The sequence below is a fragment of the Dermacentor albipictus genome, chromosome 7 (assembly GCF_038994185.2).
Source record: "Dermacentor albipictus isolate Rhodes 1998 colony chromosome 7, USDA_Dalb.pri_finalv2, whole genome shotgun sequence".
NCBI lineage: Eukaryota > Metazoa > Arthropoda > Arachnida > Ixodida > Ixodidae > Dermacentor > Dermacentor albipictus.
The window spans coordinates 86,604,158-86,676,246 of NC_091827.1; positions in this window are offsets into that span (position 1 = coordinate 86,604,158).

The window sequence follows — 72,089 nt, forward strand, 5'->3', positions numbered from 1 at the left end:
GCATGCTCGCTGCACTACGACCAAGAATCTCGTGTTGAAGGCACAACAGCAAGACTATTTCATTACTATCTGATGCGTCAAAAAAGGGTATACCTAATTTTTTTTGGAAATGGAAAAAAAATCACAGCAATACCCAAGCAACCAGCGAACAAGACCGGGAACCACGCTTACGCGCGGCGTACGCGTCAGCACGTGTTTGATCGTAGAAAGGGCGCCCTATTTATGGTCCTACAGACTCTGAAACCAAACTAACTCACGCAATCAAGTGTTAAATGTATTTCTAAGCCTTTCTAAGAAATGCATAAGCATTTCTATGCTTACGCAACCAGAGCACTGCCCGTTCATCCTGTAAAACGTCCGATTTCAATATAGCGCCCGCAGGAGCTAGCGAATTCGCATTCGTGCTGCTCTCTTGCGCAAATGCGAGCTACGCGGCAAGAGTACAGAGCTGACTAAGAACACGAGAATTCGCTGCCCTGAGCCCCCATTGCAGATCGCTTTCAAGATTGCATTTGAACTTCAAGAATGCATAGACGCCCACCTGTGAATAACAGTGAACACCCAGACAATTTCCGATATCTTACTTTATCCACAATTGCTTCAGGCCACAATGACTTCACAGCCTATCCTACGGGCTTGCTGACATGCACTCATGGTTTACCTTGGAGAAGAAGTGAAATCTCCCAATGAATTTACCGTATTAGTCGTTGCTGTGCACACTGTGAATAGGCCAAATGTCCTCTCTTCTAGGATTCCTGCAATTCACACCCCCGACCAGTCCTTTCTTTTGGCTGTAGCCTACTTCCAGCAGCTGTTCAGATATCCGCTTTTCCCGGGCCAGCCAGTGAAATTATCTTTTCGTTTTTCTTTTTCTGCCAATCACAATTGAATGGGCTTCTATAGGACTACGGTGAAGGCGTATCTGAAGACACGTGAGGATATCGAAGCACCCAAGACAGGTATGCTTGAAGGACTGCCCAGAAGGAATACCAGGAAGGCGTGGGGACTGGACTGAGCCAAACACGCAACACTAAAGAAAGTACCAGTCCACGTTTTACCCGCTTTGTAATGCTTAGTGGTGCTACATTTCACTAATGCGGTAGTGACGTGACATAGTCCATCTTTTTTACCACAGACGGCGCTACCGCAAGAGAACGTCTGGGAGATTTATTATTGATTTTATAAGTTTTGTTTGTAGCACTGTTTAGTAAAAGTCGTAAATGACAGGAAAAACAAGACACGACACTCCATGGCACTATTAATGGGCAAGATTTGTAGGGAGCCAAGGTGTAGCTAGAAAAGAATGTAAATTTGCACAGAGCGGGCAAGGGGGAGCATTTGCTGAGTTCACCGCTCCCGTCTAAATTCGCTAATAACGACAGGGCAGGTTTCTCTAAGTTGCATTATAGAGAAGAGTTTGCTTCTTCATTATGAAAAATTTTATTTTTAGTTGTACTGGTTCTGTTCCTACTGATGAATTGCGTGAATGTTCCTACCTGTGAATCACCAATACACAGAAACACATGATACACCGGATATGCAACATGTAGAATTAAAAATCACAAAAGAATGCTTGTTCTCTTCCGGAAAAAAATGATATTTAAGTTTGAGCATTCATTGTTCCGTGAATTTTATTCGGAGCGACATATATTCCATAGTGCTTCACGCGCAATGTCTGTCGGTCTAAATATAGCAGGCCATATCATCTAAATGCACAGCCAACCAAATGGCCGTAAACGCTGAAGTCCGGACAGCAAAAGCGATATTTTTTACTCCTAATCTTTTTATTGCCTTTAGGCAAAACAATAGCAATACTAGGAGGTCTAATTCGAAAGCGCAGCAAGTATGCTATTTCAATATGACTGAGATTTCGATAGCGCATGCAGAAAGCACACATCGTCCGCAAACATTGTCGAAGACGTGCAGCTTGCCTCGCCGGACTGCGTCGCTAACAAAAACTATTCGATAACTTTGCAGCGATGGCATATGTTCTAGTAGCATGTGCGCGTGTATAATTTCATTTGAGTTTTATTCGCTCTTTTTGGTCTTTGTATGGAAATCTCTTGGGAACACATGCGCACCTGTGAGCTCAGCGTCAAATTCTTCACTCTTCGGCTCTTCAAAATGTTCACGCTTGAGGCTTTCACTGATGTTTCCGGAGATGAAGAAAAATTCTAAGAGCAGCATTTTTTTCCATACTATATCTAAGCAACTCACCTATTCAGTCGATTCATCAATTCCTGTGATGATGCCTGCGTTGGTCCTCCTTTGCAAGTCAACTTTCAGTGGCTGCTTGACCAGGTTTTGCACTTGACGCGAGTTTTGAATAAATGGACGAGCTCCTTTCTGCAGCACTATTATGCAGGTCGTTCGAACACATCCGAAGCCTCGCAACAAGTTTGGATAGTCTTTAATGATGGGTACTTGAAGCGTCCCAGGCCCTGGTGCAACTTTAGATGCTACCGACGATACGTCCACAATGCGACGCACGAGGTCGAAGTACTCACAAGCTGCGAGAACGAATATGGCACATCTTTTCATCACGATAAAAAAATTACCCTCAGTGTCTTGCTTCGGTGAGTCACAGGCAGCACTAGTGTTCCAAGGAGCATTACGGCTTCACAGCTGTAGTTGCGTAGCGTCGCTGCGCTCTCTTGAAGCTTCTAGCGGTGATAAAGGCTGTTGAGCAAACGCACTAGGACTAAGTTTACTTGTGACCCGGTGCCCACTTTCAGCTTGAGTTTGGTGTTTTTAACACTTGCCTCTATTTGCCATTCTGGGATTTGGTTGCACCAATTTGCAATACTTCGTAGTACACATGCGAAGAATCACCGCGCGTTTCTTCAACGTCGTCAACTACTTGCTTCGTCCTGCAAGCCGTTGCCAAATGGTTCTTGCGGCCGCGCTTTCTACGCCTTTGACTCTACGCCAGGCATTTTTGTTTTGTTCATGCGGCCTCTTGCCCTTGTTGCAGGTCCTTCGTTTTGGCACATGGCCCTTGTTTTATACTTTATCCTCGCTGACGACTTCCGCAGCTTCCGTTTAAGGAGCGTCCTACGTTCCTTTTTGGTTTGCTGCCGTTTCCGCGAATTGCGCTGCTTTTATAGCATTTTCCAACGTTTGAGAGCCTTCTCTTAAGAAGCGCTCTCGAAGCTTGTTATCGGCTGTTTGAAACGACATTTGGTCGCGTATCACAGATTCACGTAATGTTCCGGATTTGCAACTCTGCTTTCAGCTGCAGGTCTCTCAACGCTTGAAAGGGTTCGCCATCCACCACTATGCGCTTCCGAAACACACATCATTCGAAGGCCTCGTTCGTGAGGGGCTGATAATAGCTGCCAAACTTTTGAAGAAGCGTGTCATAGATCTCCTTTTCTGCATGCGTGGAAAGGAAAGTGTCCAATGCATCGACAGCTTCTGGCCCTGAGATATTGAGTAGCAACGCTGCTTTCTGGTTCGGACTGCGTGCCTTGTCCGTTTCCGTGGCTTAGAGATAAAGTAGAAAACACTGGCTAAACTTACGCCAGTTTTCAGCAGTGTTCCCGGAAAGGACGAGGTAGTCCGGTGGGCGTAGTCCTATGGCTTGTAGAAACGGTTGTTAGACAGTACATCCCACTTCTGACACTATGTAGCCGACGGTGAGCGTAAGCCACAAAACTCAGGAAACGGATACCAGACACGGAAGACCGGTCTCGCTACGGCGCTCCTTGCGTCGGCCTCGCTAGTGTCTGTTTATTATGATATTACTAAGGAAGGGGCGGGAGGAGAGTTCAAGGTTGCTGGAAAACTGCAGGAGTGTCAACGCTACTCGCTCTTGTAGCCCAAGCTAACATAGCTAGTCGCTAATTCATTGCACTGGTTTTTGGAGGGCCTAAAATGTTAGGAACTCTGCTTCGGTTATGTCGAACGCATCGCGCCATTGCATCTTGTCATGTCGTTGTCTTTCGCCAACGCCATGACAAGATGCCGCCCGGTCGCAACGCCAACGAAGCCGCCCGGGTCACAGTGGATGTCTCTCTCCCCGCGACGGCCAGGCGAGGCTAGCAGACGGCCATGGTTGCCTTAGTAACCTTCAATATCATTATCGCACTTCACCGCCGTTCCGCTCGTACCTGAGCACGGTTTCACTTTCCAGGTGATTGACATCCTGTGTGATGACAACGGAACTTGTAGTCACTCCGGCCAGGAATCACGACCGCAAAAGGCCGACCGATGACGTTTGTAAAAGCAAACCGTTTTCGAAGCGAGTAGGGCGTGCACGACTGCGTGCCGCCACTGAAATTAAGAAATGCTACCCCCGTCCCCTCCCTCGCAACCTGCTTCCACACTGTCTTCCGATTAGCGCACGAAGTGCAGCCTCGGTCGAAATACGCATTTGCGAAATACGCAGTTGCCCCTGTAGCCCAACGCGGCCCCCCTCCCTCTCTCCCATACTCCCGCGCCCTTCAGCGCGACGGCAGATTGCGCGTTGGCTCTGCGCATTCAGACCTCGCGCGCGTTAGATTGAACAGCGATCGTCGGCGGCCTTCGCGTGCTTTCATTGGCACGCACAGCATACGGCACCCGGCACCGGCGTTATCCCCTTTAGACATCATATGGAACATCACGGCGACGGCAAAATGCGCCCGAAGTGTACATATAATTACTGTCACAATAAGAAAGTATGGCGTTACAATTGGTTTTTCTGTTCTTGCCCTAGAGTAAGCCGCCTTTCAGGAATAATTAAGGAGAAAGCCGGACTAAGCTGTCTCAATGATACCGAGAAGGCGAAACGTATTGCTTCTCGAAAACGGTAGTGAAATGAAGGGTAGCTTTGTGTGACTAAATAAAAACATACAAGGAGAAATATGGCCCCGTTGCTCTTAGTTCTACAATAATGAAGAGTTCGTGGCTGTCTGCGACCTTTCTCGGCGCATTTGACCTATGTCGACATAGATGCCAACGTCAACAGTGATGTCCTTATTGCTCAAGCCACGAAGCGTATACTAACATTTGTTCTTGTCAAGCTATGAAAATAAGAGGCCCTTGGACCTCTAGGTCTCGCTCAACATACTGCATAAATATAATATTATCGAGTGCACCTTTACGTGCCGTCAACTAAGAAAGGTGTGACTCTTCTTATTTAACGCAAATAAAATGGCCTTGAAACGTGAACGTGGCATTCGCCTTCAATCTTTTACCTTCGAGTAGATGGGCAGTGAACCTTTACTCTCTGACAACGCGCTTTAAACCGTTATGAACGTCACACTGTATGACACTAAAGGTGTGCGCTGGCATCAAGCCAATAGCGTGATAGAGGCCAAAAGGTTAGCGACATCAGCATCTTACTGCGGTTAGCTTTTCTTTTTGTTTTTGACAAACCTAACTTTTTCGAAAAAATAAAACAAAATTTTCTGAGACGATATAAAGGTACCTATGGAGCAAGATGATTGAGCTTGAATCTTATCGAAATTTATACGTATGGTCACTCTCTAATCGCATAAAAAGCCATGAACGTTCCAGCTGTGTTAGTAATTGCGATAGTCTGTCTTCTGCCTGGTGGAACAGGTAAGAAGCTTGTTTCTTTAATTTTTTAACTTCTCGCAATAAGAGATTGTTGATTGTACTGCATGGATTCTCTATCTAACCTGTGCCTGCGCCCTAAAGACAGGTGCGCACCGAGTGAATGCCATCGCCACGGTGGTGCCCACTATCTTCTTAAGCAGCTTTGATTTTATTTGGCCACGAGAACAGATAAAGTATAACAATAAAATGTTTCCAATAAAAATTAAAATGCATTTTTCAGCTAACCAAGATAAATTGAGGCTGAAAGGAGGAGCTTTAGATATTCGCAAGTATCCGATGGAATTCTTTGTGCGCATAGCGTAGTCAATTTTAGTTCTTCAAGCTCAGCGAAAATGCGCAAGGTTTGAAAGCACTAGGTCCTAAATGCACTCGCAAAACGAGGCTAGTGAACAGGCTAGTGGTGACTCTGCATACGCCATCAACTCCCTTTACTTCCGTCGGTGAATAAAACGCTCCTCAGCAGACACCAGTACAGTTTTTTTGCCTAAGCTGCAGACCGGCAGCCATGGTGAACCCAAGCCGAGAGAGAGCGTTGGATTCGCCACGTTGGGTCCGCGGTTTGTGAGTCTCAATCCGAATTAGGTCTAAGCAAAAATGTAATTTGTGAGCGAGTGTAAGTGAGTTTGCTTAATTTTGCCGACCCGTGTATTCTTGCAGAAACGTTGACTATAAATAGTTTAATGAAAAAGTTGTAGACAGCCCTTGGCTTCCGCTAACTAGGGGCTGACTCAAGGTTGTTTCAAGTGCAGGAAGGGCAAGTTAATCAAAGGACGCGTTAGACACGATAACAGGGCTCAATGGATGCACAATATTCTCAGCGCTGGAGTATTGGTATGCTGCGGAGGAGCTGAGGGCGGGCCATGGATTGGTCGGCGCGTCTAGCCGGTTTAGTATGTGCATGGTACATTAACATGTTGTTGCTAGGTCTTATAATTTTCTAGATGTCAGTTTTTGTGCTGCTCATAAGCTTTGTAAGTCATTAGAAACCACTTTCCACATCTGCATAAACAGCTTTTAAGCCACCATGTTCGTTTTTGTGACTGGCGTTCCACGGAGTGGCAAAAATCATGTCTATACCGGACGCTATCGTTGATATGGTCTGTCAAGATTACTTCACTTCATTCATGCTTACGGACGAGTGCTGATCTTTTAGCTTCTACTTCCAAAACAGTAATCTTACTCTACTGCGGATGATTCCGGTTGTTCGGGCAATCCTTTATCTCGTCTGTGCTGCTAGCTTCACCCAGCAGCTACATACTGTAATGTTGTAGTGACGGAAGAATTATATACTGGTCAACCGTGAATTATGAAGTTTACTTTTTGGTGGTCGAACTATTGCTCAAAAGACAGACAACGCTGAAATCACCACTGCGATCAGAAGTCGAGTAAGGAGCTAAAGGAGCACGATGCTCTTGCCTTAGCCACTGAGAATACCCGAGCAATAATGCTTAATCTTTAATCTATAATTTTACAGACGACTAGAAAGACAATGAACAGGCCCTGTGGCAGCCAGGATCACGTAGAGATTCGAACAATGCATCTCGCATTGGAAGCTAATATTCTGGCTAGGTGTCTTTACATTTCGAACAAGGAATCTGTGGGAATCTCAAAATGTTATTTTATTTTGACACACCATGCTTTTTCAATCTTAACGTTCATGTTGGACTAGCTTTCTTGCTTGTAACAATAATGTAAGGACTGTTCATTGGAACACAATTTTTGAAAGGGAAAATTCATTGAAATACTTCATTGTACCAAACGTTCACTGTAAGAATGACCACACCACAGCGCATTTCGTCGAACAGCGGAACGTAACTGCAAGTAGCCATTCAACACAATAAAGATGACAACGGTGACGCTTCATTATGTTATAGAAAAGACCGCAAAGACTGCTAAATTCGAAAACTTTATACTGGTGGCCATGCTTTGATAATCCCAAATAATGCACAAACAAAGCTGCACGTTGAAGTTTTTGCTTCAATATCTGCTTTTGTCTAAGGTTCTGAAGAGTCGGCAGGCTTTGTGCACATTCTGGTGGCAGTTTCCAGCTTCCTCCATGTTGTTCATTTGCCCTCCTATAAATAAGTATATGTTTTTAAACTAAACTGACCAATGTGCGACCTCTAGGATGCCTGTTTTCGTCACGCTGATTCCACAGCGAGGCGCATCGAATTTGGAAGTATTGATGTGACGAGGGAGTATAAGATGGTTTGTTGGCCAGTTGCCTAGCCCTCAGTTTACGACAGAAGTAGTAAGGACTTTGCGCATCCACTGCCTTGGCCGTAAGGGCAACTGTCCGGCTAGGGATACTCTTATACACACGCAGATATACCTGAGAATGTGCACGATAGGAAGGCAACTACGGTATTTTACATGATGGAGCTCCGCACGTCTATGGCGCAAGTGGGGCGTTTGGCTCGCACTGGCAGCCGGTTACCCTATCGTCCATTTTTGTTTTTCTTTATGTTAGTATGTCTACATCTTTGATAAAAGTTATAATATTTAGCCGTTATTTTGCATGGTTTTATGTTTGTTTGTATGGTTTTGTGTAAGGAAGAATCATGCCCCTCGAATACAATTAGTATTGCCCATTGTATACGTTGTAGTACATTACGACGCGTTTTTAGTAGCCGTTTACCACATGCACACACGAAAGATATCCGATTTACGTATCAAAACTGATAAAGGGTTAGTTATGCCTAACTATTTTTGAAGCGTATTGTACGATGAGTCTACGGCTGCACGATATTACTGAGACGGCGTAAGTCTTCACATATTAAACTAAATGCAAATGATCTCAAGCGTGATCTCAGCGTCTCACACACTCCCTTCCTTGAAGCCCCTCGCAGTAGCCACGTTAGGCAAACAGCGGGGGCTTATGTTTGGTTTCACGAACTGCAGGCATGGCTCCCGTACATGAGCGGCGCAGACGTGTATTGGATACCGGCCCCATGAGAGCGTAAATCCACAGAATCCTATGGCGACAAAATATCGTCATTGTTTAATTCATAGCCAACGTAGTAGCACAATATTTGCTGAGTTGCCAGACTTCGTATGTGCAAGGCTTGTCTTCGATGCTCAAGGCTATGTCGTCCACATTCGATTAACGTTTTTAGCTCCTCGATTACTCTATTGAGCTCTGGAGCATCGATCTACCGAAGGGTGTGTATATTGAGCATAATTCTAAGAGTAAATCACCATGTTTGCGGCTATACGACACTTGGAGGAACTGCTGGATATTTCCTCCGCAAGAATGCAAACTCACACTTTACGTAGTCTAGTCGCCATATATGTGTGAGACTGCCTAACTTCGAAGGCTCTCAGCTGTTGAAACAACGTCAGGCAGGTTAGCGCCGGTGTATTTGTTTTCACGCATCATACTGAGCCGTAAGCTGTTTGTCCTACTTTGTTAACCTTCCCAACCCCACCCACTATGATAGCTTTGACTCGATATTCCGAGCACGACAATAGTTTTCCTAATATCCATATTAGCACAGTATTTACCTGACATAGTTTTGAACGTCACTGTATTGCCATTCATTCCGCATACCTGTGCTTCCCTTTTCCGTTAAGTTTCATAACGCTGAACGCAGAGGCATACTTATTTTTAATATAGTTAAACCTCGCTCCAAGCATACACGCGCACATATACACACATTATTGCTCCTTTGGTTTATCAAAATCTCACAAACATCAGCCGTTGTCTACACGCCTTTGCATGCATAAACAAAGTATCGTCGAATAAAGTGCTCCAACGAGGAGTATACTTTTTGAAACTAACTGCTCATAAGAGGAATGCCATTGTTGAATGCGAGATGACGTCATCTGATGTTCTAGTGGTAACAATAACACGTTTTTATCTCTTGCAAAATATGTCAATGTTCAAAAGTGCGTTGAAGATAACTTATTGAAATACTTTGCCTTTAGCTTAAGTATTGTACGGCTTATTTTGACCCCAAGAGTGCGATTCAAATTACTTATGGGTCTTTTTTTATTTTTCGCTTGACTAGGCTGTTTATGGAATGCATTCACGTCTAATCACAATGGTTTTCCCCCCTGTTTTATCGAAATCGCGTTTTGATCAGATGACACTACCCCTAAAAGTCAGCAATTAAGTATTAAATTGATCATCTTGCTGATACCACATATATCAATCAGTCATTTGCAATTGCCTCACTTTTAGGTGTAAGAGTGGTTGCAGCTGTTTTCTTTGGTAATAGCTAGATAGACAATGATGTAACAGTCTAGTCATATGCTACATATCCACGGATTATTAGCCGAGGTGTACATTACCTTTTATCGTCGATAGCAGCTACGAACACCATCCATCAAGGGATATCATGAGAAGCCAACAAACAAAGACACCAAGTAAACATAGAGGAAATTGTTTGTATCTACTGAATTATTTACAGAAATTTTGAATTATTGGCAATGAAAGTGAATGAAAAAAGAAGTTGCCGCAGGTGGGGAACGAACCCACGTCTTCGCACGTCTACGCGTGTGAGCAACGCACTCATAATGCGATAACGTGGGATCGTTCCCTTCCTGCGGCAACGTGTTTTTTTGCGAATTGCTTATGGGATAGCAAGTATATGGACATTCCAGGTGCATTTAGGCCGTCGCCATTGCCGCCATGTTACGTACAAAGTCCAAGGGCGATAACACAGCCGCCGCGTGCCGTATGCGTGAGTATGCGCGGCGCACGAGTGAAAGCGTGCAAGGAAGGATGAGCCGACGATGGCAGCTCAAACTCGTGCCACCAAGGTGCGAGAACGGGGAAGGAGCGCACCGTCTTCTGTCGAGCGGAATGCAACGGGAGAGGGAAGGACGGGGCGTGCGTTCTACTCCGTCAACGGCTGTTGCGTATAGCGCGGCCACGCGCGGGAGCCCGGGCCCTATTTTCGAAACGATCTGCGATGAGTACACAGTCTAGGTCCATCGAGGGCTGATCGCTTCGTGTGCTCTCTGTTCCTGCCGATTGGTTTGCCCTGACGCGAGAGGCAGCAGGAAGGTCAAATCGCTCGCTGCTGCTAGCACGCTTTCTTCCTCCAGCATTTTCACAGCGAGGGTTCTTGGTCATCGAGTCAGATGTGTTCATGCTTGCTTGCAGCGCCTGACACCATACTTCTTAATTTAGTTAGCAAGCGAATCTTTAGCAGTTTATATGGCCGATAAAACTGCTATGCTTACTTCGTATGGCTGTCTGCTAATCTGCTATTGCAATCGATAGTTCGCCTTTCAGGCGAAACAGCAACTTTTTTAGAGGGTAGCTGATTGCCTAAGGACTTGCCGCAGAAGTCATTAGGGTTTTCTTTGCATAGGGCCAGCTGGGCAGGTCGTTCTCATGCGTTTCGTACCAGAGGCACGTGGTTCTTTTCATATAAAATACCCCATTCACCAGCATAAGCATATCGTCCCACCTCTTCTGATTGCTAGCACGTTCATAGAATGAGATCCGATCATCGACGTCCACGTCATCTGTGACACAGCATGTGACTGGATCTTTAGGAAGCGACAATGGGACAGAAGGTGGGGATGACTGTTTCGCCTGTAGGTACCCGTGCGGTGCGTGCATCAGTGGTGCGACAGGCTCCGAAACGTCGGGATAATAAAATTCGCTTATTTGGTTAGGGCCAGTCTGGAAGTCATAATCCGTGGTCATTTCCGAGGAAACAACGCGGCGACAGCTTCGGAGCTCCGGGCTTGTGTGATGGTGAAGAAGACGCAGCGTACCTCGCACCTCCACCAGAAATGTTGCACAACAAAGTATCGGTACAGGTATATACAAGTAAGGCGAGTAGCACAGGCGCAATAGCAGCCAATATGACCAGGAGCAACCTCTACCTCTTATTCATCAGTGCCCGCCTCATGCTGCGGTTATCTTTTCTCTCACGGGAACATTGATGAAATAATGGTTTGACGGTGCCAATAATTTATTAACAGAACAAGAGCGCACACTGCAAACCTGACAAGCAATCTAACATTTGCTCTGAAGAAGCAGTAGTGGCTACATATATAGCCTCATGCGTTCACTGAAACTGAATCACCTGTAGAAAATTTACTCATGACGTGTTAAAATTGTGATATTGGATTTCTGCATTACGGGCATGCTTTCTTTTAGAACAAATTCAAAGTTTATATACCAATTGATTGCCACAGTATATGAAAATATAGGAAACATTTTGCATTTTCCATTTTACAGCCACACTGAAGCCAAAGAATCGGAAGTCGAAAGGACCGGGATGCGCCACACCCCTAATGGAATATGAGGCATACTGCGGAGTAGGAATTTTAAAATATTTTTACAATCGTACGTCGAAGAGATGCCAACACTTCAGTTGGAATGGATGCTTGCGCGATGGTGTTTATGACACGCGCATTGATTGTGCAAATAATTGCAACCCCGGTACGTGGAATACTCGACAAATGCTTGGGTTATTGTACTCGTCTTTTTTGCGCAAATTAAACCATGGAACACTCTTGAATTTGTCGCTACACACGTCAACAAAATGACCTAGTGTGAATTCAGTGCGGCAAATTAAACGCATGCGATACAGATTAAAACTCCGGCCTCTGTAGCGTTTATACTTGCACATATATGGGCCTGTCGCGGAAACGCAGGCGGACCCCAATATTACTCACGACCCGTCGGGGAGAACGGAAGTGAATGTCAGTGTTGAAGCCCTCGTCAGACGGCACATTTTGGCGTACTTACAAAAATTTTTATTTTTTTCTCTAATTTTAAAATACATACTACACCTGCGTTGCCTCGGTCTTCTGCCTATTGGGATAGCGTCCGGGCCTCCTGCAGGTCTGACCCACATGCTTCACTAATATGCCGCGCATACAATTTATGCAACCACAGGTGTCATCGCCGTTTATTAAGAGAAATTATCAGGTTTGGCTGTTTCAGCCAAGGTATGAACTGCATCGGCGCTTCAGGCATCTTCACTGAGGGCATTGAATATCATCCAGAATAGCTTCGAAGAACGAGCAAAATATTTTGAGTGCGGCGTTGATTTGCCTTGTTCTGAAAGAACGAATAGCGCGAAACCTACAAACGTAAAGTGAATCAAGCATAGGGTTCGCGTTAAATATCGGCTCTATAAGTGCAACTCTATGCACGATCATACCAGCATTGACAACAGCGTATGCTACATTACTCAGTAAAAAAAAAAAAAAACGCAGTACTCTCTGCGCTGTGATCGGAGCTCTGACATGCTAGAGAAGGAGCGACGGTTTGCAATAAAATGTGGCCTGGCATCAGAATTTCATAGTTGCATTATATTGCAGCAAGTTTTGTTTATTTTCGCGCTAATTATTGCATGTAGGTGAAAACTAGAAAGCTGTAAAACCAATGTGTAATGAATGATGGTGACGGGTCGTGCTGGATTTTATGATGTATTATTCAAAAATTTTATTTTAAACGAAATGCAGCCTTGACTTTGAAATCGTATTACCTGCAGTTTCACTGTGATGCTGGCATACAAAAGGCGCCAAATTCAACAGCAGGCTTGCGACTTATCTTCACCCGGATTCTTCACAAAATCAGGACAACACTTGACGAAGCGTCTTAGTGGTTCAGTATTTATTGAATGAGGCATGAGTAACGCAAGAACACGCTATTTTTTCACTGACACTGTTAGCATCTGTTTATATTTTGTTCTCCATTGAAAAACATTTTTTTCACCGGGTGAGGCTTATCGTCCAGAATATTGTGTCAGTAAGTCGTATTCAAAAAGTGTTTTCTCTAATTCTGCGTAAGGTAGAAATTTAGCAGAACAACGCCTAGGTCGGACCTACTACTGATTGGAAGGACAGTTGGACAACCTAACATTTTACACAGCAGCGGGTGCCTCACTTGCACCTATTGTGGCATGCCTTAACATTGAAGATACTAAAGTACGGCCACATACAATTTCACAAATGAACAAAAAGTTATTGTTGGCTGCGTAAACGATTCGTTCCGAGGCGTGAAAAACACACGAACATGCGAGTCGCTTCTCTGATAGCCTTGTACTGCTGAAGGCACCTGAATGTCAGAACTATGTGAGACACACGGCTAGCGTTCGTTTCGCAGTTCAGTTAAGACAAACTCTGTCTTACACTATTCTTTGCATTGCAAAGATACGCATCTCTTGATGTTCATTCATATTACATTCGACTGCAATGGGACAAATAATTGTCGACATCCTTCGTAGATGAAATGTGGCCTTGCATCAGAATTTCATAGTTGCATTATATTACAGCAAGTTTTGTTTATTTTCGCGCTAATTATTGCATGTAGATGAAAACTATAGAAAGCTGTCGATTGCGTAATTCTGCGTACAGCTGCACAATGTTATCTAGATGAAGTGTACATGACTGAAGACATACATGGTGCTGATAGTACGTGGAGGCGCCGATTCACAGAGTATTTCACTGTAGTAAAAACTGAAATGTTTATCAAAAGAAGACTGTTTCCACGTGAGGTTACTGTCAGAAAAGAGAGGAGAGCTGGCGCAGTGTGCAAAAGTGCGAGACAGAGTAAAACAACCGATAGACAAAGAGAGGACAGGTATAGATTAAAACAGAGGACAACAGCAAAGTGAAGAAATGGAACGCTAACAGCAAGTCGAGAGAAGAAATGGGGAGCCAAGAGCGGCACTGAGACGTAACATGTGAGGGCTATAATGTGCTCGCCGTTATAGACTTCTTAGAGAAGTTAGCTTGGGAAATGTAAAAGATTGGCTGCCATATGGTAGCAAGCGCAGCAATATTTGTAACTCACCGCCTCTCTACCGTGAGTGTCCGACGTTCGCAGAGCAGTTTTTAACAGTATACGCGCCACATAGGCGCAGTTTCTTCCTTCCTATCTCTGTCACCTTTCCGTCCCTTCTCCTCCTTTCCTGAGGAAAAAATGGGATGCGCGGAATTCAAGACAAGGGCGCCGTAAGGGACACAGACAAGCGCTTGTCCGTGTCCCCCACTACGTTCTTGAATACCGCGCAGTAAATTTTTTTACCTCGCAGTGTAAACCAAACACTTAACAACAAGTCCTATTCTTCCTTGCCCACACTGCTGACAGGTGTCAGTCAAGCGTCAGACCACGTGCACTACACAGCTGCAGGGGTGTCAGCAGGCTGTCGCCTTCTGTAATTGGATTTCTTTATACCCGCCTTCATTACTCGCCTTGTGAGCGCACTTGAATTCTGCATCACCGAAAGAAGGCAAGGATCTCATACAAGCAAACAGGTATAAAGGAAAAAAAGACGTGCTAGTATGTGAGAAAGTGCGCCACCTTATACTGATGAAAGTATCCTCCCACGCTGTCCCCAATCGGCGGAACTTGCATCACCAGAGTGTGAAAGTTCCAGTTCACGTGTGTGCCGAAAAGCTTTTTACTAACACTAATACAGTCAATTTAAAGCAGCTGTCTATAATATAAATCAGTCGCTACCTACAGTAAAATAATTGGTAGAACTAAAACTAAATACTCACCGTAAAATAAAGCTTAGAAATTCTGAAATGAATGCATTATAAGAACAATTAGTGTGACCGGCCAGGAACAAGTTTGCGTCTTTCGTTTGCTTTTATTACCGCCCAGTGCCATCTTTCTTAACAAATCTATGCCATCTCGTAAACGAGGGTTGCAATGTGGGCTTGTTGGTAATGCATCCTCAAGGGTTCTACGGGAGTGCGATTAAAAGACGGGACAAAAGAAGACACACAGGAATACACACAGCGCTAACTTGTTAGTTAGCGCTGTGTGTGTGCATGTGCGTCTGCTTTTGTCGCCTGTTTTTATCGTGCTACCTACACCCCTTGAAGACATCTGGTAAAGCTGATTTTATAGACAAGCATGAAACAGATATTTTCTTTCGTAGTAGCTAAATATGCATCGATATATTTGCACGAAATACATTTAGAAATGTGGGCTCATTACGCACTGGCCAAGATGGGGCTTGAATATCACAGAGGGCGAAATTTCTGTTGTCGTCTTTTGTTGCGTTGCCGCTAGCTTCGTCCGCTCTCATGTAGAAATGCTCTAGAGTAAAATAGTAATAGGTGCAGTTATTCCGCCGCTTAACCTGTCTGTAAAATGCTCACCTTTTGTTAGGCAAGTCTTCTCGTTACTTGGTAATACGGTAATTGAATCTGTGGTGAGAGTGATGCTTCTTGTCACTGATAACGTTGCCAAATGAAACGCTTACAGAATACATGAACGAGCAACCGCTTTGGGCAATGCCCAGTGTAGGCGCGTCATTTTTTCATTTATTTGATCAACGTACTTCATGTAATTACCATTCACATGACTTCAGATGAAGATGCTTCAGTCTGCGAGAAGAGTCGAGCGAACCCGTGTGAAGCAGGGTCAACCCGAGCTATTAAAAATCAATACTTCTACAACATAACGAATGGTACTTGTGAGAAGTATACCATCTGCAGTGGAGTAGGAAAATTCATGGCCAAAAACTCTTTTAACTCAAAGACGCTCTGCATATTGCAATGCGGGTAAGTATCAGCTCAATTTTCAGAGGCATGTACAGTCGCCCAAATCTTTAACTGGTGTGCGGGAGCGGCGACTTTTCTGTGCGTCAGCGCCGTTTGACGGGGCGAGGCTGGAAACAGTCTGAGGCTAAGCGCATGCGGACAAAGCGCGCTCAGCTGGGCCCATATCAGGCCAGCAAATCTGCTTTGCTGAGAGTAGGCATGATTGCCCCACGCAGCTTAGCGTGCGTCGTAGGAAAACCGATTCTCAGGCACGAATTAAAATTTAGACGATGCCTAATCTTCAGTTTTCGGAGTGGTACGCGATAGCATTCAAAAATCCCTGAATCCTTCTCACGTCTGCTGGCAACTGCAGCGTATGTAACCGTAATGGGCGGAGAACGCTATGCACTAAGGAGGGCTGTCTCGTAGGAACGCGGCCTCTTATCTGGGCTGCGATGTTGCGGAGACCAACGCCGTCTGGAGGTGTTGCAAGGAACCATTCGTTCACTCATTCACAAAACTTTATTTTGCAAGGAACCAGGCACGCTGCTCTGTGGCCTTCAAAATGCTCACACAACACACCTTTGAAAAATGTTCATTGTTGCTTTCTCGCTCTGCTGGAGAAGAGCAATCAATTTTTACCAAGAAACGCGCATAGTTGTGGCCACGAAAATTCACACGGAGAAGGATTTGATAACTTAATCAGACCTATGGAACTTTTTCGACTATATCGGTGATGGTTCCAAAAATGCTGGCTGATTAAGCACGTGATAGCCTATACATATCATATTATTAAAGGTAGGCTTATGGAAAAGAACAACCATATTGCTTCATTCCAAGCACCGCTTTGCTCAGTGAATCACAATTTGGAATATTGTAAAGATAGGACTGCTGCTATAACAATTTTACAGATGCTTGCGTCTGCATTTCCACAACTTTGAACGATGATTTCGCTCGAAGGATGCTTTTTTTTCCCTTTAAACCATTTTGTTTGAGGCTACATAAAGAGAATGCGGTAAGAATTTGGCTTAACCATGTAGTGAGAGCAGCTTTCTGTGTTACATATTCATGTTCACCAAACTACCACCGAGTCACGAAGTGTGAGTCTAACAGGAAAGCATGCCTACAAGGTATCTTTCTGTCAGGCATGACATATTTTTTATGCAATCAAGCCACATCATATGTTGTTTATATTTATCATGTTCTAAACATCACGTTATTCACTTGTTTTTAGCTACCCGCTTCATTGGAACTTCATCGAACGTTTCTCTTTATCTTTTTGATCGTAAGTTAACGCCTATCTTCAAAGCGCGCTTGACTGGTTTCTACGGTGGCGTCTTCACAAGGTCTTCACTACTGCCCAATTGCTTGTTCACGCGTGTTTGCACCTGTGGTATGCACTAATTCCCTATACCAATTAAATCACATATAGCTAGGCTACAGATTCAACGAGGGCAGAAACTGCTGTGCGAAAGCAGCCACTGCAATGCACAAGATACTTCTCAGATCGTTCTTCGCATTTGAAATCTAGAAGATAATGATATTTGTTTTAAGATATCCGAGGTGCAAGCAACTACCACAAAGAGAGATTTCGAACCGTCTTAAGTAAAACCTAGAGATATGGTAAAATTAGCACACAGATGCCTGTCATACCAAGTGATAAAAGCCAAGTCGCTTCATGGTAATTAGTACTTCTTACCTGTATGAATTAGCATGTATTCTAGTCCAGTTTCTCTGCAGTAACCCAACTGTGCAAAATAACGTGTTTGGAATCTGCAAGGATACATAGGAATTGGCGTAGCATCGTGCTTCTTTATCGTCGAGGCTGTTATTATTATTCGCTCTCATATCTAGAACATGATGCAATGGGAAAGCATCTATTTTTTCAAAGCTTTCACATGCGTCAGTAACTAAAGTTGAAATTAGTCCAATATTTCTCTAGCTGTTCACTACCTCGTGCTATGCAGATGCATGTGTACCTGTTTTAGTCATTCCGCATCAAGCAGTAGAAATATTTTAAATGGTAAATATTGTTGGGTCGTATTAGTACATATTCTGACCTCGAAATGTACATTTGACACTGTTATAGCGTCTTTAGAAGAGACAGTAAGAGAAATTCAAGTGAGACCATTATCTGTGCTCCTGGCATTTAAAGTTATGCATAGGTCCCACATATGTCAATGAAACATTTGCAATGTACAATTGCCTACTCTGTATTAATACTTCTTGTACACGACTTTTCGATGAGTTGATAGAAACATTGAAATAATTGCAATGTATTGCTCACTTGTATAATAACCGAATTTTTTAATGTACTCCATCGAATTTATTGCTTGTTATATACCTGATCCACGCAGTAATAAAACCGTTGCCTTCACATATGACAATATGTATCTCACTTCGACCACACTTGGGAGGTAGAAAGTGAGCTTGCTTTGTCAGTAATGTTATCCATAGGTTTGTGGTACGCGCTCCGGGACGCCTTGGATGGCTTCGATTACTGCTGATGAAGAACACACAAGCAGAATACACTATACTTGCCGAGAACTTTCTGTGGCAAGGAAGGGACAGCTACAGGGGCGGAGCTTCTGCGCATGTATTACCGCACTATGTATTGCGATGGCGTTTGACAGTGCTTTCGGTTGCTTGTAACAAACGCTAAATCAACGCAGCCACCACGTGCGACGGTTTCGCGTTTCCCCACACGCGGAAGGGAAAAGCCGCAAAATAAGTATACGTTTACATTCAGAGGTGTGCTTTATTTTATTTAACTGTTACTAATAAGGTATTTGTGTTTTCTCTTCCACGTCTTAAAGTAACGTGGATGGAAACACGGGGCACAATTAAGGACCACTCTGACTTGTGCGCGATTTCTCTCCGTGGCTTCCCCTTCATTGCCACAGAAAGTTGTCCGCGCGTATACAAGCACACATTTTTTTATTCTATTATATCCAAAAGACACCTACAGGTGTAGCCAGGCTAGTCACATCCATGACTTCGCTGGATAGAGTGCGCTAGATGCTGCTCTATGTGATCTGGATATAACAAGCACCTTTTTTCGGTTTTCGTTCCCACATGTTCCTATTACGCGTGCGGTGCGCTACCACTTGAGTTGCCGTGGCGCCGTTTTCTCATCTAAACTCCTGGCTAGTGATGCATTACTACTAGAACTAATCCTGATAGTGTTCCCCACCAGCGGTAAGTTGTTTTTTTATCCACTTTCAACTGCGTCATTTATTGTTGCTTCAATTCAGTTATTAAGCACAAGAAATTTCCTGTTGGCTGTCCTTGCTGTCTTTGTTGGCTTCTGTTGATATTATTTTTAGGAAGTTGGGCCTCTCGGTTAACCTCCTCCTCGTTCAATGCATAATGAGGGTCTCGAATCTGACAACATTGGATGCCTTCAGGTAACATGCGGGGCTTTATTGGCCAGTTCTTTTCACTAAATAAAATCATGAGATATTCCACTTTGTGAAGGTAGTTGACCAGCGAAGCTGTTTAGCACACGACACGGAGGTGACAACTAATTTTTAACAAAGATGCAAACTCATTTATTGTACTCATCGCTGGTCATCGTGACGAAGGGTACGCAAAGTCATTTATTGTCTTCACCAGTCGTCAGTATTTCACTCGCAACTGTGATCACATTCTTAGGTAAAGTCAAATCAATGCGTGTATGCCACTGGGTGGTAGGTTAGGGCGGATCAGTGCGGCATCGTAAGGAATATGTCTGCAAGACGGACCGCGTAAACCGCTCCCTTATCGGTAGCGACGCGTACACATTGAATTCACCGACAACGACAACAGGGGTAGTGTCGTCGCAGCTAATTCACTCAGAGTACCCGAGAACCCTACGGGACTATGAGTCATTGCATTTTTTGCTTGCTTAAGGTGGCATGAGCTATTGATAGTTTTTGTTCACCGAGAACGAAAATGCACGGAACCCTAGCAATATACAGCTTAGCTGTATAAAGATCACGTACTCTTGACGCCGGCGTCAGAAAGCATGTTGCACATCCGCCGCGAAGGTTTGTGAATGGTGGTGCTGGGTAATACTCCCTGGGTTCTAGTAGTAACACATAAATACCCGAGAATGTGGATTGGAACATTTCGCCGCGGTAACTGAATTGGTAGAGAATCGCACACGTAATGCGAAGACCTGGCATGGTTTCTGCTTGCGGCAAGTTGTTTTTTCATCCCCGATCATTTCCATTAGGTTATAGTTACTTTATTTCAATTATTACCTACAAGAAATATCCCGTATTTTCTGTGGTTTCTTTGTTTGTTGTCTTCTTACGAGATGGTTAATAAAAAATTGGTCCCTTTGGTTGACCTATTGTCGTTCATGTGTATATAAACATATATATATATATATATATATATAATATTTGGACTTGAAGCAGCTGCATGTCTCCTCGAAGACTTGTTCACTTGGGCGAATTGTCTAATACTTCGCTGTCACTGACACGGCTTCCCCTTCCCCACGAAACTGCAGCTTTTGTTTTACTGTGAGTCCGAGTAGAGAGGTGTTGCGCATCACTGCTATCGATTCTGATTTCAAGTAAGTCCGGTTTGGTTTCATTTCTGGTAATGAGTTAATTGTATACGGGGTGTTCCAACAATCATACACCAAGATTTAAAAATATACTTATGATATGTACATAGACAGACAGACAGACAAAGAACTTTAATAGCAAGGTCCTGAGACACTTTGCCCTAGGGCAGAGCTGCGGGCCGCTCCCACGTGGGGACTGGTAGGCCGAGCCTAACCGCCGCATCGTGGGCTCTCTGGACAGCCCAAGTTTGATGTGCATATTCCGAGCTCCGGATGGCAGAGCTCCACTCTTGTTCTGTGATGCGATTGGGTCCCTGTAACGAGGGGCATCGCCAGAGCATGTGTTCGAGATTGCTAACAGCCCCACAGTCGGGGCAAGTAGAGCTGAAAGCCTCTGGAGTGATCATGTGAAAAAGGGCCAGGTTCGGATAGCACTGCGTCTGAAGCATGCGTAAAGTGGACGCCAGAGGTCTAGCCAGTTTGCAGTGAGGGGGAGGATAAGTCCTCCTACCCAGGTGATAGTGCATAGTAATTTCGCTGAAAGTAGTGAGAGTGTCCCGAAACTCGAGAACCCCAGAGTCTGAGCTCAATCTTGCTCCCGCGCGGTGGGTTAGTGCGCGCGCTTGGGAGTGGGCAATGCCATTAAGATTGGGAAACGAGTCAAGCTGGGGGTCGAGGTGAGCCGGAAACCACGTGATGGTGTGCGGAGAGATTATCTTGTTCTTGAGAATCTTGTGAGCCTCCTCAGCGATGGATCCTGAAGCGAAAGCCCTGACCGCCGATCTCGAATCAGTGAAGATTTGTGATCTGCTGTTGTCTAGGAGTGCTATAGCAACTGCGACCTGCTCCGCTCTGGTTGGTGTTGAGCACTTCAGGGAAGCCGCATTCACTATCTGTCCGTTGTGATCAACGAGGGCAATGGCGAAGTTAGACGACTGTTCATATTGGGCTGCGTCGACAAAACATGCCGAGTAAGGATCGTCTTTGGTACGCTTGAGGAGGGCGAGGGCTCTTGCCCTGCGTCTGCCTACGTTGTGTCGAGGATGAACATTACGGGGAAACGGTGCAACTCGTATGTTGTTCCTTTGATTGTCTGATATTTCATATTTCCGCTCTTCCATGAGGATAGGGTTGATCCCTAGAACTGCCAGGATCTTCTTTCCAGCCGGGGTACAGGATAGACGGGCCAGTTGGGCTGACTCCTGGGCCTCGATTATCTCGTCCAAGGTGTTGTGCACTCCTAGTTGCATAAGGAGGTCCGTGCTCGCCCGTAACGGAATGCCTAGTACTTTTTTTATACTTTTTCTGATGAGAGTGTTTAATCGTTTTTTCTCGGAGTTATACCAGTTGTGCATGGCGGCCACATAAACAATATGACTCATGAGGAAGGCGTGGAACAACCGGAGGAGGTTGTCTTCCTTTAAGCCTCCACGCCTATTCGAGACTCTGTTGATGAGTCTCATCATGTTCTCAGTCTTGGCTGTCAGCTTGTTGAGCGTAGTATTATTACTGCCATTCGATTCGATGAACATGCCAAGGACCCGAATGGTGTCTACTCTGGGGATGGTACAGCCGCTTTTAGTGTGGAGTTTGATGTTTATTTCAGACAACGGTTTCCATCCTCTAGGTTTGGGGCCTCTCCTGACTGGCCTGTAGAGGAGGAGCTCAGACTTGCTCGGGGAGCATCTAAGCCCCGTATTTTCCAGGTACATCTCTGTTTGATCTACAGCCTCCTGTAAGCCTAATTCAACAGCTCCCTCGCTTCCTCCGGTGCACCAGATTGTGATGTCATCAGCGTAGAGCGTATGATTGATCCCTTCTATGTTGGAGAGTCTTTGCGATAATTTCGTCATGGCGATGTTAAAAAGCAGTGGTGAGACTACCGCACCTTGTGGCGTGCCTCTGGGGCCCAAACTGAAATTGTCGGACTTGAGGTCACCGATTTTGAGCGTGGCCTTGCGATCCCGTAGGAACGAGCTGATGTATCTGTGGAAGGCGTCTCCCAAATTGAGCTCTGAGATGGAGTTCAGAATGTGAGCATGGGATACATTATCAAAGGCTTTCTCTAGGTCTAAGCCTAGGATGCCTCTTATATCTCTTGTGGTGTTGTCAATGATTTGACATTTGATGAGTTTCATGACGTCTTGCGTTGACAGGGCCGGACGAAAGCCGATCATGTTGTACGGAAACAATCCTTGTTTCTCGATGTGCTTAGAAATTCGATTGTGTATGACATGTTCCGCTACTTTCCCCACGCAGGACGTGAGGGAAATGGGTCTGAGGTTTGAGAGACTCGGGGGTCTTCCAGGCTTTGGAATGAGGATGACCGAGGCCATTTTCCAGGACTCCGGGACAACCCCTCGTTCCCATATTCCATTAATCTCCTCTGTCAACCATTCTATAGAGCAGTCGTCCAGGTTTCGGAGGGCGCGGTTGGGGATGCCATCAGGACCAGGGGCAGACCTGCCATTTAGATGCTGGAGAGCTTCCCTTACCTCGCATGTCTTGAAGGGGTTATCTAGCTCGGGGCAAGATGAGCCTTTGTAGGGGGGATAGTCTTCGTCACTCGAGTTTCCCAGTGGCAAATACTTGCGAGCTAATCTGTCGAGTACGGTCTGCAATGTCTCTGATTGTGATGCCTGGTGTAGAACCTTCGCTATCACTTGTCTTTGGTTTGACTTGGTATTGGTATCATCCAGCAGATGCTTGAGTAGGTTCCATTTAGCTCCAACTCTCATCTGGCCATCCACAGAATTGCAGACCTCATCCCACTGTTGTCTGCTCAAGGTTTGGCAGTGATCTTCTATAGTTCTGTTGAGCTCCGCGATCTTTTTTCGGAGCCTTCGGTTGAGTTTCTGCCCTTTCCATCGTTTCAAAAGTGACGTCTTCGCTTCTAGAAGATGAGCGAGGCGGCTGTCCATCCTGTCCACCTCCAGTTCAGTCTGGATTTTCTTTGTCGCCGCGCTGATGTCCTCCTTTAACTGTTCAGCCCACTGCTCGAGGCTAAGTGCTGAGTCATTCGTTTGTGCTCGCTCTTCCCGAATCTTGCGAAAGTAATCCCAATCTGTAATAATGAACTCTTTGAGGTCCCCGCTTTTCACGTTGACGCAGGTGGCCAGGATGTTGTGATCACTGCCAAGGTCAACTTGGAGGTTGGACCAAGATGCCGATTCCACATTCCGTATGAAAAAGAGATCGGGTGTGGTATCCCTAGAGCAGGAGTTGCCAATCCTGGTCGGAAAAGCCGGATCTGTTATAAGCGTGAGGTGATTATTGACTGTAGTTTGCCATAGGTCAACGCCCTTGCGGTTAGCTTGTTGGTACCCCCATGCTGGATGCGGAGCGTTGAAGTCTCCGGCCACCAGGAGTGGAAATGTCTTGGCCTTGCTTGTAGCCCTGTTAATAATTGCCGCGAATCTTTGCCTGAGGTCTTTGGGAGTACTGTATATGTTAAGTATAAAGATACTTGTCTTGAATGGTCCGCTGGGGATTATTTCAACAAGCGAGTGTTCAACCTTATTGGATTGCAGATTCAGATCGTGGGCTATGAACGCACATTTGTTCGAGACTAATGTGCTTATTCCCCTCTTCCCATCAGCATATTGGGTATGCGATTTATAGCCTGGAAGGGTGACCTTATCCGTGAGCGTTTCTTGTAATAATATTACATGTGGCTTTTCCGAGTGGGTCCGAATGAACTGTTGGAGGACGTTCCTTTTGCGATGGAATCCCCTACAGTTCCACTGCGAGATGTTAATTACTTTGTGATGTGCCGCCATGGTGGGACGTAGTAGATAGCTAGTATTAGAAAATGCTGCGGAGCGCAGCCGCTGCCGACCTTTCAGTGTCGGTGTCATTCACTTTTTCCAACGGTGTAACTGAAGCCATTGTAGAAACGTGGTGTTCCAGATTATCGCATCTGATTCCTAGTGATTTGACCGCCTCCGCAAGTTTGTCAATAGCAATTTGGACTTTTTCGAGGGATTCATCAATTTTATCTATCGTTTTTTCCAATTTTCGAACGCTGGCGCTCTTGTCTGAGGCATGAACTGCCAGCGCCCTCTTTTTGGGTAAACCATTGGCAGTCGGTTCCGCTACGGGGATCTCCATGGGCGTTTCTACAGCAGAGGCCTGACTGGGTTGAACTGACTCTCGCTTGCTGGCTTGCTTGCTGGCAGTCGGTTCCGCTACGGGGATCTCCATGGGCGTTTCTACTGCAGGGGCCTGACTGGGTTGAACTGACTCTCGCTTGCTGGCTTTCTTTAGCTCTGCAATTTCTGCTTTGAGCTGCTCCATAGCGTATTTTAACGAAGCGTTTTCTCTTTCTAATTGTGCAATCCTGTCCTGCTCTGGCGATTGAGCCCCCGTTACCTTTTTCGGTGATTCCTTGACCCGGTCAGCCCATGTGGTACCACGATGAGCAGGCTCCTGAATCTGAACTGCAGGCCCCCTGGAACGAGAGTGGCCTCTGGAGCGGGAGCGGGTCCCGGGGACCTTGCGGCCTCTGGAAGACGAGCGTTTCGTCGAGCGACCCCTAGAAGGGACACGGTCCTGGTATCCGCTATCCTAGCCGTCAGGGTCTCGGGATCGGCTCCTGGATCTGTGCGAGCTGCTGAGGGCCGGCTTGAGAGGCATTGGCGACCCAGTTGGTTGTTTGGATTGGTCGCGGTTGCGCCGTTCTCTTCTCCGTTGCCTAACTACAAACGGAATTTGGAACCTTTGCTTGCAGGATCTGTCAGCCGTGAGATGAGGGCCTCCGCAAAGGGTGCACTTCGGTGTACATTCGTGCTTATCGTCCGGGTTGCTCGCACCACAGCCGCGGCAGATGGCATTTTCAGGGGCTGGGCAAACGTCAGCTCTATGGCCAAGCTTTCCACATGCATAGCAAACGTCAGTTTGTCTGCGATAGAGTGAGCATTTGATTAAACTGGGACCGCATTTTACGTAGTCCGGGACTTTGAGTCCATCAAACAGGATGACTACAGTGCTTGTGTTCTTGATTCGTCTCACCTCGAGGGCGCTTGGGTTCTTGGGTTGAATGATAAGGCGTTTGAGCTCCTCTCGATCGATGGTGGGATCAATGTCACGAATAACTCCCTTGCATGAGTTTTCGGGGGCTGCGATATATGTACTAACTTCGTAGCTTGCTTGTCCAATGAGTAAAGCTTTCACATCGGCGTAGGCCACGGCGTTGCGTTTTGATGGCGTGCTTGCCACCAATATGTTTTGCACCACGTTCGGACAGATAATATCCTCCGCCGTATCCGCCTCCGTAAGTCTAGCAGCGGTAGTGAGGGCTTGGGCAACTCTGAAGTGGCCCATCTTCTTGATGTCCAGTCCTCCACGGGGACGGATTATGATTCGAACATGCTCTTTCGGTAGGCGAGGCAATCTCGAAGCAGTCGTTAGCCGTGTCTTGACACTCGCCGTAGCCTGGCTTTTATTCCCGCCACGTCGCATGTCGGTGACTCGGCCGCCCTGCCCGAGCGGGTCCTGGATGATGGGTTTTCGTTTGTGTAATGCCGTGGTCCACCCAGCGCTTTCATTGACTTCGTCGGGAGAGATATCCTCACCGTCAACGGTGATTTGCATAGCTGTAGACATCGTGGCTTGAGCGTGCGGAACCGCGCTGAGCTCGCCCACCAAGCCTCTGCCGGGCAGAGGTCGCACAGAAAGGTCCTCGAGCGATTGGGAAAATGTCCACCCACCGTTGAAAACTTGGTATCGGCGGAATCCTTGCAACTTTAGCCGTCGAATGGCACCGACATCTTCACGATTGAAGCAAGTTCTCGACCTTAATCATGTAGAGAAGCAGGAGAAGCAGATACTGACGCACGCTCTCGTTTCTTCTTCTTAGCTACACAAAATTAAGGTAATGTATTTGCCGTCGCTTGGAGATGCTCAGATTATTTCTGGCTTTCTGCATGATTGCATAATTAGTCCTAATTATTGATTGAACTTCTCAAATGATATAAATAGATTAAGAGCGCCAATGCGAAAATTGTAGCGTGAAATAAAGAAAACACCGATACAGGTTTCTGTTGCTCAATACGTGCTACATAAAAGTGTTTTTCTGAGCGTGAAAGAAGCCCGCAAACATACGCGAAATTGCCATGTGCGACAATTTGGGTGTATTAAGACTAATTATGTAATTAGGCGCATTGTGGAACATAGTCTAGGCATCCGCAAGCAGCGGCAAACAACAATACCTTGGTTCAGTTCAGTGGCATTTGCATTTTCTAAACCTTGGTGCATGATATGTAGGACATCGTGTATATTAATGACTTTTGCACGCAAATGACGATGTTGCCAAACCTAAAATATGCACTGAATTATTTGAAAACACTTTTTTCCATGAGTCGTTAGCATTTACAAATGGAAAGTGAACAAGAGACATATGATTCCCGTGCATTTCACACGCCGTTGATAAAATACTCTATTTAAGTGGTCGCTTAACTCCGCAGGTCTTTTCAGGGTCAAAAAGCACCCAAAGCGATTTGAAGCGAATGGAACATGCAGCAACATATTCATTTTCTAGACGTAGGCTATCCATCACCACCAGTATCATCATGATCCTATTTTATGACCACTGCAGGAGGAAGTCCTCTCCCTGCGATCTCCAATTACCCCAGCCCTGCGCCGACGGATTCCCCACTAGCGCCTGCGAATTTCCTCATTGCATCGCCCTACCGAGGGTTCCGGCGTCTTTGGATGCACTTCCCTTCTCTTGATCATTTGAAATATTTGTCAAGTGGCGACCCCCTTCTCATAAAATTTAAAATTTAAAATAAATTTAAAATTTAAGTACGTATTTAGTTAACAGTGGGAATTAAAAAAAATGTTGAAATCAGAAAATACGGACAAGGTAGCCGCCACTGGTGCTTGTAATGCGCTTGTCCCCTTATTTTCCGAATTTGCAGAAATAAAGCAATAATATGGCTCCAAGCCGTGCACCTCCACGCCAAAGACGGTGCCGTAAGCTTTTCTTATCCACAATAAAGTTTTAAGTGAAAACGTAGGGGCAACTAAAGAGAAATCTCAAATGATGAGGGTAACAAAACTTTGGTAACAACACTTAAGCGGGAAGGGTAGGCTACAGCACCGAAGCCATGCAGCCCACCGCCCCCCTGCGGAAAACATCGGAGGGAGCTCGGGCACCGCAGCCTCTCAAAGACGGCGCCTATGTTCCTTGACACCCATTCTGTAACTTCACCGGTTATCTAGCCTATGCATCACATGGTCTGTCCTGCTTCGTTATTCACTGCAAAAGCTCTACTAGTGTACCAACTTCGATTTGGCCTCCGTCTGTGTGAAGCCTCTTATACGCGCGTACCCTCACGCGCGTTTCGTGTTCACAGCCTCTCCAGGTTTTCTGACATACGCCCGCGCACGTATGTGTAAAATAACTATAGGAAGTTAATCAGGATTGTAGTCCGAAATTACTAAAGAGATTCGTCGCGCGAACCGCACCAAAGGAAGAGCTCGGCGAAAAAGGCAGCGGGAGTCGACTGACGAAGGAGAAATGGCCGACTGCACCAACGAATAAGATAATAAATGGAACCGAAACGTCACGGCGAAACTACCGAAGAAGAACAGAAACATTGGAGAATAGGAAACTGCGCAATCGTTCCCAGCGCACTGCCGAAACGGATGAACAGCGGCAAGTCCGCCTAGACGCCGACGTTGCTCACCGAGCACCACAAGGCTGGGAAACGCCTGTCTTCGGCAACGGCTTTGAAGCCCATCTTCAAGCCAGATTCCTTTGACGACCCGTTTGACTTTCCGATTTCTATATGTGACACACTGTGGCACAGTGCGTCACTTGCCTCTATCTTTTCTGCACTGTTTTTGGCAATTTCTGGCAGTCTGCAAGAACGTCTGCTATAAGAGCAGAAAACGTGCATAGCATTTCTGATAATTGAACATATGCTGGATCACATTCTGTGAGAGGAAGCTCGCCTAAGTTGTGTGAAAGTGGCACGTTATGAATGCTGCAACGGCTATGCTAGAAATAAAGGGTATGTGAAGTGTGATTTTCACAACAATACTGAATGTGGATAGGAATGTGACCAAGCTAAATTGAGTATCAATAAAATATTTCGAAAATAACTTCCAACAAGTGAAGACTTAAAACTCTGTCGGGACTGCGGGTCTTAGCAAGAACATAAACAGACCTGTTGGCCAGTGCAGCAGGTAATTTCGTGCTGTTCGCGATCTAACTGCAGATGATGTATGCATACTACCTGTACGCACGTCAATACCTTCTACATTAGCAGAGGCTGTACATTGATGGTGGCGTCCCATCATAAAGATATGTTAGGGCTATCACTTCCCAATTTGGTCAATATAGATTGATGGTTGCACTTAGCGTCCCCTTTGGAAGAGGGTGGTGGGTTTTGCCGCCAAGGTCTTGTTATTATGTTGCCTAATGTCCTACCCATCTTCAAGAAGAAAAACAGAAACGAAAAAAGAAACACAATGATTCCCATAACCAAGCTTTCTTCACCCCTACTGCTAGCATTGTTTTTGTATGCTTGCATTGTTTGTGATTACTCTACTTTGCTTCCACCAATCTTCGAATTGTCTCTCACTAATCCCTACTGCGGATATGCTTACTTTCTCTCTGCTCTCGCTGAACCCGAGGGCTTCAAGGAGGCCAGAGGTGCCTAAATCGACCACTGGACAGATATCTTCACATTTTAATAAAATAAACTATATCATTTACATAGCCTTCCCACAGCAAGGACACGCTTGTTCTTTCTTGTTGTCAATGATTTACACGCTAAACGTTATTGTAACATGGAAGTGATCCATTGTAGGATATCTTTTCGGGAAGCCAGCCTGTTACCTTGGTTGATTTTAGTCAATTGTTGCCCTTATTTGATTGGAAATCACCTTGACGAACAATTTATGGCGAACTCAAAGCTGGCTCATGTGCCTAGAATTTTCCGTTTCTCTAAAGTCTTCCTTGTTATAGATTAGTGTAATGTTGACATTGTTCCAGCTCAGCGGTACACTTCAGGCCGTGAGACAATTCGGATAAACGACCGCAACCTTTTCAAGCATGATATATATTCCACCTTTGATAACATTGACTGTTATTTCCTTTTCTACTGCCTCTTTAATCCGGGTCATGTCTTGCAAGGCCCTTCTTACTTCGTGGCTAGTTATAGCGGCAGCGTCTACATCATGTTCATCACCACTTCGAATGAAGGTAGCGTGACTCCTCTGGCTGATGTACAAGTCAGTATAGAATTCTTCTGCAGTTCCTACTATGTCATCGAAATTGGTGATGGCATTACCCTGCTTTTCTTTCAGTGCTTACATCATGCCTTGCGTTATGCCAAGTTGTCTTCTCACTAATTTCATGCTGCGGATATGCTTAAGGCAAGCGCCTTGAGTGACTCGTTGCAGTGGCTCTTGTCCAGTTAAGCACAAATATCTTCAGGAACGACTCATACCTCCGTAATAAGCAAAGAATCAATGGCTGAATATACTGAAAAAACGAAAGAAAACAAAACAAATGAAAAAAACTAATGAAAAAGAACGAAAGAAGAAAGAAAAAAAGGAAGGAATTTAAAAAATGATAGATGGAGAGAAAGAGAGGGCAAAATAAAAAACAAAAGAACGTTTAGGTAATGCATTTGGTGCTGGCATGTGTGGCTGAGGAGGTCGAAACACAGCGCCATACGTTTACTTGTCACTGCGGCTTGTTACGTCTTGCAAAAAGTCTGACCCCTCCGATCGTGTGAATTAATGAATTACCACGTGTGCAGGAGGCGTTATCCTTCCCGTGTTACAGAAGTGTAACATTCTTCCGAACTTTTTACTGCTTCTTCTAGCTTTCCCACGGTATAGTTTAGAATATCCCTCACTTTCTTTTTGTAGATCTGTTCTGGCGGTTCGGCTAATTCTGTATGATCTGTTGACTTGGGCAATTTCATGTTTTGTCGCTTTTATTTTAGCTCCTTTGTTACTTGCGAGAGCTTACCTGCTGACATTCAAACATGCTATTGGTAATGGACAATCACGACAACAATTTGAGGGTCAAATGGTGAGTCTCCACCTTCCCCTTTGTTCACACAGGTGGAAGACCAGTGTGCCTCAGTGATGCACACTCAAGAATACACTGTCTTTTGTTAACCGCACCTTGCCCTGCAAATTAGGCGTTTTTCTTTGTACATTCGTATATTGCTTTAAGAGTGGCATATTTAAAGAAAATTGCATCTACTTACGTTCTTCCGTGTACTACCCTCTCGTAGAAGAAGTCATAGTCGTAATCAGTATAATAAATGCTCTGGTGTTTCGATTGAGTCAGCTGGTGTTTTTTATACTTCATACATGAGTGTTTAGTATCGCCAAAACTTCCGTTATAACGTGTTCTATATATCAATATATTTCCGGTAGTATCCAGCATCTAGAAGCAATATACAAGTGAGTACATATGCAATTTACATGCTTTTCAGAATCAGATAGCGTTTTTACGTATCATGCATCGTTAACCTTGTTCAAAAGCATGCATGATACGTTGAAACATGCATCCTTAACTTTGTCCAGAATCAAAACGTCATTGCTACACAGGATTCGGCTGGGTGTTCTTTTCACCCATCGCTACGGGCACCTCGTCGGCCAGTCGAACAGCTCTCACCGTGAACACTGCCAGACGCATGAAACACTGCAACACATACTGTGCGATTACCCAGCATTTATGCTGCAGCGAAGGATGTTGGAGAGTTTCCTAGCCAGCCTTGGCAGGCAACCACTGTCTGAGGAAGGTATCCTCGGCCCATGGCCTGAGAGTGCAGCTTCAATGCGTGCAACTAAAGTGTTGTTGAAGTTTCTGTAGGACTCACCACTCACCACTTCTGTTATGATCATCACCCGTCCCAGTACTTTCACTCCCCTTCCCTCTTCTCCAGTGCAGAGTAGCAGACTAGAGCGCACTAGTTCTGGCCGACCTCTCTGTATTTCCTGTCAATAAATTCTATTCTATTCTATATTGATCAGAAGCACGCATGTGCAATAATAGGTATTTGCTACATTACTGAGTCAACTGCTGTCCTTTGAATTGTGGCTTATCGAAACAATGTTTACTGCTGTGAAGTGAGCGTTGTTAACTAACCCAGATTTTGTTTTGTGTACTGACTTCGAAAATTCTGCCCTGCGTACCAAGCTGATAATGAGGGTAAACAACGCGAAAAAACATCTTCGCAAATAAAGATAATTAAAACAGAATAAAACCAAAAGAATTTGCTTATGAGAATGAGTTGTCAAAGGGAACTTAAATATGCTTTTCGACTATGAGTGCAAAACCTTAGGAATCTTCAAAACAACCATGGGTAGCTAGTGAATGTTTAGTTGGCTATTTTCACAAGCAACCAATTAAAATCTCTTATCACGTGCCCAATACCTGTATTTGACAGCCATGTTTAAAGACTCGAGTGAACAAATACAAGTACATGACGCGCACTGCCATAATTTCTGTTCACGTGAGATCTTCAAACTGCTCCTCGTCATTTGCTGTTCATCATATATACCACCGAAACAAAAATAATAAGCGTGCTGACAATATGTTTGTCTGTAGACGCCGCAAAATAAACTGCTGCAACTTTAATTTGAGAGAATAAAAAGTACGGAATGACGACTGAACGTGTGCGTACTAATATTTTTGGCTTTATGTGGGAAGGGAAAGCGCAGTAAATGAGCACACACTGCGTCTCAACAGATTAAAGTGCTAATCGTTGTTGTGCCACAAACATACCTTACATGAAGCAATTATGAATTTTGCTAAACAGCTCCAGTAAAAGTAAATGCGGAAGTGTTAGAAAAAATGAAGACGGTACGTCTTTATTTTTTGTGTATTTGTCTTTATTATTTAAGTGTAGCGATTGAGGGGTAAAACGCACAGCAAGCACCGATTTAGTTGTCGATGAAGGAGAAAGAAGTTTCATATCGGGCAGTTTTACGTACGTGTCTTTCGTGTTGGTAGCTACACCATATAATTTTACCGCGATGTCTGAAAGTCTCGCCTTTTATTGAAAGTTAGCCTAAGCACTAAATAAGGTACGACTGATATGGTAGGTATGCCACATAATTGCAAAGGCGGTAGCCATCTTTTTATTTCTTCGTGCATCCCTAAACGCGTTTTCTTCCGTTTCATTCATTTCGCGAAGTATAGCGCTCTTTTTATCGATAGACTCTTTTGTATTGCTCCATAAACAATGCGCTTTCTGAATACATGCAATAGGTTTGCCTCATTAGCCCAACTCGTGGTCCCCATTTTCAGGTTTATCACTGCTTTAGCACTGTGGCGAAGACCTAACATGTAGTGCACGTGACGTGACATAGATATGCCTAGATTGATGTTCGAGCAGAAGCCGTGCATTATAAGTTTTCAGTGTGCTGAGAGCTGTCCGGGTTGTTTCAGCGGTTCTGGTGTTCTCGCTCACACGTTGAGCACGCACATAGTCCACTTACGCACAACGCTCTTCAGGCGAAAATAGATTTTCCTGGGCATCAAAACCGGGTCCCACTTCATCAACTGTGTCGTACCAGAGATGTCGCTGGAATCAGTATTTCTACAAAATAATTTTGTATTGGTTATGACCATAACTATTATTGTGGCCTTGTCGTCGTCAGGGGGAACCCAAGTCCAATACGTTTGCTCTAGCAAGGTTCCTTGTTCAACCACGTCGACGGTTTCAGGTCGCTATTTCTATGTCTTCAACTCCGTCTTGAAATGTGCACTGGCTTTCTTGTTCCAGTCTGAGTTATATTACCTGTTCGCAGGCTGCAACTTATTAAAGCGACACTAAAGAGAGAAGATTTGTACTATAATAATAAATTACCCTTCTCCAGTGCCAAAACCCTACGGTTTCATCAAGCAGATGCTTGACAAGCGAAAGAAGTCGCAAAAATGAAATACGGGTCGCGACACCGCTTCCAAACTCCTCCGCAGTCCGGCCGTAAAGCCAATGATTTTGATGCCGTCTGCTCGTACCAATGAAATATTTGTCGGTTAACTTTGACTACATTGTAATTAAAAAAATATGCGTTACAGACTGAACATTTGCCATTTCCGTAATTTTTACTGAACCAAGGTGGTGGAAATGCCAAAAAAAAAAAACGTTGCAATTAGTGACGTCATACTTAGGCCAGCGCCCTGGACTTACGCCACGATATTTAAACGTAAAACATTTCCGTGAATTTTCATTTCTAATGAAAAACATGTTAAATTCAAATGAACAAAAGGGGGGTAAGTGGCGAATATTTTATCAATTTAATCTAATTCAGTGCTTCTCATTTATGTTCCTTCGAGTTAGTCATTGTAGTCATCGTGCTCGAGGGTGCTGATGCCACTAGAGATACCGTGGAAATGGGACCACGATAAGATCACGGAGAAAGCAGTCAGTGATGCTGAAACCGAAGCTTTGCAAATCTTCAGTGCAATATAAATATACATTCACGTTTAATGTTACCTTGCTCCACCGTTTCTATAGTATGTGCACAAGGACAACAGTAAGCGGACATACATTCCCTGAAAGTATATGCGCAGCAAGTTTGAAAAATAGAATTGGTACTGCGACGGCAAGGCTCAGAAAGGACACGATTATGTAGTAGCCAGGGAGTCCTTTCATCCTCTTCAAAGGTTACAACATCATCTGCACATCTCTGAAAGCACATCGTGACAATATGCCTAATAGATGGTCTGTAAGACATAATAAACCGTCACTGATTTGTATGCGTAAGTGGCGCATTCCTTTACCATGGTGGCCAAATTTATTGCTTTACTTTAGCCATGGTGGGGCATGCACTGCAGCATTTAAGTAGTTTCGGACTAATGTGCGATATAATCAGGTTGCCAAACAAATCATGCCTGCACCATTGCTTTAGTTAAGTAAAACGCAGGAGTGCTTTGTGGGCTCATTTTCTAGAGCAGGGGCTTTTCTATACTAACTCTGCTATCAGCCCTTCACAATTGGGCAATATTTTTCGGGCCATCCCCACTTCACCTGTTTGTCATGCGAGGTCACGAAAACTTTGAAAACGCCCAATCATATATATGTGGGCATTAGTTATGCATGGTTGTGCTAAATAAAATAAAAATTATTCTTCCTGATTGGACGCTTGTTTGCTGTTAGCCATCTGCTATTGGTCGAAAGCTTTCGGGCGGCGCCCACTTCGCCTGTCTTTCGCACGACTTCACAAACCGCGAAAACTCACCGCGCCAAAGCTATGTGTACGCGTTAAAGATGCATTAATCTGCCGAACCATTTTTTTTTCTTTTAAATAGCCAGAGACTGCTCATTTCCAAAAAGAATACAAAATGGATGCCCGCCGATCGCTCAGATAATGTGTACTCGAACCTGCCGCAGAGCATGGATTTATTATAATAAAACATTTCCGAGGGAGTACAACGTTACCGAGTCCTTTCAGCGCCTATACGACTTTGCTCTGCCAACTTTTCTTTGCTGAGGATCCGTTCTAGCGGCATTCTTAACCTTCCGTTGCACGACGCCGCGATTTTCGACCAGCCAGCGCAAGCAAAGTAAAGCTTGTTTCACATGCAAGCGAAAATGCTCGCGATTCCTGCCGCCACGACGCAGAAGCCTGTTTCGAGCGGCGGCGGCGGCACTAGCGGCTGGAGCGGCGAGGTTCGAGCAAGTTGGAATTTCGTCATGGCGGCGGCGCGGTAGCACCGTTTCCGAACCAACGACGGCCCGCCTCGTCACGTGACCAGTGTACGACTAGTGTGGGAAAGCCTGCGCATAGGACGATGCTTATTTACATACTACTTGCTAATATCAGCTGTGGAGATTCCCACTCTGAATGCTAGGGCGACATCCTGAATTCGCATCTCTAATGCCATGTACCTGGATGAAAGCGCAGAAGTAAAGCTGGCGTATTCGGATCAGCGATTTATCAATGGAACATGGTGAACTACCTGGTATCTCAGAGTCATTGCAAGTCTTGCGTGTGACGGTATGGGTTCCCACACAGCGAAGGGCTTCGTGAACGACCCTTCAATGAGGGCATGGAGCTCCTCAAACTTTTCTGCCAACATCCCATAATACTCCTGAAAACACACGCTCTCGGCGTTTTTGAGCAGCGGGATCTGTAGAAAAATGTTGGAAAGTGCTATTTCTGTGCAAACACAACCCACCGCGGTGTGGAATTCGCATTCGTCCTTCCGATTCACCTAGATAGATCTCATCCACTAGCGCCGTGGAACCCGAAGTTCGGGCAGAGCCTTCTTCTTCTTTTAAGGAAAGCGAGCAAAAGGAGATGCACGTTAGAATCACCATGTGGCTCACATAACTCCATCTCCGTTGACACGCTAGCGTCCGTTATGGCAGAGTACCGAACCACTCGCGAGTTTGTGCGCAGCATATGCGCATTCTTTTACAAAAGCAACGCAAAAAGTAAAAAGTAAGCATGATTTATATACTTGTAACGCAGGATATGTATTTTTAAAATAAAAATTTGAGAAGCAGGGACGAAACAGTTCTTATGTTGGTATTCGCAAACTACCGAAACTTGCCGAAAGTCGCATGTTTTTTTGCCAGCAACAATGATATTTGCAGCGGCGGAAAACGCTCGGCGGGAATGCGTGTGAAACGAAAGCTCGCGAATAGCTTCGCAGCACCGCACCGCCCTTGGCTCCATTCGCTCAATCGCTCACATGTGGAACAGGCTGAAGGGCCGGCGGTCGAATGGCAGACGCCGCCACCACCCTCCTAATCCAGGAATCTATTTTCACTGCGCTAGCTTTGCCCCATCGACATCTCCACTTTAACAAGCTCCTCGGCTGTTGTGAGCCAACTACATAAGAAAAACTGCTCAATGTAGACAATGTTATTTGCTTTTAAACCAAACAAAAGTACACCCCACAGATGAGGAGAGCGCTTGATTGCGCTATTTGGATAACGCTGCACGTCAGCGCCCTGTGGTTGCGTCGGCAGTGACGTAAATGTGCCGACAGGAGATTGGAATAGTTTTGCGTTATAGGACTCCTGGTCGAACTATTCGGACGAGCCTCTGTACTAATATGTGAAAAAACTACTACAGCATTTTTTTTTCATTTTTTACTTTTCTGTAATTAGATCGCTCAGGAGGAGTAATATTATGGGGACGACTTACACCAAGAAGCTGGCGTCCATCACTCCCTAAAGCAAACAAAATTGAAATTGTGTTAGTAAATGAATAAAAATGAGGAAACAAGAGGGCATTAAAGGGAACAGTCGTAGATGACAAGTCAAGCTCGTCGAGGCGAGTTATGTCTGTTCTTGAAAATATGTATGCAAAATAACAGGCAAAAGTGCACCTCGACAGTAAATCTAGTATGAAAGATAAATATTATGTTGTTATTGAAGGAGCCAGCTTACGATGTAAAAAATTGACACTCTGATGAACAGACCTACGAGATTTGTTTGAAGATACAGATTAAAAAGAAGCTTTAGCTCGAGTGCTCCTATCTAAATATATATAAAAAAAGAATTCGTTTTTCTCAGCAGCCAATGTACCAATTTCACGGACGTTTGTTGCATTTAAAAGAAAAAAAAACTTATAATCTAGTGACAGTTGGTTTCCAAATTTAGATTTAGGTCGTTAACTTTTTACTAAAGGCCGGGAAAAATCAAAAATGTTTCGAAAACGAAACTATCAAGTTTACCATTCCGTAAGTTAGCAATGAAAAATGACATCCTAATTGTGTAAATTGCACCTCATGAGACCTTTAAAGCGGACAACATTGATTTGTTACACATGAATTTCAAACATTTTAGTGATATGTGAATACATCTTTTGCAGAACCCTTGTACAGAACGTATCAATTTCACGTAAGATATAAAATGGCGTACCAAATTTGTCCGCTTTCAATGGCCTAGTGGATGCCGTTTACAGAATCGGGCTATCTCTTCTTGATTCCGAGCTATTAATTTGCAAACTTCATGCTCCTACATTTTTCAAACTTTTGAATTTTTGAAAATGTTTTAACAATATTCAAGCCCTAAATCGAAATTTCGCTCTCAACAGTCACTAGGATTTAACATTCTCTCAAATGCAAGAGACTGCATTAAAAATGGTCCAGGGGTTATCTCAGAAAACCGTTTTTGTGTTTTACATTTATTTGAATAGGCCGCTTCAGACTAGGGCCGGAGCTAAAGCTTCCTCTTAACTACCTGACACAAAAGGGAAATTTACAAGGAGCTACCTACGGCTCACTAAGATGTGATACCTATCAAAGCTGCATAGTGATTCTGGCCATATTATTCACGTTTTTAACTAAAATATATCTGGGTTAGACTAATCTACAAGGTTTTTCCCAATGTTGCACAATTTTTCTTATGCATCAGACGTCAGAGTTAACTATCAGACGACCGCACTTTGTGAAATCACTAATGCCAAAGCTAGGTATCTAGGTATGTTCTGCAGAATTAATTAGGCACACAATTTTGACATACCTTTAGGTAATGTATCGGTGACCAACTTTTATGTACAATATTGCGCCATAGAGGCGACGGGCCTGCGCATGCCTGCATCAGCAGCTAACCATAGCGTTCTGCTGCCTACACGTTGGCAGTTAGATACCCGCTCTTGAGGAAGTATCAGATTGATTGCCTAATGCAAGAAACAATGCGCGGCACTCTTGTAATACAACGTTATTGACCTCAAGGGCATACAAAATTCATTCGTCAGTTTCCTCCGGAAAAAAATAAAACTCTCTGTGCTGGAACGGGATGTGAACCCTAAGAAATGTAGGTTTGAAACACGTGCACAGCATATCCCGCTTTTCCCTGTGCTTCCAGGGCTTCATTTGCACATTGTAACTTGCGCAATAACAAGAAATCGCCATCACAACATTATCTTGTGCGAACTGACTCTGTATATATTGCAATATTTTTTCAATATAGATAAGCTACGAAAGCATTTTTTATTGTTGGATGCCACAATGGCTTATGGACTACGATGATTTTCTGCTCCGCACATGGTCGGTCGTTTTTCTACCACCCGCTTCCTAAACGCCAAATAGCACACAATGCAGGTACTTCTTTCGTAATCCTGATTGGCAGCGTGTTGAACGAAACCGGGTGCTAGAAATCATTCCCTAAGGTACTTATTACACCAATTTCTACTTAAAATTTCTTGCTTTAGACAGTTAGGCCCATCACTTTACAATGGAGGACTTTTCACAGGCCTCCAATTTCTAACGTATATTTGCAAACTCAAAGTAATAAGAGCTGGCAAAGGGAAAAACGTTTTTGACATTGTCTTATAAGTACCTCATTGGTTTAACCAGTAAAACCATAGAGGAATTGAGTATGGTTGTGCAATCAAACTCACGTCCACTCCTTGTGTGGTCCAGTGAAAATCCCCTGCAGAGAAAAGAAAACACATATGTTGGTGTGATGTCACGAGGTAGTGTGACTGTAGGTGAAGTTATTCTGACAAAATGTTTTGGTGCGTGCGTCATTAGCAGAGGCTACTATCTGCGACATGCATTGTCTCTTTTCTCAAATGTTCGCACTAATCTAAAACTGCTGAGATTATTGTACAAATGCGGCTTAAAAAAGGATTTAGGCGCATTTCAACCTCTTCATTTTATTATAGTATCAGCGAGAAGGCATTGTCTGAAGTTCATGCCAGTGGTTTGGAGCCTTTTATTGTAGCCATTATTTTCCGCTTCATCGCTAAGTACTGGTGCTCGAGCGTCTTGTCCTTGTTTCATCTCTGAAAATACTCGCACAATAAATTGTATACACGACCTTGTCAATAAGAATACAGGTACGCCGTTGTTGAATTTGGCGAGAAGCGCATAAAGCATGCTGTGATTTCTATGTGCTCCGAGACATACCTTTTCGCCGGAAGTTTCAGTATTTTGGCGCGTATTACCCACTAATTATTTGGTATGGTAATCTCACACGATTATTTTCTTGCGAGGCTAGTGAACTTCACATTCCATTTTTTATGTACTGTTTTTCTTTTACAGCTATTCCGAGACGTTTCCAATTTCAGTCCTCAGAATGTGTAAAATAACGTCGACAGATCCTGCATTCTGTCACGCACTGACCATATTACTGCAAGCTAAGTAACAAGCTCTCCCATCTGTGCAGTGTACCAGCGTCGTCCTCGTTTGCTACAGTAATCCTTGATGTAGCTTCTGAAATCACACGCGCACACCCCTTTGAGGGTCTGTGTAGCGCCCGAGACTTTGAACATCTTACGAAGCTAAAAAACGAGCTTTCAAATGGCGTGCGCAAGAAAACGTATGCAATGTGGGAACACAAAGCATAGCGTTGTCCTCAATGTGGATGCTACGAGCGGTGCGGTCTTTGTACGGCGCATGTACATATGTTCGCATACACAAATTGGCAATTCTGCTACACGTAACGTTTACGCACGCATAATTTGCCCTTCTTAAACATGGCGGCACCCATGGCTCCCGCTGTAGAGTCCGTTGAGGTGGCTGTGATCTCCGCACCGTTGGCTTCTTAGAACTGGTGAAGTTTGACAACTTGAAGGACTTGATAGCGCTTTATCAAATCAGATCGAGAGAAGCTGTAAAAAGCGTTTTGAGGCCTTGGCTACTCATTTTCCTAATAAAAAGAGGTGCTAGAAGTATATTAAACGATGTGGCAGCCAGAAAGTTAGTCCGCCAAATCTACGTCACGATGGTTTGACAGCTAATGAGGAGCCGGAGAAGGCCACACTTTTCAACGACTTCTTCAAATCGACTTTTTCGCCCTCATACACAGGTTAGGGTTGAGTGTAGAAGAGAGCAGTGTTTGCCCATTGAACATGTAGAGATTTCATTTAATGGCACATATGAACTGTCACTACATGTTGACAAAAGTAATGGTGGTAGCGATGGTATCGCTTTAGAGTTGTAAAACATTTTCTTATGCAGTAGTACGTTACCTCTATGTTATATATAAAAATCACTAGATGACGTCAGGCTTCCCGATGACTGGAAAATTGCTAACATAGTACCTGTTTTTAAAAGTGACCCGAAATCAGAGAGAGAGATGCAAATCAGAGAAGGTCAGGGAGCTTAACCCTCCACTTTTTTGCATACTTGAGCATGTTTTGTGTGTCGCGTTAAGATATGACCGACCTGACTTCGGTTGGATTTTTCAATTCTACACAACACCGACTTCGCGAAGAATTTTCAAGTGCAACTTATTGGATGTTATCAGGATACAGCATTGGCTTTGAACAATAGAGCAAAGATAGAATTTTTATTTTTGGATTTTCAAAAACATTTTCAAACGGTATCAAATTCAATTCTAATACAGATGTTGTGGAATTTAAACATAGTCAAAGCTGCTTGCAGATGAGTTGCGGATTATTTAGCATCAAGGAAAAAGAAGGTGCTCTTAGGTTGATCACGTTCGTGTTTACCTTCTGCCACTTCATGGTTATCCTGGGGTTCTGTGTTCAACTCACTTCTCTTCCTTGTGTTTACGAATAATAGTTTAATGTAATCAAGAGTTACATTAGAATGTGTGCTGATGATTCTATTGGGTATAATGATTTGACGCACCAAGCGGATTCCACAAAGCTGCAAGAATATCTTAATCAAGTAGAGGCAGGGTATAAAAATAATTACGTGGTAGTAAACGGCAACAACTTTGTTCACGTCAGTTTTACAAAAAGGGTGAATAGGTTCCCGAATCAATACGTTTTTTCCTAATGAAGTAATTAGAAAAGAGTGCAACAAAAGTATTCGGGAGTTACGTTTCCCGAAGAAGGGGCATGGTCTGAATAATTCAACAGTTTTGTTAGCAGGGCTGGAAAAGCCCTAGGCTTTCTACAACAAAACACTAAGCACGAGACGAAAGAAAATAAACAGACCGCACAGCATGCGTTTGTCATAGCTATACTTGAATGTGCCTGTCCTGTGTGGAACCCATTTCTACAATATCGAGCCAAAACTATCATAGTGGGTGGGGTTGGGAGGGTTAACAAGGTAGGACAAACAGCTTACGGCTCAGTATGATGCGTGAAAACAAGTACACCGGCGCTAACCTGTTTGACGTTGTTTTAACAGCTGCGAGCCTTCGACGTTAGACAGTCTCACGCAAATATGGCGACTAGACTACGTAAAGTGTGAGTTTGCATTCTTGCGGAGGAAATATCCAGCAGTTCTTCCAAGTGCGGTATAGCTGCAAACATGATGATTTACTCGTAGAATTATGCTCAATATACACACCCTTCGATAGATCAATCCTCCAGAGCTCAAAAGAGTAATGAAGGAGCTAAAAACGTTAATCGAATGCGGACGACATAGCGTTGAGCATCGAAGACGAGCCTTGTACCTACGAAGTATGGCAACTCAGCAAATATTGTGCTACTACGTTGGCTATGAATTAAACAATGACGATATTTTGTCCAAATAGGATTCTGTGGATTTACGCTCTCATGGGGCCGTTACCCAATGCACGTCAGCTCCGCTCATGTACCGGAGCCATGCGTGCAGTTCGTGAAACCAAACATAAGCCCCCGCTATTTGCCTAACGTGGCTACTGCGAGGTGCTTCAAGGAAGGGAGTGTGTGAGACGCTGAGATCACGCTTGAGATTATTTGCATTTAGTTTAAAATGTGAAGACTTACGCCGTCTCGGTAATAACGTGCAGCCGTGGACTCATGCTTCATATGCTTCAAAAATCGTTAGGCATAACTAACCTTCAATCAGTTTTTGATACGTAAATCGGATATGTTTCGTGTATGCATGTGGTAAATGGCTACTAAAAACGCGTCGTAATGTACTAGAACGTATACAATGAGCAATACTAATTGTATTCGAGGGGAACGATTCTTCCTTAGACAAAACCATACGAACAAACATAAAACCAAGCAAAATAACGTAGCCTAAATATTATCTCGTTTATCAAACATGTAGATATATTAACATAAAGAAAAACGAAAATGGGCGATAGGGTAACCGGCTGCCAGTACGAGCCGAACGCCTCACTTGCGCCATATGCGTGCAGCGCTCCATCATGTAAAATACCGTAGTGGCCTTCCTATCGTGCACATTCTCAGGCATATCTGCATGTGTATAAGAGTATCCCTAGCCGGACAGTGGCCCTTACGGCCAAGGCAGCGGATGCGCAAAGTCCTTACTACTTTTGTCGTAAACTGAGGGCTAGGCAACTGGCCAACAAACCATCTTATACTCCCTCTGCTGATCAATACTTCCAAATTCGATGCTCCTGGCTGTGGAATCAGCGTGACGAAAACAGGCATCCTATAGGTCGCACATTTATCGGTTTAGTTTGAAAACATATACTCACTTCAAGGAGGGAAATGAAAAACACGGAGGAAGCTGGCAACTGCCACCAGAATGTGCACAAAGCCTGCCTACTCTTCAGAACCCTATACAGAAGTAGACATTGAAGCAAAAACTTCAACGTGCAGCTTTGTTTGTGCGTTATTTTGGATTATCAAAGCATGGCGACAAGTATAAAGTTTTCGCATTTAGCAGTCTTTGCGCTCTTTTCTATAACATAACGAAGCGTCACCATTGTCATCTTTATTGTATTGAATGGCTACTTGCTGTTACATTCCGCAGTTCACGAAATGCCCTGCGCTGTGGTCATTCTTAAAGTGAACGTTTGGTACAATGAAGTATTTCAATGAATTTTTCCTTTCAGAAATTTTGTTCCAATGAACAGTCCTTACATTATTGTTACAAGCAAGAAAGCCAGTCCAACATGAATGTCAAGATGGAAAAAGCGTGGTGTGTCAAAAGAAAATAACATTTTGAGATTCCCACGGGTCCCTTGTTCGAAATGTAGAGACGCCTGGACGACGTTTCCACGCAGACGTGGTTTCCTTGTGTTCCTTGGAAATTGCTCGACAGCAAAGAAAATCTCGCCCTTATCCGAATACGAAGCTCATCGGAAGCCTATGGGGACCTGTGGACTCTGGTGAGGATTCTTCTTTGCCTTGTCCTACTGATCCTGCTCGTCTGATAGACTCAAAACAAGCATGGTTGGCGCTTAGGCTTAGTGCGGCCGAGCCGCCGCGCTCGCACGACGAAGAAGAAGTGTTTGTGCCAGATGTGAGCTCCTCATCTGTACCTTCCACCGGACTGCTGCGCGTGACAACATCCATGCCAACCATGCAGCAGAAGTGTGCATCCGATAGCTCGAATACCCAAGATGAAACACCGAAGGACAGTCCTCTTCGTGATGTGAATGTGAACCTATCCGCAGTCGTGCCGACGGACACTGGTGACCCTATGGACGTGCAGCCGTCTGGCGGTTGGACGAATGCAGCCAAGCGAGGTCCCCCTATCAACGTGCTTCAACAAGACGCCATCGCATCGGAGCAACCGGCAAAAAAGGTAAGGGCCACCCCAGACTATTCCTCCACGGCCTCCCCTACGCCCGCTCCCTCTCAGTCTTACCCAACGCCCACCCCTTCTCAATCATATCGAGTTCACATACGGCCCCTTTCATGCTACGACATAACTTCAGTAGCCACAAAATATGTCCAAAGGGTCATCGACCAATCTCTTGAAACCACCGGATACAAAGGGTTCGCAGCATATAAATCTACCAACTCGATCACTGTGCACTTGGCATCTCTCAGTGATGTGCAGAAAATGTGCACTTTAACATCTATCCCGCTGTCAGAAGATCAACACCTGCCTGTGCAGTGCTACTTTGCATTGGGCCCTAATATACAGAGGTGTGTTGTCTATGGCATTGACCCAGAAGACACCCCTGAGATAATATGTCGTGAATTGACCTCCACGACACACAGGGTGCTCGCAGCTAGATTCATGGGCAAAAGCCGTACATGCTTAGTGACGGTACAGGGCCCTCAATGTATCCCAGAACGGTTTTATTACTATGGATGCATATTGCGACCTAAACCATACCTCCCTCGAGCAATATTCTGCTACCGCTGCTTTCAACGTGGACACATGCAGGCATTTTGCCCACAGCGTACTATTGATCCAGAAAAGCTCACACCAGAAGGCCAACCACGATATCGATGTGGCTTATGTAAATCTGATGAGCACGATTTGACAAGCACGAATTGTCCGACTAAACAGAAGGCCACAATCCGGATACGAAAGGCTATACCAAAAACGACTGTAGTAACAACACACAATCGTTATGAGGTTCTTGCAGAAGAGCCATAGATGCTCCTGGCAGATGAAGAAAAAGCCCCAGAAACACAACTGTATTCTTCTGTTCTTAAACGTGGCAAGCAGTCGCAGACAAAGAAACAGAAATTACCGGAACCTCTGCATCAGTCAGATGATGACCATGATGACATTGACGCTCGGATAGACGCACTGGCCAGAGAGATTGAGCGACTACGCAAACATAAAGAATTGGTAATTCTGCGTCGTCAGAAAATAGGACCGACACGTGACGCTTCAACCACTGCTAATGCCACCGTTACGCCTGGATCCCGTCCGGCACCACAGGTAAACCAAGCTGTTTGGACAGCAGTTTTAGATCAACTTGCTCAGCTAACGTTGCTCATTCAGAATTGCCTGCATCATGGCTAATTCTCTGCAGCAGCTGTCACAGGATGGAATTCTTCAGTGGAATTGTCGGGGCCTAAACTCCAAGTTAGGAGAAATTAAAACCAAGCTTCAATACAATAAGCTACATGTGTGGGCACTGCTTATTCAAGAGCATAATAAGCAATGCTCCCTAACCAATTTTAATGGGTATCATAACCCATCTATTAGAGATAGACGTGCTACTACAATGGCTTCAGCTCCGGGAAAAGCTGCAGTTTATATATCATCGCAAATTGCTCACACAGTGATTGACCTGGAGCCATGGTGTAGTGGTAATCAAGAAGTTGTCGGGGTCCTGACACGACCAGTGAAGACTCCTGTCATTCTAGTGTCATTCTACGCCAGACCGCAGCGCACACGTTTGAACTTGGGGTGGATAGCCCATCTCCGGTCTACGTACCCGGGAATTCCTATTCTCGTGGGTGGAGACTTCAATGCCCCACATACAGAATGGGGGTACAAGTACAACTCCCGAAGAGGATACCAAGTTAAAAACATCATGAGCGATGCCACTTTTACACTGCTGAACCATCATGCTGTGGCTACCTGTACTGTACCCGCAGTATCTAGAACAAACGCCCCAGACCTCACGTGGTGGTTGGGTCCTGGAATGCCGCAGTGGCGGGTGGAACCAGATACATGGGGCAGTGATCATATGCCAATAATAATTGGTTTGCACAGAACGTGCATAAAGAAAATTCGACGACGAGTAACAGTCACGCATTGGGATAAGTTTCGGGAATCATCGACTGATAAAGTACCCTCAGAGCCCTCAGAAATTCTTCCCGCTTTGAAAGAACTGCTACGGAGGAACACCACTGTAACCACAGTTGACGAGGAACAACCTCAACCGGACCTCACCCTTTTGCAACTTTGGGCAAAGCGACGTCAGGCAGAATTGTATGCGTCGAGAAATCCCGATGCACCAGGTAGCCGTGCACGTGCTAACCATATAGCGGCGAAGGCGCGTCAGCACGAAAAGCAACTTTCTCGACGACGATGGTATGAGTGGTGCGAGAATCTTGGATCGGGCATTGGAAACAGAGCACTTTGGCGCACGTTCCGGTCAATGGAACGCGGTCATAAGCAACCTGACCCTGCAGCGAGCGTTAGGTTAGCGATGCAGAGTTCGCCGCATCAATTTGCAGAACACGCTGCTAGAGCGTTTTTCCCGAAATACGATCAAGCGTCACCTATAAACTGCCCCGAAATTGATGAGTCTGACACAACTTCCATATCCGATATATCCAGCCCTTTCACCATGGCCGAACTAATAGCGGCGATTGAAACTTCGAAGCAACGAACAACACCTGGTCCCGATGGTATTCCTTATGAGGTTTTCAAGAACATGGAAGGAGCAGCTCTCGACGCACTTCTTCAGGCTATTAATAAAGTATGGGAGACTGGAAACGTTCCACCTGATTGGAAGCACTCAATTGTTGTCGCGATTCCGAAACCAGGAAAGTCTCCAAATAGCCTGCAATCTTTACGCCCAATTTCACTAACCTCAACTGTCTGCAAACTCGCTGAAAAGATGCTGGCCACACGAGTTTCCTGGTGGCTTGAACGCCACGATAAATATCATCCTGCTCAAATTGGATTCCGTTCTTACTTGGGAACTGAAGACGGACTTTCTATCTTATCAGACGATGTTTTACAGGTTTCTCCACACAGTCACGCTGTGCGCACGGTAGTAGCAACAGACATAACGAAAGCTTATGACAATATAGACCATGAAATCATTATATCCAACCTCATCGACCTGGGACTTCCACCGCGGGTGATAAGATTCATCTACTCATTCCTTCAGAATCGCACATTTGCGATTAGAGTAGATGGAAGGCAAGAAGGATACTTCACATCGAACAGAGGAGTCCCACAAGGTTCGGTTCTGGCTCCTCTTCTCTTCAACGTTGCTCTAATACCTCTAGCCTGGCAACTACATCGGATTCCAGATGTGAGGTTCTTAATCTATGCGGATGACGTCACTTTGTGGTCCGTGCATAAAGATATATCTAGACAAACTCAACAGCTTCAAGAAGCCCTTGATGTGCTGAACAACTACGCTCGGAAAGCAGGATTGGACATTTCCGCCCAAAAATCAAGCTATGTTGTGGTGGCCAACAAGAAAGGACGCACAAGAACCACGCAGCACCCCTTTACATTTAGACTCGGCGCAGTGACAATCCCTGATGCTTCTGAGGTCCGCATACTGGGTCTCGATATTCACCAATCCGGCAGTGGTGCACACTGGCTCCGTAAAACCAGACAGAGTTCGACAAAAACACTTCACCTTATTCGTCGCATTGCAGCAAAAGCAGCTGGAGCTCGTACTGACGTAGCTCGACGGTTGGTGCGTGCAGTCTTGCAGCCACGAATTTTATATCAAGCACAATTTCAACGGCTGACGTTGGCACAGCTAGCACAGTTGGAGACGATTAATCGCGATGCTATGCGCACAATCACAGCACTGCCCCGCATCACTCCGATACCAGCCCTACAGGAACATGCCCAGCTCAACACAATTGCAGAGCTAATTTTGCAACGTGAAAAAGCACGTGAAATAAAAAAGCAACTTATTCCGGCTGTCGCTGCGCTGCATGCTCATTTTCACCGCGGCTCTCGGATTGACAATCAGCCCTGTCCAATGCCTCCCTGGGAATTCACCAGCATCACAACTAATAAGCCAACGAAGTTACGACGCAGCGATACAACAGGTACTATTGACGAACACGACATCGTCGATGCATCATGCGTTAACACCTGCAAAGTCTATACGGATGCTGCCATTCTCCCAGACGGCGGAAGGACATCATTCCTGAGTACAACGCATAATTTCATCAGCGGCCACCAGCGCTATTTATGTACGGAAGCCAGCGCTCTAGTAATGGAACTTCAAGCCATCCACGACGCTATGCAAGATGCGACATCTAAGCTGCCTACCATCAAGCAACTAGACATCTTCACGGATTCTTTAGCGGCTATTCAGGAACTCAAGAAGGTCGATAAGGCGATGGAAATCTGCGAGAGAATACACACTATGAATAGTAAGACAGCTACTTGCGTCAAGGTACACTGGATTCAAGGCCATTCAGCGAACCCTCACAACATTGCTGCTGACCAGCAGGCACACTGCCCTCCTAATCCTGGTCCTCCACCTATCCCCCTCCCACCCCAACCCCGTAACTCGCTGCGAGCCCGTAAAAACGTTCTCCGGCAGGACACACGCGCTCTTATCCCACCGTGTGTCTGCTCCCTCCCCCTTCACCTTACTAGGGCGGAGGAAGTTGTGCTTAGGAGGCTTCGGGCCGGGGTGGCCCTTACACCGGCTGTTGTCTCAAGGTGGAACTGGTCGCATTTATCACTGGGTGCTACGTGTCCATACTGCTCCGTTCCTGTGGTGGAATCAGATGCATACCACCTAATATGGACATGTACGGGTTTACAATCGGAACGCTCGCGTCTCCTACTGCAAGCCGGCCTCCGCTACAGTGTGACAACCAGCTATGACCGCTGGATACATGATAACAGATTTCACAAAACACTGCTTCAATTCATACACAACACAGGCCTCACAGCACACATATAATACACATATACGCTCCAACAATTATGCCTTAAGGGCAAGCCTTCATCGCAATAAAAAAAAAATGTAGAGACGCCTATCGCGAATGTTAGCTTCCAATGCGAGATGCATTGTTCGAATCTCTACGTGATCCTGGCTGCCACAGGGCCTGTTCATTGTCTTTCCAGTCGTCTGTAAAATTAGAGATTAAAAGTTAAGCATTATTGCTAGGGTATTCTAAGTGGCTAAGGCCAAAGCATCGTTCTACTTTAGCTCCTCACTCGGCTTCTGATTGCAGTAGTGATTTCAGCGTTGTCTGTCTTTTGACCAATAGATCAACCACCAAAGAGTAAACTTCTTAATTCTTGGTTGAGCAGTATATAATTCTTCCGTCACTACAACATTACAGTATATAGCTGCTGGGTGAAACTAACAGCACAGACCAGATAAAGGATTGCCCGAACAACCGGAATCAACCGCATTAGAGTAAAGTTAGTGTTGTGGATGTAGCAGCTAAAGGACCAGCACTCGTACGTGAGCATGAATGAAATGAAGTAGTCTTGATAGCCCATATCAACGATAGCGTCGGGTATAGACATGAGTTTTGCCACTCCGTGGAACGCCAGTCACAAAAACGAACATCATGGCTTAAAAGCGGTTTTTAATGATTTACAATGCATATGAGCAGGACAAAACTGACGCCTAGAAAATGATGTGACCTAGCAACAACATGTTAATGTAGCATACACATACAAAACCGATAAGACGCGCCGACCACCCCATGGCCCGCCCTCAGCTCCTCCGCAGCATACCAATACTCCAGCGCTGAGAATATTGAGCATCCAGTGAGCCCCTGTTATCGTGTCTAATGCGTCCTTTGATTACCTTGTCTTTCCTGCACTTGACACAACCTTGAATCAACCCCTGGATAGCTGAAGCCAAAGGCTGTCTACAACTTTTTCACTAAACTATTTATAGTAAACGTTTCTGCAAGAATACACGGGTCGGCAAAATTAAGCAAACTCACTTACGCTCGCTCACAAATTACATTTTTTGCTTAGACCTAAATCGGATTGAGACTCACAAACCGCGGATCCAACGCGGCGAATCCAACAATCTTTCTCGGCTTGGGTTCACCATGGCTGCGTGTTTGCAGCTTAGGCAATAAAACTGTACTGGTGTCTGCTGAGCAGCGTTTTACTCACCGACGGAAGTAACGGGAGTTGATGGCGTATGCAGCGTCACCACTAGCCTGTCCACTAGCCTCGTTTTGCGAATACGCATATGACCTAGTGATTTCTTTAAAAGCTTGGACATTTTTCGCGGAGCTCGAAGAACTGAAAGCGGCCACGCTATGAGCACGAATAATTCCATCGGATACTTGCGAATATCTACAGCTTCTCCTTTCAGCCTAAATTGATAATGATTAGCTGAAAAATTCGTTTTAATTTTTATTGGAAACATTTTACTGTAATACTTTATCTGTTCTTGTGGCAAATTAAAATCAAAGCTGCTTAAGAAGATAGTGGGCACTACCATGGCAATGGCATTCACTCGCTGCGCACCTGTCTTTCAGCGTGCAGGCACAAGTTAGATAAAGAATCCATGCAGTACAATCAACGATCTCTTATTGTGAGAAGTTAAAAAATAAAAAAAGAAGTTTCTTACCTGTTCCACCAGGCAGAAGACAGACTATCGCAATTGCTAACACAGCTAGAACATTCATGGCTTTTTATGCCATTAGAGAGTGACCATAGGTATAAACTGCTATAAGATTCCAGCTCAATCATGTTGATACATAGGTATTTTTATATGGTCTCAGTAATTTTTGTTTTCTTTTTACAAAAAGTTAGGTTTGTCAAAAACGAAAGAAAGGCTAACCGCAGTAAGATGCTCATGTCGCTAACCTTTTTGCCTCTAAGACGCTATTCGCTTAATGCCACACACGTTTAGTGACATACAGTGTGACGTTCATAACGGTTTAAAGCGCGTTGTCAGAGGGTACAAGTTCAGCGCCCATGTACTCGAAGTTAAAAGATTGAAAGCGAATACCACGTTCACGTTTCAAGGCCATTTTATTTGCGTCAAATAAGAAACGTCACATCTTTCTTAGTTGAAAGTACGCATAGGCGCACTCGCTAATATTATATTTATGCAGTATGTTGAGCGGGACCAAGAGGTCCAAGGGTCTCACAGCTTGACAAGAACAAATGTTCGTATACGCTTCGAGGCTAGAGCAATAAGGACATCACTGTTGACGTAGGCATCTATGTCGACATATGTCTAATGCGCCGAGAAAGGTCGCAGAAAGCTACGAACTCTTCATTGTTGAGCTAAGAGCAATGGGGCCATACTTTTCCTTGTATGTTTTATTTAGTCACACTATGCTTCCCTTCATTTCACTACCCTTTTCGAGAAGCAATACATTTCGCCTTCTCGGTATCATTGAGACAGCTTAGCCATGCTTTCTTAATTATTTTTGAAAGGCAGCTTACTCTAGGGCAAGAACAAAAAAACCAATTGTAACGCCATACTTTCTTATTGTGACAGTAATTATATGTACACTTCGGGCGCATTCTGCCGTCGCCGTCACTGTGATGTTCCATATTATGTCTAAAGGGGATAACGCCGGTGCCGGGTGCCGTATGCTGTGCGTGCCAATGAAAGCACGCGAAGGCCACCGATGATCGCGGTTCAATCTAACGCGCGCGAGGTCTGAAGGCGCAGTGCCAACGCGCAATCTGCCGTCGCGCGGAAGGGCGCGGGAGTATGGGAGAGAGGGAGGGGGAAGCATTGGGCTACAGGGGCAACTGCGTATTTCGTAAATGCGTATTTCGACCGAGGCTGAACTTCGTGCGCTAATCGGAGGAAAGTGTGGAAGCAGGTTGCGAGGGAGGGGACGGGGGCAGCATTTCTTAATCGATCTGGATCCGTATTCTGTACTGGTCCGCTTCGAAACCGGTTTGCTTTTACAAACGCCATTGGTCAGCCTTTTGCGGTCGTGATTTCTGGCCGGACTGACTACAAGTTCCGTTGTCATCACACAGGATGTCAATCACCTGGAAAGCGAAACCGTGCTCTGGTACGAGCGGAACGGCGGACAAATGCGATAGTGATATTGAGGGTTACTAAGGCAGCCGTGGCCGTCTGCAAGCCTCGGCTGGCCGTCGCGGGGAGAGACATCCACTGTGACCCGGGCGGCTTCTTCGGCGTTGCGGCCGGGCGGCATCTTGTCATGGCGTTGGCGAAAGACAACGACATGACAAGATGCAATGGCGCGATGCGTTCGACATAAGCGAAGCAGACTTCCTAAGATTTTAGGCCCTCCAAAAACCAGTGCAATGAATTATGACTAGCTATATTAGCTCAGGCTACAAGAGTGAGTAGGGTTGACACTGCTGCAGTCTTCCAGCAACCTTGGACTACACCCCCCCCCCCCCCGCCTTCCGTAGTAATATTATAACAAACAGACACTAGCGAGGTCGACGCTAGGAGCGCCGTAGCGAGACCGGTCTTCCGTGTCTGGTATCCGTTTCCTGACTTTTGTGGCTTAGGCACACCGTCGGCTACATAGTGTCAGAAGTGGGCTATACTTTCTAAAAACCGTTTCTACAAGCCATAGGATTACGCCCACTGGACTACCTCATCCTTTCCGGGAACATTGCTGAAAACTGGTGCAAGTTTTGCAGTGTTTTCGACTTTATCTGGAAGCCACGGAAACGGACAAGGCACGCAGTCCGAACCAGAAAGCGGCGTTGCTACTCAATATCTCAGGGCCAGAAGCTGACGGTGCATTGGACACTTTCGTTTCCACGCATGCAGCCAACAAGATCTATGACACGCTTCTTCAAACGTTTGGCAGCTATTATCAGCCCCACACGAACGAGGCCTTTGAACGATATGTGTTTCGGAAGCGCATAGTGGTGGATGGCGAACCTGTTCAAGCGTTCTTAAGAGACCTGCAATTGAAAGCAGAGTTGCAAATCCATAACAATGCGGGAATCTGTGATACGCGACCAAATGGTATTTGAAACAGCCGATGACAAGCTTCCAGCGCACTCCCAAACGTTGGAAAATGCTATAAAACAGTGCAATTAGCGGCAGCGGCAGCAAACCAAAACGGAGCGTAGGAAGCTCCGGAAACGAAAGCTGTGCACGCCGTCTGCGAAGAGAAAGTATGAAACAAGGGACATGTGTCAAAACGAAGTATCTGCAACAAGGGCAAGAGGGCGCATGAACAAAAAAAATGGCCGGCGTAGAGTCAAAGGCGTAGAAAGTGTGGCTGCAAGAACCATTTGGCAACGGCTTGCAGGACGAAGCAATGAGTTGACGACGTTGAAGAAACGCGCGGCGAGTTTTCGCATGTGTGCTACCAAGTATTGCAAATTGGTGCAACAAACTCCCAGAATGGCAAATAGAGGCTAGTGTTAAAAACACCAAACTGAAGCTGAAAGTGGACACCGGATCACAAGTAAACTTAGTCCCAGTGCATTGGCTCAACAGCCTTGAACACCGCTAGAAGCTTCAGAGAGCGCAGCGATGCTACACAACTACAGCTGTGAAGCCATAATGCTCCTTGGAACACTAGTGCTGCCTATGACTCACCGAGGCAAGACACTGAGGGAAATTTTTTTGATCGTGATGAAAAGATGTGCCATATTCGTTCTCGCAGCTTGTGAGTACTTCGACCTCGTGCGTCGCATTGTGGACGTATCGTCGGTAGCATCTGAAGTTGCACCAGGACCTGCGCGCATCAGTACGCATCAATAAATACTATCCAAACTTGTTTCGAGGCTTTGGATGTGCTCGAACGACCTGCATAATAGTGCTGCAGAAAGGAGCTCGTCCAGTTATTCAAAACTCGCTTCAAGTGCAAAACCTGCTCAAGCAACCGCTGAAAGTTGAGTTGCAAAGGAGGAATGACGCAGGCATCATCACAAGAATTGATGATTGGACTGAATGGGTGAGTTGCTTAGATATAGTGTGGAAAAAATGTTGCTCTTAGAATTTTTCTTCATATCCCGGAACATCAGTGAAAGCCTCAAGCGTGAGCATTTTGAAGTGCCGAAGAGTGAAGAATTTGACGCTGAGCTGGAAGGTGCGCATGTGTTCCGAAGAGATTTCCATACAAACACCAAAATGAGCAAAATAAAACTAAAATGAAATTATACACGCGCACCTGCCACTAGAACATATCCCATCGCTGCAAAGTAATCTAATAACTTTTGTCAGCGAAGCCATAATACCTACTCGCAGATTAAGATGGTGGTCTCAGTCCGGCAAGACGTGCTGCAAATCTTCGACAATGTTCGCGGACGATGTGTACTTTCTGCATACGCTATCGAAATCTCAGTCCTATAGAAATAGCATACTTTCTGCGCTTTCTAATTAGACCTCCTAGTATTGCTGTTGTTTTCCCTAAAGTCAATCAAAACATTATGAGTAAAAAATATCGTTTTTGCTGTCCGGACTTCAGCGTTGACGGCCATTTGGTAGGCTGTGCATTTAGATTATAGGGCATGCTATATTTAAACCGAGAGACATTGAGCGTGAAGCACTATGGAATATATGTGGCTCCGAATAAAATTCACGGAAGAATGAATGCTCAAACTTAAATATCTTTTTTTTCCGGAAGAGAACAAGCATTTTTTTGTGATTTTTAATTCTATAGGTTGCATATCCGGTGTACCACGTGTTTCTGTGTATTGGTGATTCACAGGTAGGAACATTCACGCAATTCACAAGTAGGAAGAAAACCAGTAAAACTAAAAATAAAATTTTTCATAATGAAGAAGCAAACTCTTCTCTATAAGGCAACTTACAGAAAACTGCCCTGTCGTTATTAGCGAATTTAGACGGGAGTCGTGAACTCAGCAAATGCTCCCGCTTGTCCGCTCTGTGCAAATTTACATTCTTTTCTAGCTACACCTTGGTTCCCTAGAAATCTTGCCCGTTAAGAGAGCCATGGAGTGTCTAGTTTTTCCTATCATTTACGACTTTTACTAAACAGTGCTACAAACAAAACTAATACAATAAATAATAATTCTCCCAGACGTTCTCTCGCGGTAGCGCCGTCTCTGGTAAAAAAGATAAACTATGTCACGTCACTACCGCATTAGTGAAATGTAGCACCACTAAGCATTACAAAGCGGGTAAAACGTGGACTGGTACTTTCTTTAGTGTTGCGTGTTTGGCTCAGTCCAGTCCCCACGCCTTCCTGGTATTCCTTCTGGGCATTCCTTCAAGCATACGTGTCTTGGGTGCTTCGATATCCTCACGTGTCTGTAGATACGCCTTCGTCGCAGTCCTATTGAAGCCCATTCAATTGTGATTGGCAGAAAAACAAAAACGAAAAGATAATTTCACTGGCCGCCCCGGGAAAAGCGGATATCTGAACAGCTGCTGGAAGTAGGCTGCAGCCAGAAGAACGGACTGGTCGGGGGTGTGAATTGCGGGACTCCTAAAAGAGGGGATATTTGGCCTATTCACACTGTGCGCAACAACGACTAATACGGTAAATTCATTGGGAGATTTCACTTCGTCTCCGAGGTAAACTATTAGTGCATGTCAGCAAGCTCGTAGGATAGGCTGTGAAGTTATTGTGGCCAAAAGCAATTGTGGTTAAAGTAAGATTTCGGAAATTGTCTGGGTGTTCACTGTTTTTCACAGGTGGGCGTCTATGCATTCTTGAAGTTCAAATGAAATCTTGAAAGCGATTTGCAATGGAGGCTCAGGGCAGCGAATGCTCGTGTTCTTCGTCAGCTTGTATTCTCGCCGCGTAGCTCGCATTTTCGCGAGAGAGCAGCACGAATGTGAATTCGCTAGCTCCTGCGGGCGCTATATTGAAATCCGGCGTTTTACAGGATGAACGGGCAGTGCTCTGGTTGCGTAAGCATAGAAATGCTTATGCATTTCTTAGAAAGGCTTAGAAATGCATTTAACACTTGATTGCATGAGTTAGTTTGGTTTCAGAGTCTGTAGGACCATAAATAGGGCGCTCTTTCTACGATCAAACACGTGCTGACGCATACGCCACGCGTAAGCGTGGTCCCCGGTCTTGTTCGCTGGTTGCTTGGGTACTGCTATGATTTTTTTCCCATTTCCCCCCAAAATTAAGTATACCCTTTTTTGACGCGTCAGATAGTAATGAAATAGTCTTTTGCTCTGTTGCCATCAACACGAGACTCTTGGTCGTAGCGCGGCGAGCATGCTTCGATATACAGTGCAATGCACACAAATATGTGGATAGCGTTGCATGCTCTATTCAAATAATTCGGCTCTAGAGCGCGTAAAAACCAGAATTTCTTTTGTTTAGTTACTCCTGCATTGTTATGCGTTTTGAGCACCCTTCTCAGTTCGCGTTCACAAATGTAAGCAAGCTCTCACGGTTATTTGACTTTGCGAAACCCAAGCCCCAGCAAGAAAAAAGCGAAAGATCAACAGCAGGGTGTCGGGTAAATACTTTTCTTCCGCCATCGGCCAGGCAAGTTGCTATGGGCTCGCATAACAAACACAGCATCCTCTCAGTATTGATGACACCGTAATTCATGAGCAACTGTGCGGAGTGTTTCAGCACCGTCCAGTTAAACGCATCTCCAAGACCAGTAACTGTTTGATTGTGCACGTGCATCCAGTGTATCGGAGCTGTAGAATCAGCTTTCCGTGCTCAAAATGCGCATAAAACTCGAGAGCTGCTTGAAAACTGAACTGAAGGAGGAGAATTCTAAAGAAATATATCATTGTCAACGAGAAAAAGAACGACAAGAGCTTCAGTAGCCGGCTTCTCGTATGTAGTACTAGAGCAGATCAGGAATGCGAAAGTGACAACTATACGCAGGAATTGGATCCACTCCAATCCAATAAAATCAACAAGCAGTTCTTACAATACGTCTCCGCGTTTCCTGTTTTCGCTGAACCCGCACTGCAGTGGTAGTCCTCGGTACATTAACCAGATGCTCCCGGCAACTCCTGGGAGTCTTTCATAAAGCCAGGACACAGTGTCGCCCACTGCAAATACCGTACATTGCTTCAGCCGCCGATTGCTAGGCCTTGCTACGGAGTTCACCCCGCTTCAGGAACATTCACCTAGATGATGCCCATCCCTGTCCACAGCCGAAGCCAGCCCGTGGCAGCTTCAGGAAAACATCCGTGCACCCAACAGGCTTTAGGGATGCTTTCTCATTTACGCGTTCCATGTCGCTTTCATGGTGGTCCCTGCGAAGATGTTCAAGACGGGCTTGGCAAGTTTGTGCGTTTCGCTAATATGAAGGATTGAAGTACTCAACAGAAACTCACCGGCATTAGCTTACCCGCCGTGGTTGCTCAGTGGCTATGGTGTTAGGCTGCTGAGCACGAGGTCGCGGGATCGAATCCCGGCCACGGCGGCCGCATTTCGATGGGGGCGAAATGCGAAAACACCCGTGTACTTAGATTTAGGTGCACGTTAAAGAACCCCAGGTGGTCGAAATTTCTGGAGTCCTCCACTACGGCGTGCCTCATAATCAGAAAGTGGTTTTGGCACGTAAAACCCGATAATTTAATTTTTAACCGGCATTAGCTTCACCTTTGGTGATAACGCTCGTACGTTGTATGAAAACCGAGAGGCCAATCTATCGACGTGGAGGCACGTCCCCAAGCGGCTCTTTCACACAATTGTGAGTGTCGACTGACGGGACCATGCGCATCACCTGTTACACATGATGCCATTTTCATCGCAGCGGAAGTGTGATTTCCGTCGCATGCCATGGAAATTCCAGTCGCATAGTTGAACCCCGCCACCCCGCCTTTTCGACTGCGACGACCCGGTTGGTCCCACGTCGTACCGAGCGCTGCGAAGTTCCCTTGAAATTGTGCCGAGACCAATTTCGCAGTTTGTTTTGGGAAATGGCGTCTCGCTCAACGAGGACAATGCGGTAGACGTGAACTGCCTAATTCAGTACGCACGCGAAGGGAGAGTAAAGAATTTGTACCGCAGGTTGAATTGTCCCATTTCTATGCGTTAGTTGAAACGCTACGTAAAAAAAACGAATCGCATTTTCAGCTAACTTCAGCCAGAGTTTAAAAATAAGCCGATGCACTCTAAGACGACGCGACCAAATGTGTGTTTCTCTCTTTTGTATATACTGTGTCACCCTAACTTTGAACTTTGGGTAATTAGATAATTAGTCACATGTATTGGAAGTCGTGGCAGTCGCATTTCCATTTTAGCCATAGGTAAAAAAACTCTGGCACGTAGATTTAGTTCATCTTCACTTATTGAAACCTTGAACTTCCGAAGGATATCACATAAGGGGCACTCATATGCAAAATCTAACAAGCAATGCTAACACCAACGGAAAGGAAAGGCATGACGTAAAACAAGCATTCTTATAATACTTCGAATGTGTATAACATTCGTTCCGTCAATATTCCAACGTGGCCCGGCTCAGACTTAGGAAGAGAAAGCAGAGGAGTGTGGGAGGTGCTGGCCGCTGACTCTTGACAGAAGATCCAAGGAGCGGGTCCTGTCAGAACTTCGCTTTGCCCTCGGCGAGCTCCCTTGCCGCAGGTTTTAACGCGATAGCCTTAAGACCCCCGTGTCGCAGAAAATCGGGTGTCGGCGTCGGCGTCCGGACATCATTCTGGCAAATGTATTTTCGAGACAGCCATAACTAGGCCCTCCATGGTGCTTATGGATGTTACTGAACTAATTGTATTTCACGAAATAGAATACTTATAAAAATGGTAAAGCACTACTTACACACAACCTGGAGACATGATAGCGTCGGATTATGATATGTGATTGTGATTTGCGAAAAAACATTTATGCTTCGCGAGAAATCAAGGAAACGCCTTTTTCAGCGTTTCTGCCATTCCTGGACAGGCCATGGCGTCCAACATTTGCACGCGCCGCGCGTTAATCTCTCGGAGTCCACGGAGTGGCGCGCCTTGTATTTTAAAACGTCTTTGTCTCAACCTATATCGTGATACAAAAAAGTATAGCCTCGTCACTAGTCATGTGAACGAAAGCAATATTATTTGATATTACGGTTTCTCAGATTCTTCCATAAAACTTCAAAGAAGCACGTCAAAGAACACGAATGAAAGCGAATTCTTTAAATTTTGGTATAAGTACCGACTATACAAAAAAAAATGAATAAAGAACCCCTAATATACGAACTATGTGCCTGGCTCCTGGTTCTAAACTTGTGTAAGTGAGAACTTGCAAATAAATTATAATGCAGATTTATTAGCGTCAATACAAGCCATAGTGATGCGCATACTATGCGGTAAAGCAGTAGCTCTGACTATGTAAAAACGGGTAAGTTTCTCTGTGTAGGGAGCCTTTGTTTTTAGTCATTCTAGCAGCCACTTGTTCGTCTTTTTACGCGAATGCTTAGGCTTGCGAAGCAATAGTCGTCCAATCAGGGAGCATGCACAAGCCTCCTTCGTTATTGCGCTCCACCAGCTTTTTCTGCAAGCAAGCTGACCTAGTGTGCGTTCAACTGCCGCTGAAGTTCCCATGCGCTTTGTTCATTTCCTGTACAGCACTCTACAGTAAGGCGGAGCGTTGTCTAATAGTCTGCAATAATGAATACGGGCACTTGCACAGGAGGTGTTGAAAATATATAAGAGACAGTCAGTCAAGCTTCAGTCGATGGTCCGTCTAAAATCATACGGACCTTCGAATTCGCCTGCTCTTCTGCGAGTCAAAACCCTGCACATCGGGAAGGATTGCTTGTTAGAATTTGTACACAGGCTGTCGAAGAACCCATGGCGGGGCAAAATCCCGGGCATGGCGGCCGCATTTCGATGGAGGGCGAAATGCGAAAACGCCTGTGTACTTAGATTTAGGTGCATATCAAAGAACCCCATGTGGTCTAAATTTCCGGAGTCTCCCACTACGGGTGCCTCCTAATCAGATCGTGAGTTTGGCACGTCAAGCCCCATAATTTAATTTTACCTTTCTTTGTGCTGAAGGAAATAAAGTGTTACTATATATCAGTCGAACACAATTATCAAAATAACATACACTCAATAGAATCTGCCGTCGTTTCAGACGACGTTAAAGCTGTATACGTAGGATCGGAATCAGACAACCCGAACAGAAGCTTCAGTGTCTTCGGCGCGGCAGCGGGTCGGTGAGGGGAGCGGTCGCATACCGCGTCGGCTCCGTGACAGATCGCAATCAATTGCGATACACCAACTTTTCCCCCTGCAAGCCTGGTATCATCGTCTCCAGGAACCTCAGCGGCACCCGTCTACACCACGTTTGTTAAGGTGGGGCCAATTTTTGACCACTTTTCGGTCATTTGAAGCTTTCGTCACGCCGCGGTGGTGCTAAGCCTAACGGCGCCGGGGCCTGAGATGGCCCCGGTCGGGGATCCCTCGGCTCTGGCGGCTCCAAATCAAGTCACCGTATACGACCCGCAATCCTTGCAGATCGTAAGAATGGATACCCATCAATCCGAGGATACGACTCAAGGTGAGGATCCTCTTCCAACCAAGGACGATTACCTCCAAGATATGGTCCGCGTCTGGCGCGGAAAGAAGAACGTGGCGGCGGCGTCGAGGGACGCTGGTGCTGGTGCTGGTGCCACCCAGCAGCAGGCGCCGGCTAGCTCTGCGCATACGCAGGGCGGGAGTGCGCTGAACGCAGCCTCGACGAGCTCCACGCAACTCCGGTGGCGGCCGCAGAACACGCCGCGCATTGCAAAAGATGACATCGTCGTGGTGCTGAAACCAAGAAACACGGTCGACCTCAAGGCAACTCTTGGTCCTGGACGAGCCGCCGATGCAGTCCGCAGCATCCTCAGGGACGACGCAAATGCTGGACTTGAGGTGTGGCCCGTTTGGGACCTAAACGTCCTTGTATGTGCACTGAAATCCGTCGACGCCGCGGAGAAGCTGCTCCGGGATATTGTGCTGCCGGTAGGGGAACGCGAGCTACCGTTCCGGGGACACCCCAAACTCTCCGGAGCGTTCTGTCGAGGCGTCGTGACTGTTTCGCCAGACGAAACGTCTGAAAGCATTAAACGAAAACTCAGTGCGGAACAAAATGTGGTGTCTGTGCGCAAACTAGGGGCAAGTGACAACGGTGAAACACTGACCATACATATATGGCCGAAATTTTAGGACAGACCACACCAGCGCGAGGCATTCTTTTTCTGTAGTGTAATAGTTAGCCTCCATCCCTGATAGCGTCCTGCTGACGTAAGCAATCACTCTTTCGTTGCCGTCCTGCCGCTGTACAAGCACTGCGCCAAGGCCGACTTTACTAGCGTCGGTATGAAGAATCGTAAAAGCGTCATCATCAAAGTGTGCGAGCACGGGAGGTGTCTGCAGCTGTTGCCGTAGGTCGTGAAATGCCCGTTGCTCGTGTTCGCCCCACACGAAGGGGACATCTTCTCTGTTGAGATGTGTTTATGGCCAAGCGATGCGTGAAAATTCCGCAATAAAGCGTCGTTGGTAGGCCCAAAGACCCAGAAAATGTCGCACGGCCTTTTTATCTGACGGCGTTGGGAAATTTGCAACGGCATAGATTTTATCAGGGTCAGGTCGGGCACCTTCACGACTAACAACGTGACCGAGAAATTGAAGTTCTTCAAAGCCAAAATGGCGCTTCTTAGGTTTTGAAGTTAGACCAGCTTTGCGTATTGCTTCAAATACCGTCTTTAGCCTCCGTAAGTATTCCTCGAATGTGACGGAGAAAACACTCACGTCGTTGAGGTAAACCAGACAGGTTTGCCATTTGAGGTCTGAGAGTGTCATGTCCATTAGTCTTTGAAACATTGCTGGCGCTGAACACAAACCGAAGGAGAGCACCTCAAATTCATAAAGTATGTCGGGCGGCACAAAAGCGGTCTTCTCACGGTCTCTCCCATCAACTTCTATTTGTGAGTAGCCGCTTTTCAAGTCCATCGACGAAAAGTAACGTGCGTTTCCTAGCCTGTCCAGTGAATCGTCGATACGCGGTAGCGGATAAACGTCTTTCTTTGTGATGTGGCTGAGTTTTCGATAGTCGACGCAGAAGCGCAGGCTACCGTCCTTCTTTTTCACCAATACGACAGGCGATGCCCAAGGACTTTTAGATGGCCGAATAACCCCGGCCTCAATTCACCATGAAGGTGCTGCCGAATTGGTCTGGCGTCGGTATCGGTGACCATACGGTGCTTAGCGAGCGGCGTCTGGCTGACTCGTGAAGTTGATGAAAAGCAGCTCTTAAACTCATCATATTGGCGGTACCGTTGCTGTAGTGCCCGTTCTATAGCGGTAGCCTCCTTCGTGAATTCGGCCACTGTCGTCGGTGGGTTCCTCACGAGTCCGGCAAACAGTTCTTCCTTCACTCCACGCGAGAGATAGCGCAACTTCGTTTCTTCGTCCATCTCAGGGTCTGCTCTGCGGAGAAGGCGGGTCATATCTTTTGTAAGTATGGCAACGCTCTCATTTCATTTTTGAATACGGGATTCGAGCAGGCGCTGCGCGTTGTCTCTTCTGTCGCTACTAGTGAATATGTCTAGCAGCTGGGTGCGGAAGGCATCTCATGTCAAACTTCTCTCCCGGTTCACGAACCACGTCCGCGCACTGTCTTGAAGCGCAAAATAGACATTAGCCAGCTTTTGCTGGGGGCCCCAGTCATTATAACTGGCGACACGCTCAAATTGCTCCAGCCAATCTTGGGCATATTCACAAGCGTCACGGTGGAAACTTTCTGGGATCTTAGGATTCTGTAGCGTCACCTGCGATGGAGTTGCAGTAGCCATGGCTGAAGTAGGTAGAGGCGTTCCTGCAGGGTCCTGCAAAGGGTTGAACTCGGGCGTCAGGCCTAGCAGGCGGCGAATGTACCGGTGAACAAGAGTTTCGACGAACTCAGGTTTATTTATTTATTTATTTATTGAGAATACCCCTAAAGGCCCTCTCGCAGGAGGGTATTACATAGGGGGGGGGGGCGGTGCAGTAACGCATACAGATGTAATAGGTGAGTAATAAGTTGAAAACGAAAATTGGGAACTGATAAACAATGAAAAAACAAAAGATAATAATACAAGACCAATAAGATTATTGTGGTACTAGTAATAATAATCAGAAGTGTACAAGAACAATATGTATCACAAACACACGAAAAATGCTGGGTAATCGGGGTCATAGAAAGCACTCAGACCAATAATGTATAACAAATCAGTAAACAATACAACACGTAAACTTAAAAGAAAAAGGCAAAACACCGCAATAAAAATAGGAACAATAATCAAATAAATATGCATGTTACATAGAAGACAAGAACATCTTTTAACATCATTGTTAGCGGAAAAAAATGGGGGGGGGTCATGACACAGGAAAGGTTTACGCAGTTTCATTAAGGATTAGAAGTTTCTGGAATTCATTTATGTCGGTGACGGTTGCGATGTGTGATGGCAAGCTATTCCACTCGGTTATGGTGCGCGGTATAAATGATGCGGCATAAGTTAGTGTGCGACACGTGAAGCGTTCGATTTGAAAAGGGTGATCACGGCGGGGAAAGATGGCAGGGGGTGGCCTAAAGAAGTCCTCGCGAAGTGATGCATGATGGTAGAGCTTATGAAGAAGTGATAGGCGAGCGATTTTACGCCGACATGATAACACATGTAGTTCAGCACGATTCTTCAATGAAGCGACGCTGGTGTGGCGTGAGTAATCCAAAAAAATAAAACGCACAGGACGGTTCTGCAGGGCTTCGATGTTTTTTAATATTGTTGACTTGATCGGGATCCCAAATGGCTGAGGCATATCCTATTTTAGGACGGATTAAAGTGATATAAGCCTATTTACGTAAGTGCGATGGGGTGTGTTTCAAGTTATGTTTAAGAAAGCCAAGTGAGCGGTTTGCTTAGCAAGGGTGACGTCAATATGGTAATTCCAGGACAGGTCAGACTGAAAGTTAACTCCAAGATATTTGTACGTGGTCGTAAGTTCCACTGAAGTATTATTTAGCAAGTAAGACGTTGGAATTTGAGCAGCTTTTTTAGAGAAAAACATCAACTTAGCTTTTGAAGGATTTAGTGTCATTAGCCAAGTTGTGCACCACGAAGTTAAGGAGTCAAGGTCAGATTGTAGAGATTGGCGGTCAGCTTCAGAAGAGATGTTGCGGTAAATAACACAATCTCTAGATTTGAGGGACGAGGGTAAGTCATTTATATAAATTAGGAAAAGCAATGGACCGAGCACACTTCCTTGAGGAATACCGGATGAGACTGGGACGAAAGGAGAGTCAAAGTTATTGACGGACGTGAACTGTTGTCTATTAGAGAGGAAGGCTTGCTCCCATGCCAGAACAAGCGGGTGAATATTAAAATGTCTAAGTTTTAGTAAGAGCCGGTGGTGAGGAACTCGATCGAACGCTTTTGAGAAGTCAAGGAATATGGCGTCAATTTGGATGCCGGCGTCCAATGATGAGTGTAAATCTTGAGTAAATCCTGCAAGTTGTGTTTCACATGAGAAGCCCTTGCGAAAACCGTGCTGGTATTTGAAGATGATATTGTGTTCCTCTAAATATGTAATTACTTGTGAGTGTATAATGTGTTCCAAGAGTTTACAGATGCTACTAGTTGAAGATATAGGTCTGTAGTTAAGTGGGGACGAGCGATCTCCTGATTTAAATATGGGAACTACTTTTGCTATTAGCCAGTCCTGAGGAATTGTGCCTGACGATATTGATAGAGAGAAGATGGCTGCCAAGCAACGATAGATACCAGAAGAAATATGTTTAGGTATCTTGTTGTTGAAACCATTATGATTAGATGCAGATGACGTTTTTAATTAATTAATTAATTTATTTATTTATTTAAATTTATTATAATTTTAATTCCGTGTTCGATGTATGGCTCCGCTAAGGGGTGCCGAGCATGGAGCAATCCTACCCAGCACCTCCACCAGTGTCACATCCTAGTAAGAGACGGGAAAGCCGGTGTCGAGGACGTGTAAAAGCACTTTATCGGCGCAGTCAACGCGACGTCGTTGTCCTCTCTGTTTTCCTATTCGCGTGCTACTTCAGCGTCGTTCTCATCGCCTGGCACATATCCGCGGCGACCATAGATGATGTGGCAATATGCGGGTTTCATTTCCTGTCTTTTTTTTCCAAAACCTCGCAGGCGCGCAGCCATATTTCGCTGTCCTTGAGAGGAAACGGCGGGAGCTATTTCTGAAAAACGACTGGCGTTTCCTGTAGTCTTCCGGACGTGCCGGTATTCCAAAAGAAGCCGCTGCCAGTGGTTGTCGTAAGCTGGCTTGGCTCAGCTTACTCCCACACAGCGGGGACTGGTTTGGTCCCGTTGGGAACGGGATCTTTTTTTTTATAATTCCAGGCGAAAGCTGCTACTGACAACGGACACTGGCGGTGGTGGCGGCGGACACCATCGCTAACCAAAATGGCTGTTGGAGTGATCCCATAGCACCTTACGTGATTATTCGTAAAGACCGACCTTCGCGTGGTGGTGGCGTCGCTTTACTCATTAAAAAATGCATTTCATATGTATGTCTTCCCGTTGTACCCTGAGGCCATTTTCTGCCGGCTTCAACACCAATCCAATCATTTTATATACCAATCTATTTTGGCTCAGGTTCAAATCTGCTGTTATCCACTGTATTACTAATTTCATACCAACGAAACTGAGGAAATCAACAGCGAACAATCCTTGGATAACACGCGAAGTGATTCAGGCAAAGGGAAGAATAAAAATGCTGCTCAGGGTGGCGAAAAACACATACTGTGAGCCTTCCAGTCAGCACAATCTACACTGCGCCAAAGCAGAGTTGAGACAGAAAGCAAGAAATGCCAAACAATACTACTTCAGCGTCACCCTTCCTAGTTTTATTAAAAGCAATCCTAACAGGTTTGGAGGCACCTTCGCACTAATAATTCCATGTTGTCGCACACGGTTCCCGAGGAAAGAAAGGAAGAAGCTAATGCATACAACAATTTTTCCGCTCAGTTTTCACTACAGATAACGGTATCATCCCACCCATTTTGTCGTTTGGTCCATCAAGCATCAATTGCCTCGAAGCCACAGATGCAGGAATACTCGACCTACTGCTTAACTTCGATCCGAAAAAATCCAGCGGCCCAGACGATATCCCAAACGACTTCCTTAGAAAATATGCGGAATGGTGTAGTATCTTGGGCTAATTTTCCGCAAATCACTTATTTTGTCTCAAGTACCAGACGACTGTAAATTTGCAAAAAATAGTACCCATTCACAAATCTGGAGATAAGTCTTCAGTACTAAATTATCGTCTGATATTTCTTACTAGCACTTCGTGTAAGTTATTCAGGCACATTATCCTAAAACACATCACCGTTTTTCTTGAGAAACTGAATTTCTTGTCCCTGAATCAGCATGGATTTCGTAGGGGTTTGTCCACTATTACTCAGCTAACCGAGGTAGTTCATGACCTCGCACTTACCATCAATAATCGCGGCCTAATGAACATAATTTTACTTGATTTATCAAATGCCTTTAATTGCGTATGTCACAGTAAATTAATCGCAAAACTAAGAAAGCGTAATTGGAGATGTATCCGTTCTTTCATGGATAAAACGTTTTTATAAAAATCCGCTCACAGTTCATGTTTTTCGAAGGTGTTAAATCAGAAACAGTTCCTGTAACTTCATAAGTTCCTCAAGGTTCCGTCCTGGGACCGCTATTATTTTTTATCTTTATAAATGATATTACAGAAAACATTGACTGTAGTACCAAGCTCTTCGCAGACGACTGCAATATTTATAAAGAAATTTAGAGCATCACAGACCACCTTAGACTCGATGTATCCCTTAATAAATTAGTAGTCTGGTGCACTAAATGGCAAATGACGATTAAAGTAAACAAATCCGTAACCATTGCAGCAACTCGTGAACAGAACCGAGAATCGTGATTGTCCGCTTTCACTGCAAAGTTGGAACATACATCTAACCTCTAGTACCATCGCCATTGCCACACACCCTCTCTCATTTTAACGCTAGATCCCTTTTCTTAGATTCCTGCACTTCTACAATGTATTTCCTTTTCTAATATTTGCTGGTGATGGCAGATAAAATGTGTACCGGTTGTCTTCGTGTAAGAGATTGCTTATGCTATTGCGCATAATTCTGTTTTTGTACTGTCGCTTACTTGCTTTCTTTATTCCATTCCCATTTTTGTAACAAATTGCAATCTGTACCTAGTTGTGCTTCGCTTTTTTAGTTGCAATATTTTTTTGTGGTATTTGCACATTGCACATGATCGATACGGCGCTGATTCTCTTTGCTTGGCAAACTGGTTGTAAACCAGCCTCGTGGTTGTGCTTCATTTCCTGGGCGCAGCATGCACGTTTTCGATATGTTAATTTGAATTTGTGGGCGATCTTTGCCTTAAATGCTCTTTATATAAGCTTGCTTTCTTCTCATTTTTCGTTCCGAATAATGTCTCGATTTTTTAATTGTTTTTCCCTGTGCTTGATTGTGCACTGTTAAACTTCCTTGTAATATTACTGTTTTTGGTTGAAAAACTGCTTTGACCACATTTATTGCTTTCGATTCTTTTTCGTTTTTTTTTCTTCTTGTTTCTTTCTTTTCTTTTCAAACATGATTGCCTTTGTAATGCCCACCTGCTATGCTCTCAACTGAGAGAGGCAGTATTGAAAATAAATAAAATAAATAAATAAAAAGCGGGGAGGCTGACGGAAGGAGCGCGTCCGTGGCGCCCCTCCGAAATAGCTTCCTCCGAAATATCAGGGTCCGTACCGGATCGTCGCGTGTACATCGCCTGTGAATTATGTGGTCGAACCAGTGACGCCATCTTCGGACAAACGCCGCCGTGGCCGCGAGACCGTTCACGTCAGCCGCCTGAAGCCGTACCATGTCACCCTTATCGTGTCATCACCTTAGGTCGCCAGGATGACTTCTGTTCGCCGCGGGGGCAATCGTAGTGGGTAATATGCATGGGGCGCTGTGCGGACGGACACCGCTGCGGCGTGAGACCCGAGTATTAAGCTGGATTAAAGTTGATGAATGAGCATTAAGGTGGATTAGGGTGGGCTAAGGTGGGTGAATTAGGATTCATTGAGTATTAAGATGGATTAGTCTACCATAATCCTCCTAATGCACATTAATCCACCGAATCCACATTCGTCGACCTTAATCCTCCTTCATTCACTTTAATCCACCATAATCCACGAAAGTCCTTCGTAATGCACCCCAATCCACCCTCATCGACCTTGATCTACTGTAACCCTTCTTGATACAATTTAATCCTCCTTAATCAACCCTATTGCTTCCTCATTCAGTTTAATCCAGCCTAATCCACTATAATCGTTCTTAATTCACCTTAATGCACCCGAATCCACATTCATCTACCTTAGTCCACCCTAATCCTTAGTAATCCACCCTAATCCTCCTTCGTTCCCTTTAATTCACCCTAGCCCACCATAATCCTCCTTAATGCACCCTTATCCTTCTACATGCACATTTATCCACCCTAATCCACTATAATCATCCTTAATGCACTTGAACGCACCTTCATCCACCCTAATCCAACCTCCTTTATGCACCTTATTCCACCTTCATCACCCTAATGCACCTTCATCGACTTTGATCCACCTTAATACACCTGAATTCATCTTATACCAATCACTCATCAATCATTACTTTGCTAATCAATAATCATCTCTTATACGCGGCTGCACATGCTTTGGTTCGCTTCCCGCCTTCCTTCCGTCACGTGATATTTTATGTCGCTCACAACGGGACCTTGAAACAGAGGTCTAAGGCTTTCGCTTAAGAAGCCACACACAAAGGGATGTGTAACAGGCAATACTAGATCAGGCGCACGAAGTAAAGCATCTGACCACGTGGCAGAAAAATTGTCTGGAGTATAGAACTCGCCTCAAAGCTCCCTTTACATCGATATACCCCGTTCATACGGCTTTAAGAAAAACCAACCACCTCTTAAACGTTGCCTCCAGCATTATCGATGCTGTTATTAGCATTTCTCAAAATTTTCAACCCCACTGGGGCGCGCAACTGGTCCAAAATAACACGCCTATATAGAATCCTGCGGCCCGTCCGCGGGAGCCCAGGAGGAAAAGCCGGCGGGCGAGGAGAATCGAGCACGAAAGTGCCGTGAGGAGGAAGCTGTCGCTACATTGAAATGATCAAGGGGCTTTAGACTGAGTGGACCTGATTCGCCATCTCGCGGGCTTTGGCGCCAACACTCTCTGCGCAGCCTATGTTGTCACGTAGAGATGGCGACACTCCACAGATCACTAGGGAAGAGATGAGGAGCGAGGACAAAGTTCATATCAACGAGGGACTGAGGCAGGGGTGCCCTTTATCCCCGCTGCTGTTTATGATATACATGATGAGGATGGAGAGGGCGCTAGAAGGAAGTAACATCTAAAATCCTTCAATAATTTCAAAGTACCGACAGGCTTTGATCCAGCCGACGACGCCAGTGATAGGCTGAACGGTGACATGTGACGTAGCTCCGCTTCTTTGCCGCCATGAAAGTTCCTGTGCGCCGGGCGAAGTGCACGCGTTTCGCCTGTTGTGTTATGCACATTGCTGCGATAATTTCGTTCCGGGAGGCCCAAACTTCCTTGTTGCTGCGCGGTTGGGTGCCGAAACCGGACGAAAATGGCAAGAAGTTATTTTGCAACCCGCGCGGCAACCAGAATCTAACCAGAAGAAAAGTATGGTTGCACAGAATTTAGCAGAAGGACTTTGAACCGTCGCTAACTGCACGACTATGCGAGGCAAGCAACGTAGAACGATACGAAGGTGCGATAGAAAGTATACAGGTGCATGTGTCGAGCTGTGATAGCATTTGACTCGCGTGCATGAATGTTGATGGCCGAAGTGTGTGGTGAATATTTATTTTCGTTCGTTATGAGCCCGCTGAATAGCTCCGTATGACCTAGGATGCGAAGGACCGAAATGCCTTGTTTGTGTGCAGGTGAATGCAGAGATCAGACGGAGGACGGCAAGAAGTTATTTTGCATCCCGCGTGGCAAACAAAACCTAACCAGAAGATAAATGTAGTCGCATAGAATTGGACGGAAAGACTGAACCGTCGGTAACTGCGCGACTATGCTAGGAAAGTAACATAGAGCGATACGAAGGTGCGAGAGAAACGCGTGTGTGCAGAGATGCGATAGTATTTCATTCGCGCGCATGAATGTTGACGGCCGAAGTTTGTGGAGATTATTGATTTTAGTGCATTATAAGCCCTTTGGCTTAGCAAGTGCAGTATGACCTAGCATGCAAGTAAATAGTGGGGCAGAAACGCATTAACTCGCTGACAAATATCCGCATTGCGTTACGTGCGCGATTTCCGCAAATTTCAGCAGCGAATTGTACTTTTGTACTTTCCTGTGTTTGTGCGCGCGTTATTAACTGCGCTTCACAATATGTCCAAAACGTCATCCAACTCTGCATATCCTAATCGCATTTGGTGCGTTGCATATTTGAATAAATATATTCCTAAGTACCTGAATTATACTGCTTTTGAAAACAAATTCTGCATAGCCGACCTCAAATAATAAAGTGTAATACAAGATATCAAGGTACATTACATACAGCTGCAAGCTGGTTCCTTCCGCATTTACCTTACACTCGAAGATGTTTCAATGATCGGCGAAGCCATTTTACTGATGAAAAACACACAACTGCAAATTAACATAAGAAAAACGCCGGAACCGACAGCAAAACACAGTGCAGTAATAGCTAGGCCAATCCGCGTGCGTTTCGTATAAGGGCCGTCTAATTCTTACCGGGCTCTAGCGGTGCACGGAGGCGAAAAGGCATAAACACAACAATGCGCGTCATGATTCAAGTTTACGCGGTGACGTCGCACGGTTCACGAGAACAGTCAATCGCATTCACACATGCGCACACACTACGCTCGATGTTAGTGTGCCGCGAGATTAGATCGTTCTGGCAGCCCGAACACGATCGACGAGACTCGCTGACACGATACCGCCGCTTCAGAACGTCACGACAGTTGCACTGCCTCCTAGCATTGACCCGCAAGACACTACAGTCGTCGTGTAATCGCAACACGGCAGACCCACTCAGCGTCAAGAAGACTATTGGCGCACTCGTTTCCACACACATACACAAGATGTTTAGTTACCGTGAGGGTCTCACGTTGCAGCGACGTTACGTCGAAAGTTTTTCGGTCCAAGCGACTGTCAGCCTTCTTTTTTACACGAATTCTTCGTTCAAAGTAACCGCTATGTGTACGCAGCATACTTACAAGCAAAATAATTAACAGAGCAAACGGGATTAAGCGCAAGCAATCACAAAGGCTGGCGTGGTCATTGAGCGCAAAAGAACGAAATATAAACATGCGGAATCGAGGCGATCCAGCCCTTATTCCCCTCTCTTGAGCGTTTTTCTTTCAGCGCTCATTTGAAATTAAAGGACTAGATTAAGCAATTCGGGCCCTTCTTTCGTTTTTTCACCGCAGTCAGGCACCAGTAGGTTTTATTTCCGCGCGTGTGCGCATAATTTTTCACCTCACGAATGCCGCGGCGCCGCAGTTTAGCGTGGGCGCCATCTGCTACAGGAACTTCCTAGGTGGCGCCTGCGGCAGATGTCGCTACCTTGAAAAATTATAGAGAGACCTTAGTAACATCGGGTTTAATCTCTCATACAAACAGGCGGGTACAGTAGTAGAGCAGCAACACCCAGGTTTATTTTATGCGGACGACATTGTGTTGGTAGCTAACAAGCAAAGTGATTTGCAACGTCTGGCTAATATCCGTGGACAGGAAGGCAACAATTTAGGCTTTAAATTTATTGTTAAAAATCAGCTGTTATGGTATTCAATGAAAACAGTGAACAGACAGTGGAGATACAGGGCCAAGGAATACCTCGGGTAACAGAATATAAATACCTTGGTATATGGGTAAACGAAGACAATAGGTATATGGAAACACAGGAAAAAAGTCATAACAGTAAAGGGGAAGAGAAATGGAACCATAATGAAGCACAGAGCGCAATGGGGATAAAGCAGGTACGAGGTGCTCCGGGGTATGTGGAAATGTGTAATGGTTCCAGGACCTACTTTTGGAAATGCGCTTGTGTGCTTGAAATCAGAGGTACAATCAGGACTCGACGGGAACCAAAGGTAATAATAATATTTGGGGTTTTACGTGCCAAAACCACTTTCTGATTATGAGGCACGCCGTAGTGGAGGACTCCGGAAATTTTGACCACCTGGGGTTCTTTAACGTGCACCTAAATCTAAGCACACGGGTGTTTTCGCATTTCGCCCCCATCGAAATGCGGCCGCCGTGGCCGGGATTCGATCCCGCGACCTCGTGCTCAGCAGCCCAACACCATAGCTACTGAGCAACCACGGCGGGTTAGGGAAACCAAAGGTCAGTGG